Source organism: Oryctolagus cuniculus, chromosome 6, assembly GCF_051225735.1.
Source record: "Oryctolagus cuniculus isolate XC-2025 breed Fujian yellow rabbit chromosome 6, ASM5122573v1, whole genome shotgun sequence".
Lineage (NCBI taxonomy): Eukaryota > Metazoa > Chordata > Mammalia > Lagomorpha > Leporidae > Oryctolagus > Oryctolagus cuniculus.
Genome location: NC_142872.1, coordinates 62,250,765 through 62,322,032, shown reverse-complemented (window position 1 = coordinate 62,322,032; position 71,268 = coordinate 62,250,765). Strand labels below are relative to the sequence as shown.

General features: G+C 49.4%; 1 long non-coding RNA gene across 5 annotated transcripts; it reads right to left on the bottom strand.

The window, feature by feature from the left end:
• Positions 1-33,813: 33,813 nt before the first annotated feature.
• Positions 33,814-52,278, bottom strand: LOC103347971 (uncharacterized). Of its 5 annotated transcripts, XR_016235547.1 has the most exons (6): positions 51,971-52,278; positions 50,447-50,976; positions 49,790-49,876; positions 47,108-47,280; positions 43,374-43,436; positions 33,814-41,530 (listed from the first exon to the last, which is right to left on the bottom strand). It is a non-coding gene; the product is annotated as an uncharacterized LOC103347971 (long non-coding RNA). The 5 variants fall into 5 exon arrangements; XR_016235545.1 differs by lacking the exons at positions 33,814-41,530; positions 43,374-43,436; positions 47,108-47,280 and adding exons at positions 48,822-49,310; positions 51,353-51,429; XR_011389437.2 differs by lacking the exons at positions 33,814-41,530; positions 43,374-43,436; positions 47,108-47,280 and adding an exon at positions 48,822-49,310.
• Positions 52,279-71,268: the final 18,990 nt, after the last annotated feature.

The window sequence follows — 71,268 nt, the reverse complement described above, 5'->3', positions numbered from 1 at the left end:
GGTCCCTGTTTCTCCAGAGAGTTTTTTTTTTTTTTTCTTTTTTGGATGGCAGAGACAAGGCAGCTCCTCTGGCTTGTGCTCCCTGTGCCCCAGCAAGGCGTGGTGGGCTTCTCCCACCAGGAGAAGCCAACAGATTACCTTACTGCCACCCCAGAAAGGATGATCTCAGGCTTAAAATGAGTTTTCCATGCTGCTTTCTCTTGCATCCTTTGCGATTGTAAGAAAAAAGAAAAAGCGAGGCTGGCGCTGTGGCTCACTTGGTTAATCCTCCGCCTGCGGCACCGGCATCCCATATGGGCGTCAGTTCTAGTCCCGGCTGCTCCTCTTCCACTCCAGCTCTCTGCTGTGGCCCCGGGAAGTCAGTGGAGAATGGCCCAAGTCCTTGGGCCCTGCACCCACATGGGAGACCAGGAGGAAGCACCTGGCTCCTGGCTTCAGACCGGCGCAGCGTGCTGGCCATAGCGGCCATTTAGGGGGTGAACCAACGGAAGGAAGACCTTTCTCTCTGTCTCTCTCTCTCACTGTCTAACTTTATCTGTCAAATAAATAAAAAAAGAAAAAGAAAAGGAAAAGAAAGCAGAGACCTTTAAAGTGAAATAGAAATTGTCATTTATCACCCTGAGAGGCAGTCTGAGGGCAGAAGGCAGAGCAGTGATGTGTGTGGATGGGGAAGGAGAGGGATGAGCTATCAGCGACAGGAAGAAACTTTTTGGGAGTGTTGGAAGTGTCCACTATTTGGATGTTGATTGTTTCACAAGTACACACACGCATGTGTGTGTGTGTGTGTTTGTGTGAAAACTCATTAAACTGTACTCTTTAAATCTATGTAATTGATCAACTGTCAGTTACACCTTAGAAAAGCAGATTGCTTCACTTGTTTTAAAATTACACACACACACACACACACACACACGTACACATTTAAAAACTGATGATTAGTATGTTCCCGACTTGAAATGTAGGAATACGTGCCGGCGCTGTGGCTCAATAGGCTAATCCTCCACCTTGCGGCGCCGGCACACCGGGTTCTAGTCCCGGTCGGGGCGCCGGATTCTGTCCTGGTTGCCCCTCTTCCAGGCCAGCTCTCTGCTATGGCCAGGGAGTGCAGTGGAGGATGGCCCAGGTGCTTGGGCCCTGCACCCCATGGGAGACCAGGAAAAGCACCTGGATCCTGGCTCCTGCCATCGGATCAGCGCGGTGCGCCGGCTGCAGCGGCGGCCATTGAAGGGTGAACCAACGGCAAAAGGAAGACCTTTCTCTCTGTCTCTCTCTCACTGTCCACTCTGCCTGTCAAAAAAAAAAAAAAAAAAAAAAAAAGAAATGTAGGAATACGTGAAAGGTTTTCAGCCAAGAAGTAGAGAGACCTGAGACTACAGTTAACTCCATGGCCAGATGGCCAGGGCTCACTCTCTCTCTCTCTCTCTCTCTCTCTTAAATAAAGATTTAATTTATTTATTTGAAAGGCAGAGTTACACAGAGAGATAAGGAGAGACAGAAAGAGAGACATCTTCCATACACTGGTCCACTCCCCAGATGGCCTCAATGGCTGGGGCTGGGTCAGGACAACACTGGGAGTCAGGAGCTTCCTCTAGGTCTCCCATGTGGGTGCAGGGGCCCAAGTACTTGGACCATTTTCTACTGCCTTCCCAGCAGGGAGCTGGATCAGAAGTGGAGCAGCTGGGATTCGGAGAGCCCATGTAGGGAGTCAGCGTCGTAGCCCGCAGCTCCACCTGTTCTGCACCCTAAGGCCAGGGCTCCTGTGTGTCCCTGCAGCCCTCGATGCTGGGAGTATGGACAAAACCCTGGGGAGACGCTCTCCAGGCCTTATCAGAGACTTGGAGAGTGTTATCCTACAGGTCCAGCAAAGACTGCCAAGACATTCCAACGGCCCAGTCCCAAAAGCATAATAACTATTTGTTGAACTGAATAGAACATTAAAATCTTATTTCTTGTCCTTGCCTGAACTACTGATTTTCCAATTCAGCTTAAAGTTGAAGGGCAACATACGAATGTTCCCCCAGACCCTCTCAGCTCTCACTAGGTAGCTGGACAGAGGAACTGGAGTAGGCATTTAGTGTCTCAATGAACATAAATCCTGGGCCGAATCCAAAGAAAGCAGGAACCTCCTGACTTCTGGCTTCCCCCTGCTATCAGTGGCGTCACCATTCCCACACCCCCATGTTCCTCTTTCTAACCTACCTGTACAGCAATGAGGGATAATCATCTTGCCCTTATCCGTTCATCCACTTAGTGAACCAAGTGCTCTTTACTAGGTACCTAGCACGGTGCACATAAAGTGGTAGGGAACTGGGAGATCCAAATGGACAACAGCTCACACCCACATGGAGCTTGTGTTCTAGAGGAATCGGTCAAGGAATCCAGTACAGCCATCCCTCAGTGTCTGTGGGGGACAGACTGATTGTCTACAGGATTTACTTTGGATAACAGCAAAATTCACAAATGCTCAAGCCCCTTACACAAAATGACCTAGTATTTGCATGGAGCTTATGCAATCCTCCTGCACTGTTTAAATCATCCCCAGATTCTTTGTCATATGTAACGCAGTGTAAATGTTATGTAAATCATTTTAGACTGCATTGCTTAGGGTTGAGGGAGTATGTTTGTATAGGTCCAATGGGACATACTTGTTTCCCCTAAGTATTTTCAGTCTATAGTTTGATGAATCCATGGGTGCAGACCCCATGCACCTAGAAAGCCAACCAGAACCAGAACCTAAAGGCAAATCTACAACTAGGGTGTGTTACAAAGCAGAAACAAAAGAGAATGGCAGTCACACAGCTATGTGCTAATTGTCAACCCAGGGAAGAAAGAAGCGGGAAGTGAAGAAATAGGTAAGAGGAAGAGCCAGCCAGGTAAAGAGGGTTGGGAGGGGTATTTCAGGCTGGAGGAGGAATGTGTGCAAAGGCCCTGGGGTAGTGGTAGGGAAGCATGGACTGAGAAACCACTGGGGGCCTCTGTGGTTGGAAGGCAGACAGCAGAGAGGAGATGAGCCAGGGACACACACCACTTATCTTAGGCAGGGAAAGACCAACCAGCAGCACTGGCAATTTCCCCAGAAGACCACAAAAATTAAAAAAGAAAAAAACAAGCAAAACCAAACGGAGGGTGCATTTCTCAGGTAAATGTTACCAGGCCTACTGCAATGAAGGGAAAGACAACTTCGACAGTAGAGGGGTTTCAGGGGAGACTGTTTACCATTTTAAGGCCTGGGCCGATGCATCTAGCGCTGGCTTTCTCAGGTGGAGAGCCGGTTGAGACCAGGTAGTTTCCACTGCAGACACAGTGAAGAGAGCCGGCAAGGACGTCTTGTCATTCATCGTGTCACATAAGCTCTTTCTGTTTGTCCAGAGCCTTCTCTTGAAGGAGCCGGTCTTTCTCAGAAAGCGCGTGGATCGGTTGTCTTTTCCAACTCTCGGTACTGTTTGAAAATGGCCTGGCAAGTCAGCCCGGGCCTCGCGTTGTTGAACCCAGGGGCGGGAAATTGCCTTGCCTTCACTGCCGAGGTTAGCCGTTATCTGAAATGCGACAGGAAAGCCGTGAATGGGTTCTACGTTCCCACTGACTGCAGACCTTGCTGTGGGGTGGTGACAGGAGCACAGCGTGGGCTGCCCTGGCTGCGTCACTCTGTGTTCTCATCTGCCCACTGAGAACGCACGAAAAGATGACCCCGTAGTTCTCGTCCACTTAGAAGTGTTCCTCTTCTCGTGTTCCTCTGGGTTAGGAGTGACTGTGGGGAGACATTCTGGGGCAAAACAGACCTGCAGTCCTTGCTACGTCCTGACACCGGTTACCCTTGACCCTCAACTTGTCCTCTAGCTTCTGAAGTTTCCTCATCTCTACAGCAAGGATAGCAGTGGCATTGACTTGGTCAGGGTTAAGCTCTGCATGTTAAATCTTTGAATAACCCCACCCCTCCTTGGTATCTGCAGGAAATTGGTTCCAGGACCAAGCCCCTTACATAAAAATGGTGTGTTATGTGCATGGAACTCACACATGTTGTACACTTTAAATCATACCTAGATTAATTATAACACCTAATACAATGTAAATGCTATGTAGACAGTTGCTGGACTGTATTGTTTCGGGGAAAATGACGAGAAAGCAAGTCTGCTCAGGTTCAGTACAGAGGCGACTATTTTTTCTGAATATTTTCCATCTGCAGTTGGCTGACTGTATGCGTGCAGACGGAACCCACGGATACTGAGGGCTCACTATACGTTAGCATGGTCGAGGCCAGGGAGAGGAGGAGTAGGCAGGCCCTGAGGCTGCAGAGAAGAAAGAGATGACACGGGGCCTTCTGTGCTCTGGTCACGTCTCACACATGCTCCTTGACTTACCGTGGGGTTGCAGCCTGCTAAACCTATTGTACCTGGAAGACATCGTCAAGGTGAGAATGCATTTAACCCACCTAATTTAAGCCATCACAGCTTAGCCTGGCCTACCTTAGATGTCCTCTCCCCCTCTCCCTCTCCCTCTCCCTCTCCCTCTCCCTCTCCCTCTCCCTCTCCCTCTCCCTCTCCTTCTCCCTCTCCTCTCCGTCTCCTTATCCCTATCCCTATCCCTATCCCTATCCCTATCCCTATCCCTATCCCTATCCCTCTCCCTCTCCCTCTCCCTCTCCCTCTCCCTCTCCCTCTGCTGACACATGGCGTTTGGGCATCAGGTACTGCTGTTGCATTCACACTGAACCACCGAGACAAGAAGATCTCAGAAGCCCCGAGTCCATCCCATGATCCTCTGCAGGCAGCTGCCCATCTAATTGGTTGGGCAATCGCGTCATGCCATTACTGCTGTTGGGATCTCGGTCTTGTTTGATCAGAGGATCCTCTGATCCTCTCACCAAGGATCTTGCCCACCACTGTGTCCCTTCTTGTGACGTGTCCAATGATCCATGTGCACCAGCCTTTCCTCCGTGACACGGATGCTGGGGGACAGGCACTCTTGGTCAGTCTAATTAAGGTGGCCCGAGAACCCCACTCTGAGAAACATTGCACCATTTAAAGTTCTATTAATTGGATCTCAGCTAATTTTTAATATAAGTATCAAATGGAACTATTAAAATTTATTTATGTATTTATTTGAAAAGCAGAGCATCAGAGAGAGAGAGAGAAAGAGAGAGAGAGACAGAGGTAGAGAGATTTTGCATCCACTGGTTTATTCTCCAAATAGCCACAGTAGCTGGCACTGGACTAGGCCAAAGCCAAGAGCCAGGAAGTCCAGACTGGTCTCCCGTGTAGGTGGCAGGGGTCCAAGTTCCTGGGCCATTTTCTGCTGCCTTCTTGGGTGCATTAGCAACAAGTTGGTTTGGAAGCATAGTAGCTGGGACTCAAACCATGCTGTGATATGGAATGCCAAGCTGGCAAATGGCAGCTCACCCAACTGTGCCACGATGCCAGCCCCAAGTGGAACCGCTTTAGCAGCCCAAGAAGTGGGAAGCAGGAAGGAAGTGAGTTCACGGTTGGGATTAATTATGTCAAATTTTCAAATCAAACTGTCAGGTCATGGTTTAGACATGTGCGAGATTCAGCTCAGTATTTCCTGGAAGGTGTTTATTTGGTCTGGGAAAAGGGAACGAAACAGTGGGATGGTGCTGACCATTGAGGGTCCACAAGATTGGAGACCAGTAGGGCTTCGCTTCGCTTCACTTCACTTCACTTCACTTCACTTCACTTCACTTCACTTCACTTCACTTCACTTCACTTTTCTCTGCTCCAGCCTGTGCTGGACCCTGAAGACCCAGGATGAAACTGATGCAGCTTCCAGGAGTTCGTAGAGAAGCAAAGGAGAGGAAGGCAATGAACAGGTGGTTAGGAATGCAAGAGAGGGTAAGAGGAAGGAAAGAGGAGGAAGGTGGTAAGGGAGAAGAGCAGAGCAGAGGAGGGGGAGCAGTTTCTGAGTGCTTTCTCTCAGAAGTCCTACACAGACAGCCAGTGCCCCCACGATGCTGCCGCTAACGCAAAGCATGTTTTGGGCTGCTTCAAATTTCAAGGGAGACAGGGTGATGCCCGATTTCTCTAGCGCACCTTGCAAGCTGGTAGTTGGAGGTCGTCCCCAGTGTCAGCATGAGATCGGGCTATCTTCCTTCTGATGACGTCAAAGTTTGGTTCTCAGCCATTGCTGTAGTAAAACACAACTACAGCCTGGAAATCCACACGGGATAGGCGATGAGCATAGCGGTGTTTAGTCTGCTCTCTGGAGTTTCTGCGGCTGTGCAGTACCCAACGAATGCACGCGCACTCTTCAGCCTCGTGTCCCTGTGTGACCCGCAGCTTGGAATGCAGACGACCTCAGGTGGAAAGTGTCTGGGGAACCAGTTGTGTCTGACTGGACACGTGCAGACTTCTTGTTCTTGTCTTTATTCCTTAAACAATACACAGTGACAACTATTTACATAGTGTTAGGTGTCATGAGTCGTCTAGAGATGATTTGAAGGGTACAGGTGGACATGCGTAGGTTATGTGTGAATACTACACTATTTTATATAAGTCTTTGGGCATACTTGGATTTTGACTTTCATGGGGCCTATAGAACCCATCCCTGGCGCATGCCCACAGTTGATTGTTTGTTTGTTTCATTCTTAAATAACCATCATTACAAACAAACAAAAAAGGGCCGGCACCGCGGCTCACTAGGCTAATCCTCCGCCTTGTGGCACTGGCACACCGGGTTCTAGTCCTGGTCGGGGCGCCAGATTCTGTCCCGGTTGTCCCTCTTCCAGGCCAGCTCTCTGCTGTGGCCAGGGAGTGCAGTGGAGGATGGCCCAAGTGCTTGGGCCCTGCACCCCATGGGAGACCAGGAGAAGCACCTGGCTCCTGCCATCAGATCAGCGCGGTGCGCCGGCCGCGCCATTGGAGGGTGAACCAACGGCAAAGGAAGGCCTTTCTCTCTGTCTCTCTCTCTCACTGTCCACTCTGCCTGTCAAAAAAAATGAAACAAACATATTATTCTTTCTATTTATGTACTTTTTCCCCCAAATGGTTGCTAGGCTGTGATGACACAGGTACTTATTACATCCTTTGGAGCTAACTGCTTCATGCATGCAGCTGTTCCTCGTTCCTTTTTGCCCCGCAGGAAGCAGGAACAACGTTAATGAGACGTTGAGGGCGCTGTGAACAGAGAAAGTTCGGGAGCTGTTCTTGCAACATTTAACTCTTTATAATTTCATTCTTGCCCTGACACCATGGCTTAGGTCCTATTACTCACTCTGTTTTACTTCAGGAAAAACAGGAGCAGTGAAGACCAACAACCTAGAGCCATTCAGTGCAAGAGGAAGAACTTAATTTGCATGAGTCTGGCAGGATGTCCATGTTCTCAGCCACTGCACTTAGCTCGAAGGTATGCCGGATGTCCAATTAGCAAGTGCACCTTTAACATTAGGAAAGCTTAGTTTTATGGTATTACCAACAAGGCTGCATTATTCTTTCATCCTACTAAACTACACCAGTGTCTTATCCTCTAATTTGGAGTCCCTTGATGTCTGGGCAGTGTAGCTCTGTGAGTCAGGTGGCTGGTTCCACCACTGTCATCACCGACGGGAATGCAGCCCTGGGGACCAGGCAGCAGTGTGCCCTCCAACTATGGGCCTCACCAGGCCTCTTCCAGGCACCAGGAGGTGTCTGTGGCATGGGGAGAACCTGGACACAGTTCAGAAGGAAACAGCTACTGCCATGGAAAGAAAGAACATCGCAAAGATAGAAGTCAGTGCATCAGTAACCTCTGGTCCCCAAGGAAGTAACAGGCCAAGGCAGGTGAAGACGCCTGTCCAAGGCCACTGTGTGAATCCGCGACAGAGTCAAGATCTTGTTTGTCTACCTCTAGTCAACCTTCAAATGTTCCCCGCCTGATGCTCACATTCACTCTTCCTGATCTTGCTGAATCTTGCTTGTGACTAAAAGTGTTTCAGGCTTCAGAATTTGGAACAGGTGCAGCACGTAATAAGATGTTCTCAGAATGGAACCTAAGTTTATACTTAGATTTTATACTTAGTTTTATACATGAAACTCATTTGTATTTCATATACATCTTTTTTTTTTTTTTTTTTTTTTTTTTTTTTTGACAGGCAGAGTTAGACAGTGAGAGAGAGAGACAGAGAGAAAGGTCTTCTTTCCGTTGGTTCACCCCCCCCCCCAAATGGCTGCTACAGCCGGTGCGCTGCGCCGATCCGAAGCCAGGAGCCAGGTGCTTCCTCCTGGTCTGCCACGCGGGTGCAGGGCCCAAACACCTGGGCCATCCTCCACTGCCTTCCTGGGGCACAGCAGAGAACTGGACTGGAAGAGGAGCAACTGGGACAGAACTGGTGCCCCAACCGGGACTAGAACCCAGAGTACCAGTGCCGCAGGCGGAGGATTAGCCTAGTGAGCCGCAGCGCCGGTTTGTATACATCTTATACCCTAGTCTGCAGAGCTCCCCTTTCTCCACACCCTCATCAACTTGTTGTTCTCTGTCTTTTGGGTAACAGCCATCCTGACAGGGGAGAGGCGATATCTCATTGTGGCTTCTGTTTGCATTTCCTGGATGCCTGGTGATATTGAACATTTTCATATATTTCTTGGCCATTTGTATTTCTGCTTTTGAGAACTGTCTATTCAGACCCTTTGTCCACTTCTGACCCAGATGGGTTGTGGTTTTGTTGTTGTTGAATTTTGCTTTGTTTTGGAGTTGCTGGTATATTCTGGCTAGTAATCCCTTATCATGTAAGTAGCTTGCGAATATGTTTGCCCATTCTGTTGGATGTCTCTTCACTCTATTGATTGTTTCCTTTGCTGTGAGAAAGCTTCTGCATTTGGTATAATTCCATTTGTCTGGTGTTTCTTTTGTTGCCTATGCTTTGGTTATGTACTATTTTTAATGTGTTTGCGTTTTGATTGTGAATCAGCACGTGAAGTCTGGCATGGAGGTTTCCACTAGTGGCATCAGGTCAGCACTCAGAATGCTTCGTTTAGTTCCATGCCTGGCCAGCAGCCCCTTTCTGACTTAGCTTCAATATGTTTTGCCTGAAACTTGTCTCAGTCAGAGGCCTTTATATGTTGGCAGGGACCTAGTGGGGTGAATTCACAAGGAGGCCATCACAGAGCCCTCTGAGAGCCTCAGAAATCCTGGGCTAAGGAACCTGCCTGGTGCACTTAATTCTGCACAGTGTCCTTGGGGCCGTGTGCCCAGAGACCCTGAGCATACTTCAAAGTCCGACCAATGCATGCTTCCTTTGCAGTACCTGGAGAGATGGAAGCAGCTGGCTGGCAGACAGCATCAGTCTGAAAACCCCAAGCCCCAAGGAGGAGGTGACGATGTGCTAAAGGATTGGTTTTCGGGGCTGGTGCTGTGTCGTATCGGGTAAAGCCACCGCCAGCAGTGCCGGCATCCCATATGGGCACCTGTTCAAGTCCTGGCTGCTCCACTTCTGATCCAACTCTCTGCTATGGCCTGGGAAAGCAGCAGAAGATGACCCAAGTCTCCTTGGGAGCACCCACATGGGAGACCCAGATGAAGCTCCTGCTTCCTGGCTTTGGCCTGAGGCCTTTGAGGCCATTCAGAGAGTAAAACAACAGATGGAAAATGTCTCTCTCTGAAACTCTGCTTTTCAAATAAATAAATACATTTTTTTTTTTTTAGAAAAGCCATCTCACTGTGTATACCTATGGGCTGCCACGTAAAACAGTGGAAAGCCTCAGTCTTGGCTAAGTCACTGTATTTCTGGATCTGTTTGTTGTGGCTGCAAAACTTGAACCCAGCATTGATTGCATCATTTGTGAAGCTGAGCGCAAAATGGCAATGTAGTCTCTTGTTAAAAACTATTTTATAAAGATTTATTTATATGACAGGCAGAGTTACAGAGATAGAGGGACAAAGAAAGAGAGAGAAAAATAATAAAAAGACAAAAAAGGAGAGGTCTTCCATCTATTGGTTCCCTCCCCAAGTGCCCACAGCAGCCCAGGCTGAGTCAGGCTGAGGCCAGAAGCCAGAATCTCCATGCAGGTGTCCCACATGGGTATAAGGGACCCAAGGACTTGGGCCATCTTCTGATGCCTTCCCAGGTGCATTAGCAGAAAGCTAGATGGAAGTGGAGCAGCCAGGACTGGAACTGGCACTCTGATATGGGATATGAGCATCCCAGGCAGTGGCTTAACCTGCTGCGCCACAGACCAGTCCCTTGTTAATAAATGAGGAATTTTGAGAGAGTGGTAGCAGAGCAGTAAATCGGGTTTTTGTTTGTTTTTGCTTTTTTGAAGATGATTTAGTCCCATCTTGCAAGCCTGAAATGTAACCGCCTTCTAGTTAGTAGGTTAGGAGGGTAGGTTCTGGAGTGAGCACAGATCCAGCTTCCAGTTCCATTACTCACCAGCTTGTGAGCTCAAGCAAACCTCAGATTCCTGGTCTGGAAAGTAGGAGCAGGAGTGAAAGACTCTGATACCGAATGAGGTAACACGGGCAAAGGACCTGGGGCTTCATGGGCTTTTGTTTTTTGTTTTTAAGATTTATTTATTTATTTGAAAGGCAGAGTTACAGAGGGAGAGAGAGAGGTCTTCCATCTGCTGGTTCACGCCCCAGATGGTGGCAATGGCCCAAGCTGCACCGATCCAAAGCCAGGAGCCAGGAGCTTCTTCTGGGTCTCCCATGGGGTGCAGGGGCCCAAGGACTTGGGCCATTTTCTACAGCTTTCCCAGGCCATAGCAGTGAGCTGGATCTGAAGTGGAGTAGCGGAGACCCGAACCAGCGCCCATATGGGATGCCGGCACTGCAGGTGGTGGCTCTACCTGCTATGCCACAGCTCGGGCCCCCTCAGGGGCTCTTTCTCAATGTTCACTCTCCTGACTGAAACACAGTTAGGTTTTCCATTTCCAAATTCCCTTTAACCCTTCCCTGCTTCTGCCCTGCCCTCCACAGCCCCTCCTGTTTCTACCTTCACCTTCACCTTCTCTACTTCCACCACTTCTCTTCCCTTGCTGCAATGTTCAACCAGACAGGTATTTGTTTTTTGGTTTTTTTTGGTTTTTGTTTGTTTGTTTGTTTTGTTTTTAAATCAGGGCAAAATGGTTACATTTAGCTGAGTCTAATTTATTAAAATAATTGCCCTAATGAATACTAATTATTAAATGTTCACTGCATTACGTGCTTCCCTTTGCTTATGCCTGTATTTCATATTAGTCATTATGAAACAGGACACGCAGCAAACGGCGTAATTACAGACAAAGCGTTTAACACACAAACCAATAAAAATCAAAGGTAGGAGGAAAATGCTTTGAAGAGAGCCAGGGAGGAGCTGGGTCTTCCTGTGTCCTGCCAAGAACCTGCGGGAGGAGGGGGCAGGGGACAAGGTGTTGGGTGATGGCCCTGAGCTCTGTGTGCCAAGCCTATCTGTGTAAGACCGACGGCATGAGAAAGACCGGGGAGCCCCTCATGTCATGTTTGTGAACAGATTGTTAGGAGATGAACTCCGGGCCCACGGAGCCCTCCTCTCTCAGGTAGCACAGGTGTGTGTGCAGTAGCAGCAGCTGCATGGGATCTGGGGCTAGGGTAGCTTCTTGCCTCTCTAGCCTGGCACTTGGCTGACTGACTGGGAGGGCTGAATTGCCTCTCTCCCCAGCAAACTTCAGGGTGTTGTCTTCCCCTGCAGGACCAAGCAACACGACCTTATTTGGTGACGGGATTGTCCCAGAGGCCATTAACTCGAGTGGCCTCGAGTCCACTAGGACTGATGTCTTTGTAAAAGGTGCCACACACCGGGGCAGCCTAAACACAGCAGTTTGTGACCTTATAGTTCTGGAGGGCAGTAGTCCAAGAGGAAGTTGTCAACAGGAATGACTCTTTCCGATGGCTGCTGGGGGGCCGGGAGCTCCCTCCCCCAGCTTCTGCTGGTTTTCAGATGGTCTTTGGCATCGTCTTTGGCTGCACTCATGTTCCTACCTGGTGCAGATCTGTGCCTCCATCCCACTTTTCATAGTCGTATTGGATTGCAGCCTGTCCTAGCATCCTCATGTTAACTTCATTATCTTCATAAAGACCTTTTCTCCAAGGAAGGCCCCGTTCTGACACCCTGGAGGCTCAGAGAGCTATTTCTGGGCTTTTAGGGGGCCTGACTTAGTGTTAGAAATCTGGATCACCCACCTCTCTGCTGTGGCCTGGGAAAGCAGTAGAAGATGGCCCGAGTCCTTGGGCCCCTGTACCTGCATGGGAGACCAGGAAGAAGCTCCTGGCTCCTGGCTTCCGATCAGCTCAGCTCTGGTCACTGTGGTCATTTGGGGAGTGAACCAGTGGATGGAAGACCTCTCTCTCTCTAACTTTCTCTCTCTGGCTCTACCTTGCTCTGTAACTCTGTCATTCAAATAAATAAAAAAAAATTAAAAAAAAGAAATCTGGATCACTCTCAAAATTTTAATTCCTCTTGTACTATGTCCAACTGCGTTGCTGGTGCTAATGAGATAATGTTTATGTGGCAAGAAGGGGAAGAACCATTTGAATTCAAGTTATGAGCCAGTCACTCTGCTAAGTGCATATGTGCGTCCTCCATCAAGCCTCACAAAACACTGCTGGATAATGTCTCTATTTAACAGAGGCAGAGTGTCAAACTCATAAAAACCAATCTCCATGTATTTTTTTTTTTTTTTTTTGGACAGGCAGAGTGGACAGTGAGAGAGAGAGAGAGAGAGAGAAAGGTTTCCTTTGCCGTTGGTTCACCCTCCAATGGCCGCTACAGCCGGCGTGCTGATCCGATCGCAGGAGCCAGGTACTTCTGGTCTCCCATGGGGTGCAGGGCCCAAGGACTTGGGCCATCCTCCACTGCACTCCCTGGCCAGAGCAGAGAGCTGGCCTGGAAGAGGGGCAACCGGGACAGAATCCGGCGCCCCAACCGGGACTAGAACCCGGTGTGCCGGCGCCACAGGCGGAGGATTAGCCTAGTGAGCTGTGGCGCCGTCCCTCCGTGTATTCTTGTGTGTTGTACTTTCAGTCTGGTTTTTACCCCATGTGCTGCTTTCTGCACTTTCCTAGCTAGGCTTTGTATACTTTTTTTTTAAAAAAAATTTATTTATTTATTTATTTAACAGATAAAGTTACACAGTGAGAGAGAGACAGAGAGAAAGGTCTTACCTCCATTGGTTTACCCCCCACAAATGGCCGCTATGGCCATTGCTGCACCGATCCGAAGCCAGGAGCCAGGCGCCTCTTCCTGGTCTCCCATGCAGGTCCAGGGCCCCAAGCACTTGGGCCATCCCCCACTGCCTTCCCGGGCCACAGCAGAGAGCTGGACTGGAAGAGGAGCAACCGGGACTAGAACTCGGCGCCCATATGGGATGCTGACGCCGCAGGCGGAAGATTAACCAAGTGAGCCATGGCACTGGCCCCTAGGCTCTGTATACTTTGTCAATGTTGTTTAGGTAAAGGGCAGGGCCCAGGCCTCAGGAATGAATTTTGGGAGCAAGAGGAGAAGACACAATTCAACCCTTGACAGCGATCTTGAGCAAGTGGCCTCCCTTTTCTGATTTCAGTTTACCAGTCTGAGGAATGAGCTATTGTAATTAGATTAATTCCCAAGGGTCTTGCAGCCCCAAAGTCCTACGTAGACCCAACAAATCCTAGCTCCAAGCCGTGCAGGTACTAGAGAGGGGCTTAATGCAAAGGCTGCAGAAACAGACGTGAAGATACCAAATTACAGCAGGCAGGTGTGGCTGGCAACCGCCTGCCGTGCAGAAGGTGCGCTGCCCCACGCCGTCTTCATTCTTTGCTTGTGGAGAACTCCCCCACCCTAATCCCACCCCCAGCCTCTGTGTTGGAGGACTCTGTGCTTGTTAGAGAGGACCAGGATCCAGACCACATCTCTCTCACCAATCACCAGGGAGACCCCAGGCTGCACAAGAGCCTCTGGGAAGGAGAATTGAGTCACCCACCTCTCCACTTAGCTCAGTCGTCCAGAAGTCATGGGACAGGCAATAGCTTTACTTACCTGTGCTCAGGGTCCTAAGTGCAAGCCAGGGGCTGACATGGGGACAATCTGTGGGCTGCACCATGGTAATCACATGGAAACATCTGTGATTTTGTCTCAGGCCCTCTGAATCCCTGCCATTAGAATGCAAAAGAGCTCCAGGATTGCTGGCCAGGTGGCTTCGCTGACAGCTATTTTCATACCACCTTTGAGCCTGCACGGGAGAAATGAACCTGGCAGAGACACACGGTGCTCTTTTGTATAAAACAGAGTGGTAGGATGTGCAAGTCAACGGAGGGTGCATATTCAAGGCTGGGTTTCTGGACGTTTCTTTTAACAGATAGGTAGTGTGGAGTTAACTAGGGGAATAGAGGCTGAGACTGCATGAGCTGAGACCTGCATCAGCCAAATCAGGTCTCCAGTCAAGGTCGCTTCCCGAGTAATACCCTACTACAGAGTCAAGTCCAAAACCTCCAACCTGACTATCTCTGCCCAAATGTACCTGTGCTGCCTCTTCCCGTTGCATCGCTGCTATATACCAGCACCTGTCCTAGGGGGACCAACTCCCCAGGGTGCAGTGCTGAAAGCCCCACATGCCAGGAACCCCCAGAATCCCATGCAGAGTAGGAGGGTTGATCCCCTACCCATACCCATTCCAGTCAGCACCCCAAACACACCCTCTAAGAGTGCAAGGCCAGCACTTTCTCCAACAACCCAGCTCCTGCTCCTCTCTTAAGTCCTTTCAGACGCCTTGCTACTCCAGCACCCTTGCTCATCAACTGCTCCCTCGGCCAGGCTCCTGTCGTCGCTACTGTGGCTGTCCCACCCTTCAGGTTGGAAGCTCCTCCAGGGCAAGGGTCTGGGCGATACTAGACGCCAGGAACCACCCACAGACGGGGGAAACCCAGAGGGTTGGGCATTGAGGCTGGAGGCAGCTCTTCCCTATACCTGTCTGCCTGTGTGACCACGCCACAGCTGAGATGAGACAAGGCCAGCCCAGAGCTGTGCTCTTGTTCTCAAAGAAATGCGTAGCATGAAAACAAATTCAGGTAATTCGTGGGTCAAAATTCATTTCCCTTCCACTTCTTACTGCCGTGTCTTTTTACAACATACAGCCACCAGGAGCCAGGTTTTTTTTTTTTAGATTTGTTTGAAAGGGGGAGTAACATATAGGAAGAGAGAGAAACAGAGATTTTCTTGTTGCTGGTTCACTCTCTAACTTCCCACATTAGCCAGGGCTGGGCCAGGATGAAGCCAAGATCCGGGAGCTCCATCCTGGGTGTCCCATATGGGTGGCAGGGACTCAAGTACCTCAGCCATCATCTGCTGCCTCCCAGGATACATTAGCAAAAAAAAGGGGGGGTGTTAGAAGCAGAGTAACTGGGACTCAAACCATCACTCTGGTGTGGGATGCTGGCGTCCCAAACAGCAACTTAACCCACTCTACCACCGTGGCTGCCCCAGCTAATTTCCTGTGTACCCTTGTAGAGACAGCGTGTATGAAGGCAAACACATCTTTGAAACACACACACACCAGGAACCTGGCGTGCATCTTTATTCTGCACCTTGCGTTATTCCCCAGGCTTTATCTTGGCTGTTGTTAGGTGTTAGTGCACACAGATACACCTTTTCCCCTTTAATGGCTCTTGTTTCCCAAGAAGCATCTGCCTGGCAACTCCATCCCTAGGGACTCTCACTCTCAGATCCCTGCACCTCTCGTCCGGCGTGATTACAGTTCTGATTCATTAAATAACATGTTATCCCGGCTAACGAGGGGCCTGGTGCCTGAATCCCCACAGTGGTCCAGAGGAGTGTGTGTCAAGGTCATCCATGAGGCTTCTTGCAAAGCAGGTTGCTGGCGACTGTCCAAAGAGTTCCTGAGCCGGTTGGCCTGAGGGCAGCCTGAGAATCCGCATCTCTAACTTTGCTCAGGTAGTGACGCTGCGGTGCCAGGGGCTGCCCTCTGAGACCCGTTGCACCAGACTGTGAGCTCCCCCAGGGAGGCGAAGAGCGCCTGCTGCCTGGCACGTAGTAGCTGGGCAGTTAATAACTATTTGTTGGGAATGCTTCTTACCATGGCTGGGAGGGGTGGAAGGGATAATAGGAACTTGGCTGAAACAGAATGGGGGAAGCTGGGTGAGGATCATTCATGGTGACAAAGATACTAATATGAGATTGTTAATGGGGGAAATGAGATGAGGGGATATGGGAATTCTTTGTATTATCACCTCTCCATTTTTGGTTTGTAAATTTAAATCTATTCTGAAATAAAATGAAAAAAATAAATCTTTGTTGAATGAAAAATACATGAATGAACACCCAAGCCCTACTGTGCTCACCTCAGCCGCATGGGTCTGAGCTGCAGCCAAGGCTGTTTTGCTAAAGGGAATTTGAAAAAGCCGTGCGGTGAATCAGTGATGGGGCCCCTGGTTCTGCTGGTTGGACGGGTTCGGCTCAGCCCAGCCTCTCCCGACTCACTTTTGCTTCTGCCAACTCCCTTCCTCACGCCCTGATCCCTGAGCACTGTTCAGAGAGACAGAAGGACTTTAGGACATGTCCGCTTCTTGCTCCCACATTGTCCCAGTGAGCAAACTGGGGAGCCCAAGGGGTTAAGCGGTTTGCCCAGGGTTGCAGGCACCATGGGGGCAGAGCAGAGCTGGCCCATTCAGCTGGGGGAACTGGCAGTACCAGAGCAACCCATGCCACGGAGAAAAGCAGAATGGCATTTTTTCCTCTATTGAAACTTTTCAGTCTTGCATGAAATTTCACACAAATTCATTCATTCATTTCCTCATTCATTCAAGAAAAATGGACTGAACACTTACAGGTCAGGGTCTGTTTTGGGTGGCGAGGACACAGTGATGAACAAAGCAGAGTTCCTGCTCCTTGAATTTTCACTTGGGGGAGGGGAGGGTTGCAGACAACAAACAAAATATAAGTACAATCATGCATCCCTCCCCGACGGGGATGTGATCTGAGAGATGTGTTAGGAGGCAGCTTCACTCTGCGCAAACGTCATAGAGAGCACCTACATTAAGCCAATTGCAGACTCACCGGATGACGTAACCCTTACGGGGGTGACACCCTGACGGCTATGCACCATGTGAGCATCAATAACTTCAGACGATAGTGATCAAATGCAGAGAAGAAAGCGAGACAGTCTGAGGTCAGAGTGCTCACCCACTTACTCTCGCCAGCTCGCGGTGGGCAAGGCTGAGGCTCTTGGTCGTGGCAGGAGAGGTGCTTCCCTATGTAGAATCTGACTCACGAGACGGAAGACCATGAGAGGGGAGCCTCTGCCTCCCCAGATGCCGTGCCTTGGGTCTTGTCTAAAGAGCAAAGCCTTCAGAGCCAGTTGTCTGCGCTTTTAAATCCTGTCTCCGTCACTTTCCAACTGTGTGCTCGTAAGCCAGCTGTTTCAGCTCTTGGAGTCTCAGTTTTCCCAGAATAATTCCAACAACGACTTCACAGGGCAGTTATGAGAACGGAAGGAGGTAACTAACGCATGTGTAACTTGCACGTGAGAGAAGCGACTTGTCCATGACTTCACTTATCCAAGTCTCAAAAAATTCATTCACTCTTTTTTTTTTTTTTAGGTTTATGTATTTATTTGAGAGGCAGAGTTACAGAGAGAGGGAGAGACAGAGAGAGAGCGGTCTTCCATCTGCTGGTTCACTTCCTAATTGGCTTCCATGGCCAGAGCTGGGCTGATCCGAAGCCAGGAGCCAGGAGCTTCTTCCGGGTCTCCCCGGTGGGTGCAGGGGCCCGAGGACTTGGGCCATCTTCCACTGCTTTCCCATAGCAGAGAGCTGGATTGGAAGTGGAGCAGCCGGGTCTCAAACCGGCACCCATATGGGATGCCGGCACTACCCTTCCTGAAGGACTTTAAACCCCAAAGTCAAAGTGCTAAGAGGGTGGGAATTGAACCCAATTCTGCTGTGTAGGAGGTGGCCTAGTGGGAGGTCCATAGGTCCTAGGGGTATGCTCTCAGTCGTTCTCACTCACAGGTTGTTACTAAAGCCTGGACTTGGGCCTACTTTCTCTCCCTCCCTCCCTCCCTCTCTCTCTCTTTCTCTCTGCTTTCTGGCTCACCATGTGACCATTCTTCTACGTGCTTTCCTCCGTCCACCATGCGGCCTTCCGCCAAAGCCTGCGCTGCGCTGCAGGGATTTCCAACATCAAAGCTGCGAGCCAGACAAACCGCCCTGTCTTTCAGGCATTGTTCCCATGGTAGGGGAAAGCCAACCAACACACTCCCTAAACGTCAGAGCTTAGCTGAGCCTGCCTTCTGCGTGCTCAGAACATTTCTGTTAGCCAACTGGTAGGCAAAACCATCTATCTTAAAATAACATATTGAACGTATCCTATAATGTATTGACTTCGGTGCTAGAAGTGAAAAATGGAATGGTTAAATGGGTATGCTTTTGCACGGCTGGAAAGCAGAAAAATTGTTAAGCTGGACCTTGTAAACTGGGAACTTGAGTATTCCGAAACTCATTGATGTGACTGTTGGCAGGAGTCAGTTCCTTGATGGTTGTAGAACTAAGGCCACAGTGCCTTGCTGGCTGTTGGCTGTAGGTCACCCTCAGTCCCCAGCCATAGGGGACCCCCCCTAACATGGCTGTTGGCTTCTGCAGAATGCGAGTAACTTGGAAGTCACAGTCTTTCCGAGCCTGTAATAACTCAGGAATAACATCCCTTCTTGTTTTTGTGTTTATTTTGTTGTGGCTGTTTTCTAAGAGCCTCTTCTTATTCACTTGTATTTTCTTTACACCAAAAAAAAAAAGTTTAAAACTTTAATCACAGTAAAATACACATGACAAAAATTTCCCATGGTGACCATTTTTAGGAGTAGAGTTTAGTAGCGTTAAGAACATTCACACTGGGGCTGGTGCTGTGGCACAGCAGGTTAAAATCCCAGCCTGCAGCACCAGCATCTCATATGGATGCTAGTTTGAGTTCCAGCTGCTCCACTTCTGATCCAGCTCTCTGCTGTGGCCTGGGAAAGCAGTAGAAGATGACCCAAGTCCTTGGGCCCCTGCACCCATGTGGGAGGCCCAGAAGAAGCTCCTGGCTCCTGGCTCCTGGCTTTGAATTGGCGCAGCTCTGGCCGTTGCAGCCATATGGAGAGTGAACTACCGGATGGAAGATTTTTCTCTCTCTGTGCCTCCATCTCTCTCTGTAACTCTGTCTTCCAAATAAATAAAATAAATCTTAAAAAAAAATTCACATTATTTTAAAACTAATCTTCAGAACATTTTTTATCCTGAAAAAACTAAACCTCTACACCTTAAACAATTACTCCCCATTCCCAACTCACTCCAGGCCTGGAAGCCAGCAGTCTATTTTCTCTCTCCATAATTTCTCTACTGTAGGTGCCTAAACAAGTGGAATCAAACATTTGTCTTTTTGTGAACAGTTTGTTTCACTTAGCATGATGTCTTCAAGGTTCATCCACGTGGTAGCGCGTGTCAGAATTCCTTTTCCAATGTTGAACAATATGCTCTTTTTTTTTTTTATTTTTTGACAGGCAGAGTGGACAGTGAGAGAGAGAGAGACAGAGAGAAAGGTCTTCCTTTTGCCGTTGGTTCACCCTCCAATGGCTGCTGCAGCCAGCACGCTGCGGCCGGCGCACCGCGCTGATCCGAAGCAGGAGCCAGGTGCTTCTCCCAGTCTCCCATGCGGGTGCAGGGCCCAAGGACTTGGGCCATCCTCCACTGCACTCCCTGGCCACAGCAGAGGGCTGGCCTGGAAGAGGGGCAACCAGGACAGAATCCGGCGCCCCAACCGGGACTAGAACCCGGTGTGCCGGCGCCGCAAGGCGGAGGATTAGCCTAGTGAGCCGCGGCGCCGGCCGAACAATATGCTCTTATATGTAAATCCCACATTTTGTTTATCCAGTTGATAGACAACAACTTGGGTTGTTTCTACCATCAGTTATTGTAAATAATACCGTTGTGAACATGGTGTACTAATGTCTTTTTGAGACACTCCTTTCAGCTTTTTAAAATTTTCTTTATTTATTTTAAAAGGAGAGAGACACAGACACACACACACACACACACACACAGCCCTTCCATCTGCTGGCTCACTCTCCAAGTGCCTACAACAGACAGGGTTGGTCCAGGCCAAAGACAGAGGCAAGAAACTCCACTCAGATCTTCCACATGGGTGGCAGAACTCAAGTACTTGGGCCACGACCTGCTGCCTTCAGGAGGCACTGGCAGGATCAGAAGCAGAGGCGGCATTGATCTTAGGCCTTCTGAATCGGGATGCATCCATTCCAAGTGGCGGCTTAACCTTCTGCATCACAACACCTGTCTTTTTGTAGGTTTTTTTTTTTTTTTTTTTTGAGTATGTACCTTGTAGTAGGATTGTTGGTTCCTATAGCAGTTATATTTTTAATTTTTGAAGAACTGCTATATTGTTTTCCACAGTGATGGCAACATTTTACATTCCATCAACAGCATACAAGTGTCCCGATTCCTTCACATCTTCACCAAGACTTGCTTTTTTGTTTTTGAATGGTAGCCATCCTTATGGGGATGAGGAGTGGTTCTGATTTGTACTTCCTTAATGATTGATGTTGATCATTGCTTCCTGTGATTTTCTTCTCTAGAGAAATGTCTATTTAACCCCTTCAAATTTCATTTTAAAGCTTTTATTCATTTTCTTTTTATTTGAAAGATATAGAGATAGAAACAGACAGACAGACAGAGATCTTCCATCTGCTGGTTCACTTCCCAGATGCCTGCAACAGTCAGAGCTTGGCCAGGCTGAAGTCAGGAGGCCAGAACACAGTCTGGGTCTGCCATAGGAATGGCAGGGATACAAGTATTTGAGCTATTACTTGCTGTTTCCCAGGGTCTACATTAGGGAGAAGCCGATTAGAAGTGGTAGAGCTGGCACTTGAACTTGGCACTCCTGTATGGAATGTGGAAGTCCCAAGCAATGTCTTAACTGCTGAGCCAAACACCAGCCCTGTTTGCCTTTTGAATTTTGCTTAAATTTATAGATACTTTAAAAAGATATATTTATTTATTTATTTATTTGAAATGTAAAGTGATGGAAAGAGGGGGCAGGGGAGATTTTACATCCACTGATTCACTCCCCTAATGCCTACAACAGCCAGGCTGGGCCAGTGTGAAGTCAAGAGACTGGCATTCCATCTGGGTCTCCCATGCTAATGGCAGGAACCCAAGGACTTGAGCCACCGTGCGCAACCTCTCAGGTGTGTTAGTTGGAAGCTGAATCAGAAGTAGAGGCAGGGCTCATTCCCAGACATCCTGATACTGGGATGTGGGCAGTCCCTGCCATAGCTTAACCCACCATGCCGCAATGCCCCTCTGCCCATTTTTTAATTGGGTTGTTTGTTTTTGTTGTTGCTGACTTTAGGAGTTCTATGTGCATCTTGGGTAGTAATTCCTAATAAGACATATGTTTTACAAATATTCCATAGGTTGCATTTTCATTTTGTTGATTTTGACAAGTGGTTTTGTATTTTGATGCAGTTCAATTTGTCTTTTTTACTTTTGCTGCCTGCATGTTTGATTCCTACTCAAGTAAGCACTGACAAATAAAACGTCACAAAGTTTTTCTTTAATGTTTTCTCTTTTTTAAAATTTTTTACAGTTTATTTATTTATTAAAGGTTATTTATTTATTTGAACGTCAGAGTTACACAGAGAGAGGATAGGCAGAGACAGAGAGAGAGAGAGAGGTCTTCCATCCAATGGTTCACTCCCCAATTGGCTGCAACGGCTGGCCAGAGCTGTGCTGATCCAAAGCCAGGAGCCAGGAGCTTCTTCCGGGTCTCCCACGTGGGTGCAGGGGCCCCAAAACTTGGGCCATCTTCTGTTGCTTTCCCAGGCCATAGCAGAGAGCTGGATTGGAAGTGGAGCTGCTGGGTCTCGCTCGAACTGGCGCCCATATGGGATGCCAGCGCTTCAGGCCAGGGTGTTAACCCGCTGCGCCACAGCACTGGCCCCTAATGTTTTCTCTTAACAGTTCTGTAGCCTTAGGTCTTGCATTTGTCTTCAATCTGTTTTGAGTTAATTTTTCTATATGACTTAAAGGAAGGATCAAATTTTATTCTTTTGTGAGTGGGTGTACAGTGTCTCCAATACCATTTGTTGAAAACACTGGCCTTTCTCCATTGAATTGTCTTCACATCCCTGTTGAAAAAGTGACTCTATGTGCAAGATTTTTGTTGTTATTTTTTAAATGAGATCTTTATTCTACTCCATTTTTTAAAAAGATTTATTTATTTATTTGAAAGGCAGAGTTACAGAGGCAGAGGCAGAGAGCAACAGAGAAGTCTTCCATCCACTGGTTTACTCTTCAGATGGCCACAATGGCCAGAGCTGTGCTGATCTGAAGCCAGGAGCTAAGAGCTTCTTCCTGGTCTCCCACGTGGGTGCAGGGGCCCAAGGACTTAGACCATCTTCCACTGCCTTCCCAGGCCACAGCAGAGAGTGGGACTGGAAATGGAACAGCCGAGACTCTAACTGGGGCCCATATGGGATGCTGGCACTGCAGGCTGCGGCTTTACCTGCTACAGCACCGACCTCATACAACTCATTTTCGTGTGTGGATTTTATCTCCCACAACTTTGCTAAATTCACTGATAAGTTTCACCAGTGTTATAAGATTATGTCATCTGTGAACATACAATTTTCCTTACCAATTTGATTGCCTTTATTCCATTTTCTAGCTTGATTGCTCCAGCTAGGCCTTTCTGTACTGTGTTCAACAGAGGTGTCTTGTTTCTGATCTTCGAGGAAAAGCTTTCAGTATTTCACCATTAAATATCATTTTGTCTGTAAGGTTCTCCTGCATGGACTTCATTATGTGGAGGTAGCTTCCTTATATTAGTAACTTCTTTGAGTATTTTTTCTTGGAAACACATTGAGTTTGTCAAATGTCTTTATGCAAAGCTTGAGATAATCTTGTTTATTTTCTCCCAATCCTCCTGATATATTATATTGTTTGATGTTTGTATGTTGAACCACCATTCTAGCCTAGGAATAATTCTCGCTCAGTACTGGTTCCTGACCATTTTAACGTGTGGTTGAATTTCATTTGCTAGTATTTTTTGAGTATCTTTCATCTATACTTATCAAGGATATTGGTTTTCTTTCCTTGGATTACCTTTGTCTGGCTTGGATTCCAGGATGCTGGTCTCAGAACGAGTTTGAGAATGTTTTCTCCCCTTTGTTTTTTGGAGGAGTTTCAGGAGGACTGATGCCAATTTATGTTTGTATGTTGGGTGAAATTCACTAGTGAAGAGACCTAGTCCTGGCTTTCTTGGGCAGTTTTTGACTACTGGTTCACACACTGAAATCGCACTAGTTTTACTATAGCAGTTCACAGTGAAGAGGAAGGGTTAACCAAGAGGAGAGAATAATTAAGGTCATTTTAGATATCTGCTCACCACAGTCTTTCTCTACAGAAAGAAATATCCCCAATCAACGGATAAAACCAGGTGACATTCAGACCCCACACTGCCTGGTATCTCAGAGGTGCTTGGTGAATGGTGATTCTCCCTCCCAGTTGACAGTCTTCATGGCGTAATCTGGTAGTTATGCTATCAGATTCAATTCTGAGGGCCTGCAGTACTGATCAATGAGAACTTTCTGGCAGCTTCATATAATATCCACACTTTGACACAAGATCCCAGTTCCTGCAAATCAATGGAATCTCACAGGAAATTCAGCTGTACTCTGTGTGTCCTCAGTAGTAGGCAATGCACAGGGTGAACATGATGGTCTTGGTTTTGTGGTTGTAATTCTAATAATAGCAGTCATCTTGGACCCCTGAAAACCTGGGTGCAGCCCATCCTATGTGAGCCACAATATTTTGAGGGCTTCTCCTCCCATTACACTTGTCAAACAGTACTGCATTTGTCTGTTTCTGATATTTCTCTTTTGCTAGGTGGTGAACTGGACCAGACATGATGTCTTTTTCATTTTTTCTTTCATATTCCCTGCATTTCCTTCAATAGAGATTTAGGCACTCAAGAGGGATTTGGAGGCCCTCACTTAGAGACTGGTTACATAAAAAAAAAGGAATAAATGAGTGACCAAATATTGCCATTGCCAGCAAATGTACCTATCTCTCATGCTAGTGTTGAAGGCTCTGACTTACTGTATACATGCAGTGTCCAGCCTGGGGCATGACCAGGGAAGAAAAATCAATAAATATTATGGGCTGAAGAAGAGATCAGTAGGTTAGCATTTCTTCAAGTCAGGCCTGTCGGCTATTGCAACTGCGTTAAAAAAGGGAAAGGCCATTTAAAATCCACTCAAAGGTGTCCTATATATATATATATATATATCTCAAAGGTGTCATATATATGTATATATACGTCTTATATATGTATATATACATCATGTATATGTGTGTATATACATATTCCCAACTTAAAATTGTTCAACTTATGATTTCTCCACTTTATGATAGTCCGGAAGCAATCTTCATTCAGCATAAACTGGAGTTCAGATTTTTGTATTTGATCTTTTCCCAGGCTGGTCCTATGTGAGATGATATTTTCTCACGCTGCCCAACTTACAGACTAATGGCAAATGTTCTGAGAATGTTAAAGGCAGGTAGACCAAGCTACGATGTTCAGTAAGGTGGATGTTATAAACACATTGTCAACCTAGGATGGGCTTATCAGGATGTGGCCCTCCAGTGCCCTCAGCAGAAGAGCAAGAGTCACAAAACAAGAGACTCCTAGACATATCTTAGTATGAAAAAATCAAGCTGCCGGCTGGGGAGGTCCCCTGGAAGCTGATCCTGAGAGCAGGGTTTTGCACAAGTACCTTCTACCGAAGGGGATCCCAGGAAGAATGATGGGGTGGGTAGGGAAGGGAGCTGGGGAGAAGGGAAGAAGTCAGTGCAGTTTGCATTAATGAACAGGTGAGCAAAGTGCGTGCCTGAAACAGGCAATCATATGCAGTTGTGCCCCTTACGTAGCACGGAAACCATAAAATGGGTGAGTTCCCATCACCACTGTGTGAGAGTGCACGTTCTGGAACTCTGGCCTGCCCCGTAGCTGGAGAGGCCCCTTGGGAAGAGGGGTTCAGGGGCTCAAAGGAACAAGGTGCGAAATGAGGAGGGCGTTTGGGAGGGAAACTGACAAGAAATGAAACTTGATGTATGAACTTGGACCTGAGAGCTGGTTTTGTTCCAGACTTGCAAGGCAAGTCCCTCCCAGCTCCTTGGTCTTCAGTGTACCTATCTATGGAGTTCTTTTTTTTTTTTTTTCTCCCAAAGGGCCAGGGTTTCATTCCCCTAGAAAGAGAGACAACATAGGCTTGCCCACGTTTTTCCTCGTCAGAGCTCAGTTTCCAGCGTTCTGGGTGGGTGGACATCCTGCCATGCCCCTGTCCGTACTTCACCCTCGTGTTCCAGTGGAAGCCGTGCAGGATCAGGCTGCTCCGGACAGCTGATCCATGTATTTCTAACCGCAAGCATGAGTCACACATTGCTCTAATGTGGTGTTTATATCATTTGATACTTTGATGACTTTGTTCAAAGTGATATCATTTGTTTATGAGCATTTGTCAAATCCCCAACAATCCCTGCTCCCCTGTCCTCTTGGCTCCTTCCCTCATGGACAGAGTTAAGTCCCCTCTTGCCGGAATAACCCAAGGTGGCTAAGATGTCTCACCAATGAGTCACAGGCTTGTTGTGTTTCTTAATACAACTGGGGCAAAAGAAAGAAATGAAACAAAGGCCCAAATGTGTTGGCCCCGTTTTGTTCACGGTTGCTGATTTCACTATGGGGAGATTCTCCATGCAAACATGCATTGGCCAGTACATGCGGCTGTCTCTGGCTCTTCCCTCCACATCTTCTTCCCTGCTATTTGAAGTCCAGATAACCTGTCTCTAAATGTTCCCCGGACACAGATAGATGGAGTCACGTGCCACACGGTGACAGTCCCATTGATGACAGACCAGATATAGAATGGTCACGTCCTAAGATGTATTACCTGGTGATATCATGGCCATCTTGGTGTGTAATTCACTTCGTAAGGTTCACACCATGACGAAATTACCCAATGATACATTTCTTAGAATGGGTGCCTGCTGTATGTAACGTATTAGGGAGACAAAAATGTTTCTCCCCTGCTGGACCTCTCAGAGCCTTGACTATGTCCCTGTGCGCTGGGTCTCTTAGTGAGCACGAGAGTGAACAACATTTCCTAAATGGATGGGACCAGCGAACACTTCCTGGTGGCTGGAGAAATACGCCTGGGACACAGCTTATGACATGCTTTCCTGGAGCTGGCATTGGCCACAGGATCCAGAAAGCTTGATTCTTCGGAAGGTCACAGCCATCTGCAAGGCTCCCGTACACGCCCCTCGGTGCTGAGGTAGGAATCCCTGGCATCGCTCGCTGTGGATCACATGCTATGTGCTGGGGGCTTTATGACACGAAACAGCTCTCATCATGAAAGACAAAAGATAAGTCATCTCTGGGCTCCCTGGTAAGGCACTTGGTGAATCATGGGAGAGTGGGCAACCTCTCTCATGGGGGTGTCCTCCATGGGAGATAGACAGGACTCACACCCGGGGCCCTGCCTTCAGCGCCAGGACCGGCTGGATGATTTGCAAGATCCACTGCAACATGAAACGGTGGGGTTCCTTGTCTAAGTATTAGTAGGAGATTCAAGAAGATGACAGCAGAGCCTGAGGGCCTTCCAGTAGCACACAGGATGCACACCCATGAAACTGACTGTGTAGGAGGGTCTTCTAAAAGATCCTGGAACATGGCATTAAAAGATAACACACATTTTCATAAACTTTCTGAAGCCCCCTGGAAACAGTGCCTTTGCCGCAGCCCCGGTTCTCTAGAGGCTGTGCCCCTGTCATCTTCTCCTCCCTCTCCTGCTGTGTTCCTCCAAGACCGGCCTTCTCCCCCTGGGCCTCAGCAGGAAGCTGCTTCTGCCTGTGCTTAATGAGTCAGCAGCTGATTAAGCAATGTGCTGGGAGATTGCCCAGAGGCAGCGTGAAATTGTGGCAATGGGGGTTTAAATCCTTTCCATTGCGTTGGGCAACTCCCTTACCCCTTTCCCGGATTTAGAAGCCCCACTTTGGGAAAAGGAGTTGAAAGGGATGCCTGTGCTGGAGCCTGGACAGTGTCAGGAGCCAGCGAAGGTGACATGTCCAGTGTAAACCTTTATCAAATGGGCCAGTGCGTCACAGGGCGGGGTGCTTGCATCTCCTCCGTTAGAGGCTCTTGGCCCCTTCTCTCACGCACTTGCTTATCCATCCATTTAGGCAGTAATTGCAAGAAGAGTGAGACGGACCCAAAGAGGAAGGGGAAATGGCAGCACAAGACCCCTTGAGTAGGGGGAGTGTGTGGTACATGGGGTGGAAGAGCCAGATCAGATGCCAGACAGCTTCCCACCCACTGCACCTCACCACAGCCTCCTGGGCCTCCTAGGCCAGTAGCAGCCAGGTGCATGGACAGGACATGGACAGGCGCTAATGGAAAGCAAGGGCAGTTGGGTTGTCTGTGGATCTTAATCATCCTCACAGTAGCCCAAATAACCGACGCTTGGCCACCAACCAGCTTCAGGAGGCTCCAGCCTCATGGTGCCTTCAACCATCTCCAGCAATTAGGCTCAGCGGGACAGCTGTTTCTGCAGCGAGGAGCCGAATGAATGGGATTAATCTTCCTGATTTAAATCCATTAGTGCCTGTGATGTCCTGGTGCAGGCATTTAAGAGCCACTTCAGCTCACCCGGTCATGCCCAAAGGGTCACAGGCTGACTCATAGTTAATAGTGGGGAAGATTTTAATGGAGAGGCAGGCTTTGAAGAAGCGCAGGGTGTGTTCAGAAGCTCTAAGGTTTAATGCATTTTTAATTAAATGTGCTTTAATAGGATTCAGCGCCGACTATCATGTCACTGCAGATAGATTCATTATATTTGTTCAGTTAATTACGCGTGTGTTATTACCCAAGTGTAAACTTTGATGACCTGGAAAGAAGTTTGACTTCGAGGGACGCCCGGAGTTCTACTGGCACTTTCAGGGCCAAACTGAATCATTCCCCACCTCCAGCCCCCGTGCGTTCTCTTGGGCATGCGCCCCCACCCTCCCACTGCCACACATGTAGGCACAGGTATGTACACTACGAATACACCCAGGCAAACATGTCTCTGTCTCTCTTTCTCTCTCGTTCTCGCTCTCTTTCCCACTCTCTCTCTGTGTCTCGCTCCCATTTCAAAGAGAAAGTGGTGGTAGAAAGTATTCAAGTTTGGGGAAAATGTTCTCAGATTGGGCTCCATTCTGTTATCAGCTGAATGTCTTCAGACAAGGCACAGAACGTCTCTGAGCCTCAGTGATCCTTCTCTGTAAGCTGATTATAAACACTATTAATAACAATAATATCTCCAGGAGTGCTTTAGGCTCCTAGGAGATTATACCTTTGCATTACTTTGTGAAATGCCAAGAGCATTGGTCACAAGCAATCTACCTATCCCCATTCCATAACTCCAAGTCCTTAGAGCCACTCACAGACATCCATTCAATGCATTCAGGGAGTGAAGCCTGCTTTACACTGAGTATTGACATGCTCAGGTGTGATCTCATTTCCTCATTCGGCAGGCATGCATTGAATCACACTCAGCAATGACTGGCTGAGCACCTGCCCCTACCACATGCCCAGCTCAGAGCCCTGGCTTTCACGTGTTTCTCATACCTTGGTGCTTCTCAGCTCATAACCAGGTGAGCATCGACGTATTATAGATGGGAAACCAAGGCTCCGATAATACTCTCACTCAGTGCTGTGACTGGATCCTTATTGTGTGCCAGTAATAATATCATGAGTTGGGGATACAGAGAAAAATGGACCAGATATGGCTCTTCCTTGCCTTCAAAGACCTGATCTTGTCCTAGGCAACTGTCGAGAGAGCTCCCAAGAAAGTGCTTACATTCCTGGGTCATTGGTTCTCTCTTGGAGCAATCGCAACAGGTTGGACTGGGTATCTCACGGTTCGATGGAGTGAATGTTTTGCTCCTTCACCACAATATCAATTCCAGTCTGGGGAGGGAGGGCCTGGGAGGGAATCTGACACTTCTATACCCATAGATGGAGCAGCTGAGACATCCGGGATAAATCTCAGGGCTGGTGCCTCTGAGACTCCCACTCCCATGGCTTCTTGTTAGAGTAGGGTCTCACTCAGTGATGCTAGCTAGGGTTGGGCAGTGTGACGACTCATTCTGTGTGTCAACGTGGCTAAGCCATGGCACCCTGTTTGACCAAACACAAGCCTAGACATTGCTGTAAGGGTATTTTCTTTTTAGGTGAGATTAACATTTAACTAAGTAGGCTTGGAGTAAAGCTAATTATTACCTTCCACCCTGATGGTGGGCTTCATCCAATCAGTCAAAGACCTTAAGAGAAAAGGCTGAGCTCCTAGGAGGAAGGAGAAGAAATTCTGGGCTCAGACTTCCCTGGAGCTCAAGCTGCTGTGCTAACCCTTCCTGGAGCCTCCAGCCTGCCACTCTGCCCTGCGGATTTTGGAGTTGCCCACCCTCGCCGTTGCATGTGTCAATCATTTAAACAAAATCTAGCGATCATCACCTGTATCTTTATAGCTATATTGGCATCCTATTGATTCAGTTTCTCTGAAGGATGCTAATACGGGGAGGAGAGAGTCTGAATGTCCTGCAGACTCTCTGTGACGCTGGTTGTGTTGTCTGTGAACCAGACTGAAGAAAGTCATGGATAGAGATGATGTCTGCAACAGGGACTCTTGTGAAAAGCCAGGGCAGATCTTCAAGTTGCCCCAAAGACCTTTTTCTAAGATTTATTTATTTTATCTGAAAGGCAGAGTTACAGAGAGGCAGAGAGAGAAAGAGAGAGAGAGAGAGAGAAGAGAAAAGAGAGGTCCTGTATCTGCTGGTTCACTCTCCAGATGGCTGCAATGGCTGGAGCTGTGCTGATCCAAAGCCAGGAGCCAGGGGCTTCTTCTGGGTCTCCCATGCAGGTGCAGGGGCCCAAGCACTTGGGCCATCTTCTACTGCTTTCCCAGGCCACAGCAGAGAGCTGGATCGCAAGAGGAGTGGCCGGGTCTTGAACTGGCACCCATATGGGATGCCGGCACTGCAGGTGGCGGCTTTACTCCTTATGTATGCTACAGCACCAGCCCCCACCAAAGACCTTTAAACACAAGTTTTAGAGGGAGCCATTCTGCTCTGTTCTCTCCAGTGATTAATTTCCACCTGATCATCTGAATCCAATGGTTTGTCCAAGCTGCTGAGCGACGGGCGTCTCCAAGAGCATGCCCTTACTACTTTCAATTTCACGGTTTTCGGTTGCATAAACACAGCTTTTCTCACACACTCCCAAGACAGGCAGAGGCAGCAGCGCTCGATGCCAAACAGCTGGATGGAAGCTGAGAAGAGAAGAAATCGGCAGCCCAGATGTTGGGCGTCCCACAACCACAAGCAGGCCGCAGCAGTCCCCGCCTTTCCCAACACCTTGTGAAGGGCAGCATGAGCTGCGTGTCAGCGACAGCGCTGGACGAGAATCACGAGAGCCCAAGTCAAAGCTGTCACAAGTGTGGCAGAGGGAGGCGGGTGGTTCGCCATGTGCTGCTTGGCTCGCCACAGAAGGCAAGGCGCAAGCCCCAAAGACAAAGGAGGGAAAAGGGAGGGAAGGAGAAAGAATCTCGTCAACAAAGGATTTCCTGGTCTCTGCCGCTGTGAAGTTCCCTAGACCCACATGTACGAGGCTCTGGAGGAAGGGGAACCTGGGGGAGGAAGGGGAACCTGGGGGAGGAAGGGGAACCTGGGGGAGGAAGGGGAACCTGGGGGAGGAAGCTGTGATGACAAACGCCCGGGGACCAGTCTGGCCCTGTCCACAAGTATGATGCAAGCCATGTGTGTTGTGTTCAGTGTTCTAATCATCATACTGGAAAAAGTCCAAAGAAACAGGCAAATTCATTTAAAAGTTATTCATTGATCTTTGTTTATTTGAAAGCCAAGGACAGAGGGTGGGAGGGAGAACAGGGCAGGGCTTGGAGAGGGGGCACAGATAGCTAGCTTCCATCTACTGGTTTACTACCCAAATGCCCACAACAGCTTGGGCCAGGCCAGGCTGCAACCAGGAGCCTAGAATTCAATCCAGGTCTCCCACGTGGATGGCAGGGACCCAAGTGTTTGAGGCATCATTGGCTGTCCCCCAGGGTGCACATTAGTAGGAAACAAATGGGAAACTGACTAAAGACTTGAACCCAGGCACTCCCTTATGGGAAGCAGGCGTCCCAGCAGTGTCTCAACTGCTGTACCAAATGCTCACCTCAAATTTTAATAATGGGGGCTGGCACTGTGGCGTAGCGGGTAAAGACGCCACTTTCCATGCCAGCATCCCATATGGGTGCCTGTTCGAGCCCCAGCCACGGCCTGGGAAAGCAGTAGAAGATGGCCCATGTCCTTGGGTCCCTGCACCCATGTGGGAGAGCTGGAAGAAGCTCCTGGCTTCAGATGGCCCAGCTCTGGCCATTGTGGCTAACTGGAGAATGAACCAGCAGATGGAAGACTCTCTCTCTCTCTCCCTCTGTCTCTCCCTCTTTCTCTCTGCCTCTCCTTCTCTGTGTAACTCTGACTTCCAAGTAAATAAATAAATTTTAATAAAAAATTTAATGATGTATGTGATAGGAAAATACCCTAAATATTATTTCAACATGTCACAGTATAAACACGTAGCAATGAGTTATTTTGCATTGACAGTCATCTCCACTATTCACAGGGGCTTGGTTCCAGAACTCTCATGTATAAAAAAACCTATGGATGCTCAAGTCCCTTATATAAACTGGTGTGGTATTTGCCTAGAAACTATACACTTCCTCTCAAATACTTTATTTTTTAAAAAAAGATTTATTTATTTATTTGAAAGTCAGAGGGACATAGAGAGAGAAGGAGAGGCAGAGAGAAAGAGAGAGAGAGAGAGAGAAAGAGATCTTCCATTGACTGTTTCACTCCCCAAATGCCCACAACAGTGAGGGCTGGACTAGGCCAAGGCTGGGAGCCCAGAACTGCATCTGGGCCTCCCACACAGGTTAGGACCCAAGGCTCTGGGACCGTGAACTGCTGTCTATCAGGTACGTCACCAGGGAACCGGCTCAGAAACAGAGGTGACGATGGATGCCAGGTGTCCCACCCATGGCATCATGCCTGCTGCAGATGCAATTTCTTTGGGATATTTTTGACTCCCCAGATGTGGATCCTGTGGGTGTGGACGCCCACTGTCCCTTTCTAGTGCTAACTCTTGGACATCTGGGGCACTGACAGCGCACCTCAACTTCCAGCAGCACTTGGAGTGCTCTCCAGGTGGCGAGGGCTGCCCCATCAGGTAACGGTTCTGTGTGTTCAACGTGCAGCACAGAACAGGAGCAGGCCCTCAAGTGCGAACTTGCCACCCTGCCCCAGCCTCCCCCAAAAAGAGAAAAATGGAAAAAAATAATCTTTCCATATTTAAAGAATCCAGACAAGTCTCGTCAGATTAGCTAATGCTCTGAGTGGAGTAACAGCAGTGGTTCCGCTCAAGCGAGCATCAAATAAGCAAACATTCTTTAAATAAACAGAAATTGAGGATTTTTTTTTCAAGAATGTATTTACTCTGTGGGTCACAGGGGAGGTTAAACAAAAATTTGTTTTAAAATTGTCACCCAAGGGATACTCCTCCCTTGTGCTCCTCCTCTGTGCTGTACAGAGTGAGGGTGGCTCTTGGGGGTGAGAGCTGACAAATGGGTAGAGGGGGCCTCCAGACACTCCCTCTGCCACGGTCTTGCAGCCAAGTGCCAATTTCACGTGCAGGCAGTTGGCAGGGAGAGTGACGTCCCGAAGGACGCGTGCACGGGAGATGTGCAGTTGCTGGCGGAGGTCCTGACCCCAGGAGACTGAGCTGTTCACCCAGCCAGGGGGCTGCTCGCTCACTGCTTCGGCTCTCCCTTCACGCGCTGCCCCTGTTGGGCTTCCTGGCCAGCAGACGGGACGTTTATGAGGGACTATCTTGCAACTGACAGCAACGAGAGGGAGAGGAGGAGCGTGAGCTGGGGCTCAGGGAGACACGAATCGGGCATGCGGCCTCGAGGGGCGCCTCACCCCACACCAGTGGGGTCCGGCAGCTCGAAAGAGTCTGCAGCCTTCTCCTGAGCTGGACTTTTACTGCGTGTGCGCGCTGCGCAAACCTCGGATGTGGCTGCCCTGAGCAGGCGGCGCCGCATGGGCCGAGGTCGCTTCCTTCCTGGGAGAGCAGCGCTGTTGGGCCCTGGGGCGCCAGGTCCTGTGTTCCCGATGGGGCACACGGTGGATGCCACGATGGCGCATGCGGGCTTGTCTCTGAACTTCACTGCCTTCCCTGACTTGCCCATTCACTGGACTTGTACAGAAACTTCCAGTGGCTTCTCTTGGTGCTCGAAGCCCCTGGGGCCTGGGCTCTGGCCCCTGAGAGCCGCCCCCTTGGCACCTGTGCTACCCTGTGCTTCGGCTTCCTCGCTTTCTCCTTCATGGTTGCACGTGTTTGTGTCTCTAGCGGAAGTCCTGCCTCCTCCGGTCTTTGCATGTCTGCTTTGCTTTCATCTTCTGGGTCCCAGCTCAGACCGAGCCTACCCGAGGGGCCTTTGCACACACCTCCTAGCCTGCAGGAATTCCGCCTCGTCACCCCTTGCCCTCTCTAAGCCTCTCCACCGGTTATTCACACACTCAGTCCCTCTCTGAATAGTTCCGTTTGTTTTCTTACTGGTTCATCCTCTCTTCCCCTCCACTTGAAACTCAGCTCCCTGCGGAAAATGCTGATTCTCACTAGTTACTCAAATACTTGTAGAAGGAATTGTTGAATGACTGTTAATGAACCTGATTCATTTATTCATAGATCAGTTTTCTTATTCACGTATTTTTCTGCCCATTCATTTATCCATTGACTTAACATTTCATATATACACACCTCATTCCTGATGAACTTCAGAAAAGATATTCTTAGCGGCATGACTGGAAGCAGCAAAACCAAAATGATACAAGCAAACGAATTTGAATGACTTTGAGCTTGTCCAGCTTGGTGTGGCCAAGGACATTCCAGCAGAAAATGAAGATGCATTTAGCCAACGACACAGTGGCAGGGCTTCATGGCAGTGTAGCAACCCAGATCAAGGGCAGCAGGTCCATGTTTCAGTGTGGAAAGATATGTCTGGACTGTGTGGACCCCCAAGGCAGGACAAGATGTGCATTTCTGGGGCTGGCGCTGTAGCTTAGTGGTTAAACCTGCAGCCACCATATGGGCACTGGTTTGAGTCCCGGCTGCTCCACTTCTGATCCAGATCTCTGCTGTGGCCCGGGAAGGCAGTGGATGATGGCCCAAGTCCTTGGGCCCCTGCACCCACGTGGGAGACCCCGAGGAAGCTCTTGGCTTCAGATGGACCCAGTTCTGGCCGTTGTGGCCATTTGGGGAGTGAACTAGAGGAAGACCTCTCTCGACCTCTCTCTCTCTCTCCCTCTCTGTAACTCTTTCAAATAAATAAAATAAATCTAAAAAAATGTACATTTCTGAGACCAGATAACAAGTTCTACCATCCTCCCTCAGTATCCATGGGTTCCATGTCCATGATTTCAATCAAACACGGTTCGAAAATATTTGAAAACATATTGCCATTGCATTGAATATGTACAGACTTCTGTCCTTGTCATTACACCCTAAACAATGCAGGGTACCAGCAATTTGCACAGCATTTACATTGTATGAGACATCATGGGTAATCCAGACGTGACTTATACGGGGGATGTGGGTTATATGCAAATACTGTGCATTTATACAAGACGCTTGGGCATGCGTGGATTTTGGTATCCACAGGAGATCTGGGAGCCAACCCTTTATGGATGCTAAAGGACACCTGTACGTAGAAAGCTGCTGTGTGTCTGGTGATCAATACGCTTTTTTTTTCATTTACCACTCAAAATGAGCATATAGGACAGGTAATATCCTGTGTATGTCGGGGGGGCAGAATAACGGCCCCCAAATTGTGAATGTGTTACCTTACTTGGAAAAAGGGACTTCCCCAATGGGATTAACTTAAGGATCTTGAAACAGTTGATTTTCTTGGATCACCTGGGTGGGTTCAATCTGCAATCTATCTACAACGTATCCCCGGTAAGAGGGAGGCCAGAATGTCAGAGTCAACAATGAGACTGCGGAAGCAGGGGTGGGAGCAATGTGGGGCTCTGAGCCGAGGAACACAGGTGGCCCCCAGGCGCCTTGCCACTAGGCGCTGAGAGAGGCAAGAGAACGCACCCTGCCCTTCAGCCTTCAGAGGGAGGCCCGCCCATCTCAGAGTCCCGATCTGCAGACCAGCAAGTGGGTAAATGGGTGTTGTCTCAAGCCTCCTAAGTTTGTGGTGACTTTTTACTTGTCCAAGCACAGTGGGACAATTAGGGTTGATTCAGAGGTCACAAAACTTCAAGTCCTTCTTGTCACCTCCCCGTGGAATGCAGCTGCAGACGGAATTCTTTGTGACAAACTATCCACAGTGTTTTAGATACTCACAGGGACCTGGTCTTTAGTGGTTCAGGACTGGGCATGTCAGTTTCCCTCCCTCCCTCCTTTCTTTGTGCCCTCCTTCACTTCCTTCCTCGCCCCCTTTTAAATTTAGTGAGCAACTGCTCCGTGCCAGGCTCTGCTCCGGAGGCTGGGACTGCTCTAGATATGGGATGGATCGGGTAGGTGTCTATCCTAGGGGGAACTTCATGATAAGATTTTTGTGGATATTTTGGGCTAAACAAATCGGACTCCTGTTTTCCCGCCGTGTGGAGTTGGGGAAGCATTAAAGGGTTGAAATTAGGATCTCTCTCTTCACCCTGAGTCCTGCTCCTCCAAGAGGGATCATAGAGAACAATGAAACTATGCCTCAAGGCCAGGTCAGGGGGAAGATCTGGATTTTCTAGCCACTATTCTCTGGCCTTGACGGCCTCCCAGTCTCTCCAGGAGAGTGTGTTGGTCCCCGGGGTTTGGACAGGACCTGGCTCATGTGCTCACAAATGTCCAATGGGACCAAAACCAGGGTGGAGAAGAAGCAGGCCCTGTGTGTCATGAGGTGGAGAAAAATGCAGAGTGGCTCGGGATGATGGAGGCTGGATTGGGAGATGAGTTTGATTTTCACCTGTCATCTCGTGCGACCTGGGGCTGGTCCCGGCATCACGCTGCTCCTCAGTCTCCTCATCTGCCTCACGGGTGATGATTTTACGTAAGTTTCCTCTGTCCCAGGGCTGAGGGTACAAGTGAGGACGCCCTAGCAAAGGCGCCTGGTGCAGTGACAGGGCAGACCAGGGGAAGGGCAGTGGGCACTCATTCAGAAAGGATCAGATCACTGTCACGGAGGCTGGAAATACTGATGTGCAAAGCTCTGGTTCTCCATCACACTGTGCCACCTGTATATACACATGCACGTGTGCATGCTGCCCACCTGCATACACATACAGACACACACACACGGGTGCACTGTGTCTTCCTGTATACACCCAAAAACACACAGGTGGTACAGTGTAAAACAAATCCCACAGGACAAGGAAACTCGAGGCATGAGTCTGAATTCTCTCTGCCCTGTGCTCCTCTCAGGACAACAATCAGTGGTCATACACTGAGGCCTATGGGCCCCATCCAGCTACACAGGTGGTGTTTGGTCTTGAGTGTTGAACAAAAAGTTTTGTACACTTGTCTACATTAAATAGAGATGATTTTGACCATGCAATTCTAGGCTTCCGGGTTTTCTTAAGGCCCCCGGGGTCTGGCTACCTGGATGGCCTTCCTCAAGGTCACATCTGTCTGGCACTGGGACCTCCCTGTCATCCCTGGGACCCTGTGAGCTCCTGCCTATTAGCCACAGTCCCCGGCTGCCCCTACAGGCTGTGCAGCGTGCCGGCCTCACTGCTTCCCCAGGACTGTTCCCTGGCTCCTGCTGTGACTGTTCCTCCTCTCCGGGTTAGAAACGTGCCCTGACGAAGGGGCCCCGCTTCAGGCACAGCGCTGATGCCAAGGGGACGGAAAGTGGCAGCTGAACATTCTAGAAAATGTCTGCTCCCTTCAATGACTAGGAAAAGCACTCACAGAAGCTGCAACTCGGGCAAACCCGTTCTTTGTTTGGGCCTCAGTTTCCCCAGCTGTCAAATCAGGTGGCTGAAACCAGAGCTCTGCAAGTCATTGCTACTTCTTGGGTCCCTTGTTTCTTTCTCTCTCTCCCTCTTAGACCCACACAAGGGAGTGCTTACAATATCTTGCATTCTTATGTTCAGACTCATGTGTGTGACTTACAGAAAAGATTTGCCATCTACCCATTAAACACCCTGGCTGGGTCTTCAGTCCCCAGCACTTTGGACCCCACTCCCTCTGCGGGTGCCCTGTATGAGCGAATCTGGGCATTAAACTTCCAAAGAGCCACCTGCTGGCCTTGTGTGAGGGCTGCCGGCAGAATCCAGTGTCGGTTACCTAATCTCCTCTCCTATCAGTGTTCTCTGCTGGAACTGACAACAACCCAAGGTTGTTCCAGAGGTACCAGGAGCTGAGCAGAAGAGAGCTCAGATCCCACCCACGGAGAGCTGTAGGGAGGCCAAGCAAAGCTGTCTCCTCTCTGGCTGGGTTCCTGCACCTGTAAGAAAGAGATCTCAAGGATGTTTGGCACAGCTAGAGGGAGGCCAGCTTCTAACCCTGGGCCTGGGGATCCCTGGGATCTAGGACATCCTCCAGCCCCCACCCATCTGGGGCCTCTCGCTTCTCCTCTATGAAAAGTAGGCTCACCTGTGAACCTAAAACCCCAAGGATCCTTCCCAAGGAATGGCAAGTGGCAGCCCAAGTAGCTTCCTACCCTGCTTTGCTCTTTTCTTTGTGGGCCTCCCAGAAATTAAGTGGCTTCTATAATAGGGAACCTGGGTGTACTTAAAAATGAAGAAATACTGGTATGATTTGAATGTCTGCACTACGACTTCTGTTGAAATATAATCCTTTTGTGGGATATTAAGAGGTGGGACTAGGCAGGGCCTTAAACAGGTGATTAGGCCAGGAGGGCTTAGCGGATAGTGGATTAGTGGATGATGGGTTAATGGGTTATCTGGAGAGGATCTATTATAAAAGCCAGTTTGGCTCTGTCTCCTTGGGTGGACCCCTCTCACAGGAGGCACTGCTGTGCCTGCGGCTCTGCAGAGTTCACCTGCCACTGGACAATAACCCCTCAGCCTTGGACCTCTCAGCCTCCAGGGCCGGAAGAAGTCAAGTTTTTGTATATTACCCAGTCTCGGGTATTTTGTTGTAGCCTAGAAAACAGACCAGATGAATGTCAAATCAGAGTTACAAAGGCTGGGACATTAACTGACATTCAACAATTCATACTATTGGGTAAAAATGCTGCCTTTTCATGCAGCTGTGCTCTGTGTAAGATGAAGAGTGGATTTAGTTTGAGAATATTCGGTGTGATAGGAGATAGGAGATGTAGCTCAGGCCATGCTGGAACCTGCTCTTCTTATCGGCCATAGGCATTGTCGTGCTTGCTGCTCCTTCTGGGTTTGAGGCTCTCAGTGAATGAGCAGCCGGGGTCAGAGGTCAGCCAAGACAGCCAGGTCTGCCCTGCCCTGGACACAAATTACAGAAAACTTCCAGGGAGATGGCTTCCAGGTACTGATGGCCCTCACCATAAGGGTACTTCATTCAGAACAACTATTGCTGCAACTCGCTACAGTGTGGCTGCTTTCACTGGGATGCCCAGACCCCCGTGGCTTCTCCCACCTGTCTGTGGTATCACACACTTCCTTTTGAGCTTGCATTCGGTTTGTCTGCCCTGTTGCAATGTGGCTGTCAGTCGAGACAGGTGCTCCTTAAAACAGAAGCATAAGACATTGGACAGCAAGGCTTAATGTGATTGGGTGGGAAAAGCCATTGACGCAGGGCCCAGAGGTGTGGAATCTCTCTTCTGCTCTTCTGATTGGTAGACCTGAGCCCCTGGGCAAGCCACGTCATTTTCACACAAGCAAAAATGGGAATGAACGCGTCCCTCCAAGGTAGCAACACAAGGAGCACCACTGGGACTTTGGGTTCTGAAGAACGGGTTTCCGTTCTCACAGTAGGCCGGGGGAGTGGCCAGTCCAGAATTAAGTTATGTCCTCATGATGGTGTCTCTGGGGAAGATGACAAAATAGAGCAACAGGAGTGGAGAAGCAACTTAGGTCGACATGCCCCTTCAAAGAAAGGATATTTGAGTCAAAGGGGAGGAGGAAGGGACACACTACAGTGTATGTGGAAGAGTGTGGTAGGTAGAAGCTGTGAGCACAAAGGCTATGAGTGGACATGGGGTGTGTGTGTGAGAGAGAGACAGAAAGAGAGAGCAAGAGAGTGAGCGCTAGGCAGCCAGGGTGGTTGAGGCCACATAGGTGAGGGGGCTGATGGGATTGGCCAGGTGGATGGGGCTTGGATCCTACAGGGTCTTATGGCTCATGCTAAGGACTTGGCACTTTATTCCAAATGACTTGGGATACCATTGGAAGGTATTTAGTACATGTGAAAATTTTTTTTTAATATTTATTTATTCATTTGAGAGGCAGAGTTACAGAGAGAGGGGAGACAGAGAAAGAGAGGTCTTCCGTCTACTGGTTCACTCCCCAAATGGCCACAATGGCTGGAGCTGTGCTGATCTGAAGCCAGGAGCCAGAAGCTTCCTTTGGTTCTCTCACATGGGTGCAGAGGCTCAAGCAGTCCCACCATCCTCCACTGTTAACTCAGGCTATAAGCAGAGAGCTGGATTGGAAGAGGAGCAGCTGGGACATGAACCAGTGCCCATACAGGATGCTGGCACCGCAGGCAGAGGTTTAGCCTACTGTGCCACAGCACCAGCCTCAGTAGTATTTCTAATGCAGGCAAAAGCGTTGTGCAAACTTAAAAGCACAAAGGCCAGGTACCATTACTATCATATGTGCCTCCAATGACTTTCGGGTAGAGTTGAAGCTACAGCAGTCCCTCTCCCTTTACAGGGGACACGGTCCATGGTTCCCTGTGGCTGCTTGGACCTATGGATAGCACTAGCCCTACATACACTGTTTTTTTCCTCTACCTACACACCTATGATAAAGTGTCGTTAGTAAATTAGACATGAGAAAAGATGAACATCAGTAACTAATAAAATAGAACAAATATAGCAATATACCATAATGAAAATTATATGAAGGTAGCCTCTTTCCCTCTCTTTTAAAATGCCTTATTATACTGCATTTGAACATAAGCACTGGGACGTGGAGACACGGGGTCTGATAACGGAGTGGCTACCTAGTGATTACCGGGAGGGTAATGTATACAGCAGTGATACGCTGGACAAAGGGTGATTTGTGTCCCAGGCAGATCAGACAGGGTTAAGATTTCATCATGCTACTCAGAATAGCACACAATTTATGTTTTGTTTATTTCTGGGACTTTCCATTTCATATTTTGAGATCATGGTTAGCCACAGGCAACTGAAGCCATGGAATCAAAACAGGGGGATAAGGGAGGACCAGGCTATTAGCCGGGCGGCTTGATCCTCCGGCTTCCGTGGAGGAAACCTGTGGGAGCAGAGGTCTGTGCTGGTAGGTCTGGGAGGACCCAGGATCACACCTCAGCCTATGAACTGCTCACAGGGAGTGGAGCGTCTGGAGCTCACACGCCAAGCCTGGCCAAGAGCAGGAGCCCCTCCTGGACCCCTCTTTCCTCATCCTAGGCAGGTGACAGGGCCAGAGGCACGCAGTGACTGTCACACGCCCTGTGTTGATAGACAGCTGGCCATGTCTTTGAGCTCCTGAGCTGTCACACTGGTGTCGCCTCCCCCAGAAAGCCCACCATCCTTTAAGGGATTTGTGCTTAAAAATGATTTCCTTTCTGACTCTCCGAGACCATGCATTTCTCACAGTTTGCAGTTGTCCATTTATTTCTTTTAATGGTCTGATTAACCTTGGACTTCCCCATTGGGCTGGCAATTCCATAAGGCTCAGGACAACGCTCACCTTTGAAATCTAGCAAGAGAGACTCAACTAAGCTGTGAAAACAAGCAACCCACAGATTTCAGTGACTTAATGGGGCACAGGAATGAAATATGGGACGTCCCCAAAGGCAAACTGATAGACAGGTGTCGCCTGGTATGGGAGCAGAGGATTCAGAGTAAAGACGCCTGAGGCACAGGGTTAAGGGGAAGAAAATGTTCCCAAACCCATTCCTGGTGGTGCTGCTGCTGCAATACTTTGTAGATTTGCTGAGTCATCACTGAATTTTGTACTCAAAATCAGTGAGTTCTGTGCTGTGGAAAATGAGCCCCAATGCAGCTGTTTTAAAATAAACAAAATTAACGCACGTGTACTTGTCACTCTGCTACAGACACGATAACACAAAGGAATGAAGTTCCTTTGCTAAGAAGCTTTGAACACATCTGGGTACCTGTTTCTGCTTTGCCAAGAGCCTGCTGGCTCTGTCCTGGGACTGAAGAGGTGACAGAGCTTCCTGGAAGGTCTCTGGACAAGTGGGCCGGAAAGCACAACCATTGGTAGTTCGGATTTCGTCAGGGGCTTCTCCTCCTTTACATATACGCTGGAGAGGGGGAGCAGCAGGCAAAACAAACACACAAAGCAACCCCAAAAATCACTTGGAAAACCCTGGATTTGACGTGGCTAGTCGGTTTTTTGGCTCAAGTTCTCTTTCTTCCTTCCTTTCTTTTTTTTAATTTTAATTAAGTCTAACATGAACTTTTTTTTTTTTACCTTTTAAAAAGATTTATGTATTTATTTGAAAGGCAGAGTTTGAGAGAGACAGGGAGGGAGGTCTTCCATCTGCTGGTTCACTCCCCAAATGGCTGCAATGGCGGGGGCTGGACCAGGCTGAAGCCAGAGCCAAGAGCTTCATCTGGGTTCTCCTAAGTGGCAGACAGGAATCCAAGCACTTGGGCCATCTTGTGCTGCTTTCTTAGGCACATTAGCAAGGAGCTGGATTGGAAGTGGAGCAGTCAGGACTCGAACCGGCACTCATATAGGATGCCAGCATCACAGGCGGTGGCTTAACCCACTGCACCACAATGCAGGTCCCAGCCTCAGTTTTCCTTGCTGTGAAATGGGATATTGTCAGCCTCTTGCAGGGCACAGCATCTGGGCTGTGGTGGTTCATGGCAGAAGTTGCTACTCCCCGAGGCCCTCTGCAGAAAGGTGTTGTTTGTCAGGAATGGTGGCGTCAGCTCCTCACTACACACTCTGGGCTCACTACACACCCTGAGGGATGCAGCAGCTTTTCAGATGGGTGAGAGGCAAAATGTCACTTCGACTGCCAAGGTGCCGGGTGACGTCAATGCCGGGCCTTGCCTCAAAACCTTGGGTTGCCAGGAAGGGGAGCAATCCTCAGCCAGCAAGGACTGGACACTTCCTAGCCCCTCCCACTTCTCAGTGGCACCGGCCTGGTCTCCGGAATGGCTTGGGCAGCACGGACGCTGGCTTGGCCGGTCGGCCTACTGACTCAGCATCTCCGGGGCTGGGCTGTGGAAGCTGATTTCAAAGCTTCTGCAGGCCTAGGGGGTCACTGCTTCAGAGAACCCTGGCGAAGCCACGGAACCACTTTGGGTCTGTGGTCAGCAAGCCTCCAGTCCACTTCTCGGCCGCTGTGTGACCTTGTGGGGGGGGAGTGATCTCCATCTCTGGGCCTCAGTTTCCCGCTCTAGACAAAGGGGGGGGGCGGTAGGAGAAAGCTTTGCCTACCTCCTGTCCAGCATTCCTGCCCCGTGACTCCCTGAGCCCCGGCTTTCCTGGCCTGCTCCCCATTCCCAATTGGCCGTGGCATTTCTGTGACTCAGGGGGGCAGGGCCGGCAGCTGGGAGGCGGGGAGTGGAGGGCAGGGTGCCAGGTTTTCCGCCCCGCTGCCACTGGAGCCCAGCGCCCCGCTCGGGCTATTGTACTCATGGGAGGTCTTAGCTGGTGCGGCCGCCAGCCCGACTGCTCAGGCGCCAGGGCTGTTTCATTATTTCATCAAAGTTCATTATGCTGGGGAGGAGACCAGTAATAAAACATGATTACAAGTGTCTCCAATGAGCACTTAAAGACATAATTCGGGGTGTACTTTTCTGCCGCATCCCTGTTTGTGGCTGCATAACGCATGGAGATTTGCACCTCTGATATACGCCAGTCTTGGCGTTAATTGATGTGAAAAAAGCGCCAAAGAGCTTGATTCAATTTGTCTCGCGCTGGGTTTGGCCTTTTCTTTCGAGAATGATTTGCCATTTTTGAAAACACACAGTTAATTACGTGTGTAAAAGGCAGGTAGGGTGACAGAGGAGACACGGAGAGGCTGAATGGCAGCCAAACAAATCCGCTGTCAGTGGCAGGGCTCGGGGGAGAGGTGGCTTTTTTTGTTTTTCTTCGCCTTCCCCACCCCCTGCCCCTCCCAGCCTCACCTCTTGTCTTTGTGAAGCGGCAGCTGGTGAGAAAGGCGGGCAAGGCGATAGGCGATGCTGCACCTGCAAGAGTTAACAGAAAAGGCTTTCGGTCCTGTCCCTGGAGGAGAGGTCTTGATTGGCTGGGTTGCTGAGGATGGGGGTTGAAGACAGGGTAGGGGGTGCTTCTGTGCATAGGAACTGGGGAGAATCATGCTGGCTGTGGGGGGCCACATCTCTGGATCTTGGGCCCTGGGCAGCACGGGGCACGGCCCTGTGTGGGGATGGGTGGCATAGCTGTGTTGACTGGACATTCTGTCCAGGCTGGCTAGATCCTTGGCTGGCTCACTGGGTGGCATGCAGCAGGCTGCTCTCTGTGGGCCACGGCCTCTCGCCCTTGTAGAACAGGCAGGTCGGCCTGAGCAGTGCTGCCCATCTTAGTCGAGTCTTGGTGATGCCTGTCAACCAAGGAACTTGTCGAAAACAGATCTCCCCAGCCCTCCACCAAAGGGGCCGGGTCAGACTCTCCCTAAGAGAGGCCAGGGGTCAGTATTCAATAAATAAATCTCCTGGATTGATCCATGGCACTTTGCACTTACCCCTTGGCTATGTACGGTGTTCATATCATTGATATGGGATAGAAAACCAATGGGTAATAATAAGGACTCCCTCGGCCTCTCCAATCCTGCTCCCAATCACAAGTAGAGTGCTGGCTCTACTGTGTCCGTGTGTGTGCATTCTTCATGGCTCTGTGTATTGCAGGCTTTTCCAGAGAAATCTGTGCTATAAAGTGAGCACTCATATATCTTTATATTCTTTATCCTTTCCTTTAAAAAAAGGTAAAAGATGGCATACTATGAACAGAGATCCGTCTCTTGCTTTTCTTTCATTTAGTGTATCCTATAGATTTTTTGTATCAGTTAACAAGGGCAGTAAACTGCTAGAGACAGCAGAGACACTGGCCCTGGCTCAGCGACATGTCGGCAGCCTGAGATTAGCCGCTGTGCTGCAGTGGGCAAAGTCACTGCTTCTGACCCCGGTATTCTATATCAGAGTGGCCTTTCAAGTCCCGGCTGCTCTGCTTCCTATCCAGCTCCCTGCTAATGTGCCTGGGAAAGCAGTACAAGATGGCCCAAGGACATGAGCTCCTGCCACCGGTGTGGGGAGACCCAGGTGGCGTTCCTGGCTCCTGGCTCCAGCCTGGCCCAACCTTGGCCATTGCAGCCACTCAGGGAGTTAACCAGCAGGTAGAAGATGTCTCCCTCACTCCTCTTTCTTTCCATCCATCTCTCTCTGTCACTCTGCCTTTCAAATAAATGAAGTAACTTTTCAAATAAATGAAGTAACTTTTCAAATAAATGAAGTAACTTTTTTAAAGTTAGGGCTCCACCATTACCAGCACAGCACTGGAGAAAGTACATTATTTTATTTATTTATTTATTTTTGTTTAAAAGACATTTATTTATTTGAAAGGCAGAGTTAGAGAGAGGCAGAGGCATAGAGGCAGAGAAAGAGAGAGAAAAGTCTTTCATCCGATGGTTCATTCCCTAAGTGGCTGCAACGGCTGTAGCTGGGCCCATCCAAAGCCAGGAGCCAGGAGCTTCTTCTGGGTCTCCCACGCAGGTGCAGGGGCCCAAGCACTTGAGCCATATTCTACTGTTTTCCCAGGCCATAGCAGAGAGCTGGATCAGAAGAGGAGCAGCCGGAACTTGAACTGGCTCTTGTATGGGATGCCGGCGCTGCAGGTGGCAACTTTACCGGCTACGCCACAGCACCAGCCCTGAAAGTGCGCTATTTCAGTTCCTCAAAGTAACAATGCTGAATAAGGGACCTTCCCTCCTCACCTTTAAAGAAGTGGTGTCTCATAATCTGCTGTACAGGTGAACTCCAGTGTACTTCATCAATCCCCCGCTGATGGGTATTTAGGCTGTGTCTGATCTTCTGCCAATGCCCGCAACACTAAAATAAGCCATTTTGTACTCACATCATCTCACATGTGTACCTGATTAAGACACAGTCCTAGCAGTGGCCCGACTGGGTCAAAAGTCTGGGCCTTTGTTGTTTGGGTAGGCACAGCACTTTGCCTCGAGATGCTGTCCCAGGGAGCACTCCACCAGCAACCCACGAGGAATGGTGCTCCCGCAGCACCCTCCACACCAGCAGCTTCTAACTGACTCCATCCAGGTGGCTGTGTGTCTGAGTATCAATGAGCTTAGAAGGCTTCCTTAGCAGGCCACTTAGCGCTCCTTCTCTGAGAACCAGTGAGCCTTTTACTAGAATGTCTGGGAAGGCCAGCCCACTGCCTGCTGCTGCAGGCTGTTTTCTCCTCCTCCTCCTCTTCTTCTTCCTCCCCTCCTGCTCTTCTTCTCCTTCTTCTTCTCTTTGTTCTTCTTTACAAACGGGGACCCAAGGGCCTGAGAGGAGTGATGAGTTATCCAAACCCCACACTGAGCAACGGCAGAGAAGGGGTGACGATCAGGCATTGCAGCCCCTTCCGATCAGATGGGCACAAGCAATGAGCAAGTCAACAACCCCGCAGATGCCGTCACCAATTGTGTCAAGTGCTATAAAATAAATGTGTATGGGTGGCCTGCCGGCTAGGCACAGCCAGTGGACAGGGCTCATTTTGGCCAACATAGTACTTTCCTTTCTAAATTTTCATGTAAAATAGTTGCCAAATTTGAAAACAAGATTTGACCCAAAATTATTATTTCTGGTTTTGTTTGGGGGAAAATGCCAACCGGAAGCATTAGCCTCACTGCATGGAATGTTCTGGTGAGAACAGTCTTCCGGATCGGGGTGGCAGATGCTTGTCTTCGGAAGGGCACACAAGGGCCGGGGCCCCGCAGTCCTCCCCACCACTCCCTAGTGCTCGCCCCTGAGTGTGCTGCCTCTGCCTGTCACCTGTCACGTGTCCTCACGCTGGTGCCGTCCTTGCACAGCTGAGCAGCCCTAGTCTGAAAGCCTAGATTCTGAGACGCTCCAGAGTGAGAAAAATTTCTGAGCCCTGATGCGACCCCACAAATCCGGTGGCTTCCTGTACGCAGAATTCGCTTCTTGCACAAAGTGAGTTAAAATATCGTCTGAAATTACCTTTGGGCGAGGTGGACAAGATGTATATGAAGCATCTATGAATTTCATGTTTAACTTGGGTCCCTTCCCCAAGATCTGTGTGTGTGTGTGTGTGTGTGTGTGTGTGTTGAAAAATTCCCAAATCCCAAATTTGTGAAATCTGCAACAGTTCCGGTCCCAAGCATCTGTAATGAAGAGGGAAGTCTGATGCTTCTTGTATCTGTTTCTCTAATCAGCATTGGAAAGCTGGACCCGAGGGCTGCTTTTTCTTTTTCTTTTCTTTCTTTTAGACAGGCAGAGTGGACAGTGAGAGAGAGAGACAGAGAGAAAAGTCTTCCTTTTGCCATTGGTTCACCCTCCAATGGCAGCCGTGGCCAGCGCACCATGCTGATCCGATGGCAGGAACCAGGTGCTTCTCCTGGTCTCCCATGGGGTGCAGGGCCCAAGCACTTGGGCCATCCTCCACTGCACTCCCGGGCCACAGCAGAGAGCTGGACTGGAAGAGGGGCAACGGGGACTAGAACCCGGTGTGCCGGCGCCGCAAGGCGGAGGATTAGCCTAGTGAGCCGCGGCGCCGGCCCCGAGGGCTGCTTTTTAAAAGACATCTCAGGAGCATCTTTTGAGCAAAGACTATTTCTCATGCATTGAACATGCAGAAATGAAAGAATGAATGAAACAAGCACCCGTACAGACTCCGAGGTAAGAGGATGCGAGATAAACTCGGTGTGAACCCATCAGCTTTCCTCATTCATGTGGTCTTCCTGATGTTGGAAACACTTGTTTTGGGGGAGGGGTCTTCACAGCCTGGTTCTAAAAACCAGCAGCGGTCTCCCACAGGGCTGGCTCCAGAACTTCTCTGTAGGAAGAGTGTAGAGAGGAGCAGGTGAGCGGAAGGGGAGGAGGGCGGAGGAATTGTCTTGTGCTTTTTACGCCAGCAGGCTGATTTTACTGATTTTTTAAAAATCATAGATGGCTAAGGGGAGACATTACAGATGGGAAAGGGGTATCGCTTAAGCCCTCAAAGGCACCCCTCACTGTGGCACTTGGGTTCCCATCTCTACTCCCTGTGAACCTTGTCCTTGGCCCCATGGACTTGACCGTACAGGGCCTGCTGCCCTCCCTGTCAGGAAGAGTGTGGTGCAGACGTCCCCCTGGTCTCTCTGGTCTTTCTCTGAGCTCCTTGACAACACGTGGGACCTCAGCCGGTCTCATTTCCCCAGCTGGGATGAGCCATAACCCCCTGGGACTCTGCCAGATCTCCCAGGGCTGACAGTGGACTTGACTATGGATGCCAGCACCCGGACATTCCTACACAGAGAGAGTGGCTGAACGGGCCAGCAGATGATGTTGGCTTCGGGTAGGTTGGCTTAAGGCAGCTGCACCATGCAAACGAGTGGTACCCCCCCCCCATATGAAAATAAAGTTTGTGCAACTCAAGGAGAGCGAGGAAGACAGCCAAGATTAAAAATGTCTTTTCAGGGAAATTAAATGTCTGAAGAGAGGAGAACTCGCACAGGGGCCTCCCATGGCCCATCCATCACCAGGTGGTCTTCTAGCCACATGTCCAGTGAACATCTGGGTGGGAGCATGATGCAAGGCCCCCTTCCTGCCTTGTCCAGGGCTCCCTCCTTCTGCTGCACCCCTGCACCACACTCTGTGCCCACACACTCTGTCCAAGCAGCCCTGCAGCAGGGGGCCCTTGGAGATCTTTCTCAGCCCCCCAGTTTTGTCCATTTCCATACTGCCCTCTGTATTGCAGCCAAAGGCTGTGATCCTGTCACCTCCTGTTCACAAGCCTTCTTCAGGAGCCCCGGGGACTCCAGGGGAGGGTCTGACTCCATGCCATGTTGGGCAAGACTGCTGAGTCTGGGTGGGCCGCCCTGCCTGCTCCGCCTGTGCCGTCTCCCCTCTGCACATCAGCTTCCTGCTTGCCAGGGGCCTTTGTGCATATGTTTCTCTCTGCCTCGTGCCCTGTCCATCCCTTCCTGAGGACAAAGACCTTGTCTTGCGACTGCTGTGTCCCCCAGAGCCGAGCACTGGGCCCAGCGTGTAGTAGGTGCTCAATGAACACTCGTGCAGTGAGCGAATCTAATGCTTGGTGTGCATGATGGCTCAGGCAGAGTCCCGAGGACATCCATGTGTGTTACCTCGATGCACAAACATAGTTCCATGGCCGCAACCTTCGTCTTCATGCACAGCCTTATAACAAATAAATCCATAAAGAAACTATTACTTTCGGCCCTAGGAAATAAGACCTTTTGCATTTCATTTCATAGAATGTCTGCATGCCTATAATATTTCCCTTATAGCTGAATGGAAATTTCTATGATTTTTAAATGTTTTATTGCCCTTTTACAACCATAGACATAAACACAAAGGTTCCTCAACATAGGAAAATGAAATTCTACTTATGGAATTCTTTATTTAGTGGAGGATTAAGCCTGTGATTATAAAGTAAGTTGAAAGTATGTTATTAGAAATATTAAAAGAAAAAAAAGAAAGCAAGGAAAAGAAAGGAGGGAGGGGGGTTGGGATGTATGTGCTTAAGACTGTGTCTATTGGCCAGCACCATGGCTCAATAGGCTAATCCTCCGCCTGCGGCACCGGCACCCTGGGTTCTAGTCCCGGTCGGGGCACCAGATTCTGTCCTGGTTGCCCCTCTTCCAGGCCAGCTCTCTGCTATGGCCCGGGAGTGCAGTAGAGGATGGCCCAAGTGCTTGGGCCCTACACCCGCATGGGAGACCAGGAGAAGCACCTGGCTCCTGGCTTCGGATCAGCGTGATGCGCTGGCCACAGTGCGCTGGCCGTGGTGGCCATTGTGGGGGTGAACCAACAGCAAAGGAAGACTTTTCTCTCTGTCTCTCTCTCTCTCATTGTTCACTCTGCCTGTCAAAAAAAAAAAAAAAAAAAAAGACTGTGTCTATGAAACACATGAAATGTGTTCCCTTTATATAAATAAAAATATAAAAAAGAAATAATTAGTTATAATGGCCCATTAGAGAGTGGAAAAGCATAAATTCTTTCCAAAAGTTGGTGGAAAAATGGAATTAAAAGATAAGTTTATTTTGGTGCAAAAAAATGTGAAATCCATGCATATAACAGGTCTTCAAAAATTCATGGAAATGCATGTAAAGAAAAAACTATTCACCAAAATAAGCTTATCTTTTAATTCCATGTTCCCACAGACTGGGCCCTTGTACCCCTCCAAACTTTTATTTCTCTTTGGGTGAAGAGATGGGCTGTGCCTGAGATCTACTATGTCCTTGGCCATCCAGGTCGCGTCCTTCCCAGGGACTCCCACCAAACAGTGTTGTGTCCCTCCCATCCACCCAGGAGCCGTCAGAACTCGGGGTCAGGGGAGGGACCTCAGAATGCTGTCGGCTGACTCAGTGCAGGAGCGTCCCAATATCACCAATTCTTTCCAGCCAGGTGACAAATAAGACCATTGGTACCTGGAGGATGAAAATAAACCAACATGAGTTAAGTTTATCATAGGAACATGAATTAAGCTTATCATATTTTTAAGTTTATTTATTTTTATCTCTTTGAAAGCCAGAATGAAAGAGAAAGAGAGAGAGAGAGAGAGAGAGAGAGATCAACCTCCATCAACTGGTCTACTCCCCAAATGCCCAGTATAACCAAGCCTGGGCCAGGCCAAAGCCATGAGCCCAGAACTCCATCAGAGTCTCCCCGTGGGTGGCAGGGACCCAAGTACTTGAGCCGTCATTGACTCCCTCCCAGGATACAACAGCATGAAGATGAATCAGAAGTAGAGGAGCCAGGACTCATACCAGCACCCCGATGTGGGATATGAGTATTGTAAGCAGCAGCTTAACGTGCAGTGCCACAGTGCCCGTCCCTCATCTGAGTATTCTTATAGGTCAGTTAGCATAATTTTTAAGATTTCTCCTTCAACACAGGAGTTGATCATCCCACAGCAACACCCGCCCCCAACTCTGATACCAGCCCGCCTAAGACACTCTGCAGAAGAGATGGTTGGCGACTATAGGGCTGAGACCAACCTGGACTTGCACGTAGCTTCCAGCGTGCCCGTTTCCTGCAGGCGTGATCTTGAGCGAGACATTTTACTCTCCATGTCTTGCTATCCTCACACATAAAACAGGATAAACCTGGGAAAGCGCTGGGAAAGCTCCAAGGACCAAAGGCGCCAGGTATGTAGCATCATGGCATGGGCGGGTCCCAGGCCGCAGGTGCAGGGGTGGGAAAGGGCCTGGGTACTTCAGTGGCCCAAGAACCCACCGGAGTGGGGTCCTGTGTCAACCTGGTGGAGTTTTCTGAGACCCATTCGGGCTCATGAGGATGGAGGGCCGTGGTGTCCTGAGACAGGCGGGGAGGATGAGCAGCCCTTGCTAACAAGATGCCACCCCGGCTTTCCAAGACGTCCCCCTGCAGCGACGCCTCCAGAGAGAACGTGTCTCTTTCCTTAGCATTGCCGTCCGCGTCGGGCAGTGGGGGCGGCCTCTTGAGTCAAAAGCAAAGGAAGCGATGGGTGGGTCAGACACACCGAAGCCAAAGACCCGGCCGTTAGGACCTGTGTGGAGTGGACAGAGGCGGGCAGTGGGGTCGGTGGTGGAGGCGCGTGCGGGGCGGGGCGTAGCTGGCTACACAGAGGTCTCAGGGACGCTGGTGCACAGGTGGGTGTGGGAGGGCCCAGTGCTGGTGGGGCCCCCTGGAGGTGAGGATGAGAGGGGCACACTGAGGAGGAAGGTGAGGAAGTGGTGTCCGATGCCACCTCCACCATCGCTACTGTCTTGCTCATGTGGGTAGAACAGGGACTTTGGTGCTTTTTCTGCTGCTGTCTTTCCTGTGAGGTTGTAAACTACGAATCCAGAGAGACGAAATCAAAGGGCTTCTGCGCCATTTAGCGTTGGGGTGACAAACCGGGCACCCGTTGGCGGCAGACCTACCCGGAAGTTATGTAAGCTTCCACGTGGCAGCAGGAGTCCTTGTCCCAGCCAAGCTCAACGAACTCAGCCCTCGGCTTCTGAGGATAGTGCAGGGATGGGGGTGGGGTGGGGGGAATCCCCTCCCCTACCCCCGCCCTCTCTGGTCTTCATTACACAACCCTTCCCCCAGCTCTCCATACTCCGGAAACTAACATCCTAATTAATAGTAACCATAGGAGGAACCCAATCAGTATTCCAATGTGCCTTATCTCAGTAATTTCAGAAGAGAAGGGAAAAAAAAAAAAAAACCGTGGATTTGGAACAACCGTTTGTCTAATAAACAGCAAGCCACCCCACCCCGCCTCCCTGCGCCATTCATTTCCTGCAAAGAAAGCTCTAAGGAGGCTAATCCGCGTCGGCTCCACTCACAACACATTATCATTTTTATCGGCCTCATAAATCGCCTTTCCAGATTACACAAAAATATACATTGCCCCACTGTAATTACTCCAGCCTGCCCCCCACCCCGCCCCGCCACCCCTTCTCCATTTGCGTTTTGATCCCAGGTAAACCCAGTCATTACCCACATCAGTGTGGCTTCCCCAAATGTCAAGATGAAAACGGACCACGGAGACTTACGCAAGACTGAGTCAGCCGAGCAATTTGAACCAATAAATATCAAAGTCGTGTCTAAGCAGAGAACAATTCATTTGATACCACATCTGTCAACAGGCCTGTGGAAGATTTTCCTGCCTGGGGCTCCACCCTGGCGGTCCTGCGGGCTCTTCTTCCTGGTGTTAGGGGCAGCTGGATTTGTCCTCGCCGGAGGATGATGTCCCCAGGCCAGAGACAGGACCCAGGGCCCGGACCAGGGGGATTCATTCCGTGGCCCGGGACTGCCAGCCTCCCATCCGCTATCAAAACGACCTCTCAAATGCCTCGGCCCGGGCAAGCGCGCTCTGCAATTAGCAATTCTTTTTTATTGGTTGATGTGGGCTTCTGGCCAAGAGGAGTTGGGATTGAATCAATATTCCTTTTATTATGTCATCGCAGGCAAATGAATTATGAAAACAAAAACTCAATAAGAAGCTGCCAATGCTAATTACTGGGTAGGATGCAGAGGCACAATAAACAAAGGGTGCTCTGTCCTGGCCCAGCGGTCTCCTTCCTGGGGTTGGGGGCTGTAAGACCCAGCTCTGCCTTTGCCCTTCAAGCCCTGGGCTCCCATAGGGAAACTGGAAAGGATCTGGCCTGGTCTGCCCAGGCCCAGCAGTCTCAGGTGGCAGGGTTTAAACCAACATAATGCTCTTCAGTGTAAGAAGCACTTATTGAGCACCTACTGGGTACCAGGCATTGAGCTTTGCATACGCTGTCCCTGTCTTTACTTATTGCTGTCTCCAGAGTCTGGTGGTGGACAGGATGTGTTGTCAGAACCACACACTCTCAGCCTCAGGTCACGGATGCCGTGCTGTTCACTGGCAACCTGGACGCTCCGAGTCCCGGTTTTCTCATCTTTGAAAGGAGCATTGTCATTGCGCGTCACAGAGTCCCAGGAGGATTAACTGAGAAACCACTTGCTAAATGGTTGACAGGAAGTAAGAACTCAGCAAATGTCGCAAGGGGCTGACGTGGCGGCACTGCAGGTGGGACCCCACGTCCGCCCATCAGAGTGCCAGTTTGAGTCCCAGGTGCTCTGCTTCCAGTCTGGATCCCTTCTTAGGCACCCGGGAGGCGGCAGATGATGGCTTCAGTACTTGAGTTCCTGCCAGCCACGTGGGAGACCTGGATGGGAGTTTCAGCTCCTGGTTATGGCTTGGCTGTTAAGGCCATTTCGGGAGTGAACCAGTGGATGCAAGATCTCTCTCTCTCTCTCTCTCTCTCTCTCTATTTCTCTCTCTCTGTCACTCTGCCTTTCAAATAAATAAACCTTTAAACAAACAAAGCAATTGTCACAGATTCTTCTTTTTCCTATCCGTTCTTCTCGCCTGTTCTGGGAGGCTGATGGGTGTTCAGAGCCTGAGGGAGTGGGCAAGTGTGGTGGAGGACGTGTGGAGTGGCATGGGAATAACAATCCACAGCCTTCAGAGCCCACACTCAAACTCTGTCTACCCAGAGCCTCTAGGATCAACTCCAACAAGTGCCAGCCCAGTGTCTGCTCACTGAATGCCCCACGTGGAAGCCAGGAGCGGGAGCTTCTGATTGGTTTCCCTTTACAGGGCCACAGGCAGCTCATCCTATTTTCAAAGGTGGGCCTGAGGCTCTGTAAGGGGAAGTGAGGACCACGTTTAACACGGAAGATCGGGGCTTTGAATCTGGTCTAGAACCCTTCCCTCTAATCCATGCCTTCTGGAGTAAGGAAGGAAGCCAGCCCTCTACCTCCTGGCCATAGGACAACTGCAGACATCTGTGGGTACCCCAGTCCCCTGTGTGCTTAGGGAAGTGAGGGTTCCCCAGCTGATTTTTCAGGAACTCTAACTTCCACAGGCAGATTAATCAAGGTTTTCCTTGTTAGTTAATTGGAGGCAAATGGCTTTGACTTCTGTTCACATCCTGGCATGTGTGGCTCCCAGCCATCAGATTAGGTAAGTCCCTTGGAATCCCAGGTTGGAAGAACTCCCGTGATAAAGGGCTGCTGGCGGTGGTGGGATCAAGCAAGGGAAAATCAGGCTTCTGTGGAGTGTGGAAGGAGGAGACATGGGGAGAGCTCATGCCCTATTTTATATTAAAGAAATAGTCCCTTCCTTCATGGGTGTGTGATCAATAAAGCAGGTGCTCAGGGGGGTCCTGGGCTTGCAGCTCATGCTCCTTGGTCATCATCAAGCAATTCTGCATGATTTTGTCTTTGCCTTTGTGTTTTGAAAGTGAAAGCTGGTGGAACAACGGCACATGCGCTGGCGACATGGGGCCTCAGCCCCTGCCTGGGGCCACCCCTTTGCAGCCTCCCAACCCAGACGTGGCGGGGTCTCAGCCGTCTACATCTGTGCCTCCACCCGGTGACTACCACTGACGGCCCTCCATTCCAGGCAGGGGCCCCGGGCGCAGGAGCATGGAGAAGTGGCATCTGGGATGGGCTGAGCTCCTTTCCTGAGTGCCCTGAGTGTCCGTGCCCAGGGAACTCCGGCATGAAATAACAAAACACCATGAGAAAGCGAGACAGACAGATGACAGACAGACAGACGGGCTGTGGACGAAAGAAATGTTTTCCCCTTGGTTTTGAATGATAGTCCTGCATTTTCCTTTTGTATTGGCCCTGATGGGATGTTAGCAGGAGCCTGTGGTTGTCCTGAATCACCCCTGACAGCTGAGAGCTGTCCCCGCATTGGCTGCTGGAAGGGAGGTCTATCTAGCTCCAAGACAGAACAGCCTGGTGGTCACCAGGGTGCACTTCGGAATCAGCCTCTGCTGTGTGTCCTTGGGCAAGTGCCTGTGCTTTCCCGATCGCCTGTTTCCTTGTCTGTAAAATGAAGAGAATAGGATTGTCAGGAAGATTGAATGGGAACGGGTGCGTAAGAGCTCTTGGCAATGTGCAAGTGCTGGGTAGGTGTCAGCTGCTGTTGTTCAGCACTGTCACTGTCCTCAGCACCGTCGTCGTTGTCATCTGCATTCTGGTCCTGCTACCCTGGACACATCAGCACCACTTGAAAAGACCCGGCACAGTGCCTGTTTTGGGCTGGGGTCTCAAACCTCAATAATGCCCTCCCTTATGTGGTGTGGTCAGCGGATCTTGAACTGGGGTGTTGGGTTTACTATGTGGCAAGGGCAGCCTCGTCCACCAGGGTGTTGGGACGACTGGGATAGCCACGTGCAAAAGAGTGAGGTTGGGGTGGGCGTTTGGCTCAGGGGCTGTGATGTGGCTTGGGGTGCCCTCATCCCGTATCAGAGTGCCTGGGGCTGAATGCCAGACTTGCTCCTGATTCCACACTTCCTGCCAATGCAGACTTTCGAAGGCAGTGGTAATGGATATCTGCCACCCACATGGGAGGCTGGGATTGAGTTCCTGGCTGTTGGCTTTGGCCTGGTCAGCCCAGACTGTTACAGTCATTTAGAGAGTGAATCAGTAGACTAGGTATCTCTCTCTCTCTTTCTCTTTCTCTGCTTTTCAAATAAATAACAAAAATTAAAGTGAGATTATAAAATATATATAAAAATATATAAATATATATAAATATTATATATAATATATATTTATATATATAAATATATAAATATAAATATATATATAATATATTCAAAATGTATCAAAGACCTAAATTAAAAGAAGTAAAAACTTTTAGAAGAAAATACAGGAGAAAATCATAATATTGGATTTGGCAACGATTTCTTGGATATAATGCCAAAAGCACAAGCCACAAAGGAGAAAATAGGCAAATTGGATTTTGTCGGAGTTAAAACCTTTGTGCATCAGAACACACTAACAAGAGAGCAAAACAGTGACACACACAATGGGACACAATATTTGCAAAGCCCATCTGATAAAGGATTAATTTCCAGAACCTGTGAAGAATTCCTACAACTCTGCCACAAAAGACCCAACTCAAAATTGGGCAAAGAACTTTCACAGACATTGTCTACAGGAGACACAGCTGGTCAGTAAACCCCTGAGCAAACACCTAAATTCCCTAAGCTTTGGGAACTGCAAGTGAAAACACAGCGAGGGGGGGCGCTGTGGCGCAGTCGCTGAGACTGGCAGCTGGCATGCGGGAGGCCCACATCAGAGTGTTGGTTCCATTCCCAGCTACTCTGCTGCTGGGCTTGCGATCCAGCTTCTTGCTAATGCATCCTGCAAGACAGCAAGTGCTTGGGCCCCTGCCCCCCACGTGGAAAACCTAGGTGGAGTTCTGTGCTCCTGGCTTTGTCCTGGCCCAGCCCTGGTTGTTGCTGGCAGTTGGTACATGAACCAGCAGATGTCTACCTACCTCTCTCTCTCTGTCTCTCTCTCTCTGTTTCTCTGTCTCTCTCTCTCTCTGCCTTTCAAGTAGATTAAAATAAATAAACTTTCTTTTTTGTAAATGATAGGATGGCTGTAATAAAATGTTTTTTTTTTTTTAAATTCCAAAACCAAGAACAGATAGCGTTGGCAAGAATGTGAAAAAATGCAAGCCCATTGTGCATGGCTGGCAAGAGTGTCGAATGGTGCAGTCCCTATGGGAAACAGTTTGGCACCTTCTCAACACACTAAACATGTGACCCACTAATTTCACTCCTAGTGTATCCCCTTTCCCAAATTAAATGCAGGGCCTTGAATGAGTACTTGCCCACTGATGCAGACAGAAGTATCATTCGTAATAGCCAGAAGGTGGAAACACTCAAGTGTCCATTAGAGGATGAATGGACGAACCAGATGCAATCTGTGCAGACAATGCAATATTGCTCAGCCTTAGAGAAGAATGGAACTGGGCCCGGTGCTGTGGCATAGTAGGTTAAACATCCACCTGCAGTGCCGGCATCCCATATGGGCACCGGTTCAAGTCCCAGGTGCTCCACTTCCAATCCAGCTCCCTGCTATGGCCTGGGAAAGCAGTAGAAGATGGCCCAAGTTCTTGGGCCCCTTCACCTGCATGGGAGACTGGGAAGAAGCTCCAGCCTCCTGTGTTCAGATTGCCTAGCTCTGGCCATTGCGGCCATTTGGGGAGTGAACCAGCAGGTGGAAGATCTCTCTCTCTCTCCCTCTTTCTCTTTCTCTTTCTGTAACTCTGCCTCTGAAATAAATCTTAAAAAAAAAAAAAAAGAAATGGAACCCTGCTACAGGATGCACGTGGATGAACTTTCAGAACATTTTAAGAGAAGTATGCCATGGGCCGGCCCTGTGGCGCAGAGGGTTAATGCCTTGGCCTGAAGTGCTGGCATCCCATATGGGCACCGGTTCTAGTCCCGGCTGCTCTACTTCTGATCCAGCTCTTTATGGCCTGGGAAAGCAGTGGAAGATGGCCCAAGTCCTTGGGTCCCTACGCCTGCATGGGAGACCTGGCAGAAGCTCCTGGCTCCTGCCTTCGGATCAGTGCAGCTCCAGCCATTGCGGCCAATTGGGGAGTGCACCAGAGGATGGAAGACCTCTCTTTCTCTCTGCCTCTCCTCTCTCTGTGTAACTCTGACTTTCAAATAAATAAATAAATCTTTAAAAAAAATAAAGAGAGTATACCAGAGCTGAAAAGACAAATGCCTATACGAAGTGTCTAGAACAGTCACACTCACAGGGACAGAACAGAGACGAGGGGTTACTCGGGCTGGGAGAGGTGCGAATGATTCCAGCGTGTCTGTTTGGGATGGTGACAAAGTCCTGGAAATGATGGTGGGAAGGCTTCCCAATACCGCGACTGTTCTTATCGTCACTTATATACCTAAAAGTGGCTAAAACTGGGAATTTCATGTCTTAGCAAAATTAAAAAAAAAGATGATCTCTTAGTTCTCGGGAGCCTCAGTTTTCTCATGTGGGAAATGGCAGCAAGGCTGGATGTCTTGGGAGTTACAAGATTGAACGAGGGAATGCAGGAGGCAGAGCCCCAGGCATGTCCATGAGCAGGAACCAGTCAGGTGCTGGCGTCCTGCACCGGGTCCCAGCCATTCCAGCCAAACCTGGGCCCTCGGCTGTCCGAGCAAGAGCCGCCTGGTGACTAAGAGGCCTGGGAATGACAGCGATCTCGTTGACCCTGAACTTCCCACTCCCTGGAACAACATTTCTGAAATTGTTAACCTTTGTCCCAGTGAGTCCCTCCTCCGATGAAACGCAGCTGGGAAATCAGTGGGCATTGCAAGGCTCTGAGAAGTCCTGCGATTTCAAAAGCGCGTGGAAGGTAGCTAAGCCCGAGATTTGCAGAGCTTCTTTGGGCCTGGTTCTCTTTTTCCACGTAACTCCTACAGGCTACTTCTGGGCACATGCTCGTTGATGGGCACTTGAGGGTGACACACCAGGTAGGCCTGTTAACCAAAGACACAGGCCTAGCTGGGGAACGAGCACACCTACAATTCCATCATCTACTGGATTAATTACGTTCCCCGTCAGCAACTCGTTTACTGTCTGTATGAGTTAACTTGAGGGTTCAACCAAGCTTCCCCGTGCACCTGCTCTGGGTAGGTAAGCAGAGTAGCCAGTGGCTGGGGGTGAGGTATCAAGGGTCAGCCCCCATGGCACTCCCAGCCCAGGAGAAGGCACAGAGCAGAGCACGGATCGCATTGCCAGGTGCACAGGGCTCTTTGGGAACCAGCACACCTGGAATTGTGGGGAGATAGAGAAGGGGGCACAGGAAGTGCCTGCCAGAGAGACCCTTGACCCTGCCATGATCTGAGCGAGCAAAAGAGCCCACGGAGAGGCAGTGTCACATCCCTTCCCTGTCCAGGGCTCCAAGCAAATGGGGTGGAGCTTCAGGCTGGTGACCTCAGTGACCTCAGGTCAGCTTGTTTGACTTACACAGACTCTGAGAAGCGAGTAGCCCAGCAGCCGATAGGAGAATGGAAGGCTTCCCTTTGACCTTTGGATGTGCGTTTCATGCAGGGGACAGCCAGGACGAGCTGACATCTCTGGGCCTGGATTCCCAGGTTGACCTCCCCTCCCCCCTCTCCAGGGGCCTGCTTCAGTCCAACTTATTTTCTACACAAATCCCAAAGGCATTTGAGTTTACAATCTCTGGTGAAGATACCGCCCGCCCCAAAGTGCTCAATACTGTGTATAAGGCATACGTCCATGGCATTGGCATCTGTTGGGGGATTCCGGAAGGTACTACATGCTGATGATGGAAACGGAAGAGCTCTGAGGCTCATCGCCAGTGTGATCAGTTGCCCGTGCGCTCCTCCCTTTCAGGGGATTGGTTCCAGGGCCGTCTGCAGACACCACATGGATGTTCCAGTCCCTCGAATCAAATGGCTCTTGTTTGCACAGGACCCGTGCACATCTCCCATATACATTCAGCCACTTCTGCATTCCTCACTACCCATAATACAATGTACAGGCCATGTGGATAGCTGTTACAAGACAATAAAATGTCTGTACATGATCCACATTTTTTTAAAAAGATTTATTTATTTACTTGAGAGGCAGAGTTACAGACAGAGACATGAGGGAGAGAGAGAGAGAGAGAGAGGTCTTCCATTCACTGGTTAACTCCCCAGATTGCCGCAACGTCCAGGGCCAGGCTGATCCGAAGCCAGGAGCTTCTTCCTGGTCTCCCGTGCAGGTGCAGGGCCCAAGGACTTGGGCCATCTTCTACTGCTTTCCCAGGCCATAGCAGAGAGCTAGGTAGGAAGTGGAGGAGCTGGGATTCAAACCAGCGCCCATAAGGGATGCTAGCGCCACAGGTTGATGCTCAACTCACTACATCACAGTGCCGGCCCCCCACAACTTTAAAAAAAAAATCTGTTTTCCATCTGGAATTGGTCGAGTCCCAGATGTAGAGCCCCGGGCCATTGAGGCCTTAGCCTGTGTCTCTGCTGACTGCTTTTGCCCTCTGCCTGTGGTGTAGCTAGTTTGAAAGCAACCAGTGAGCATTACCAAATGTTCTTAGAAGACTGGCAGTAACATTTACTACAAGTTGTCCTGCTTTTTATAAACAATCAATTGTAACAGGGAAAGGATATTTTCTTTTTAAAGTTTTTTTTTTTGAAGATTTACTTAATTTTTCAGTGACTTGACAGGGGGAGAGAGAGAGGAACCCTCTGTCTGCCGGTTCATTCCCCAAAGGCCTGCAACAGCCAGGCTTGGGCCAGGCTGAAGTCGGGAGCCAGGAACCGCCACTGGATCTCCCACATGGATGGCAGGAACCCAACTGCTTGAGCCATTGCCACTGCCTCCTGGGGTGCAATTACCAGGAAGCTAGCTGGGAAGTGGAGTACCTGGACTTGGACTGGCACTTCAACACTGCATGTCGGTGTACCAAGTAGTGACTTGACCCACGGAGCCACAGCGCCTGTCCTCTGGGATAATTTCCAAAATCACTGGTTGTCTCCTTGGGTTTTCCCTTTCCCTTTCCCTTAATGGTGCTTGTAGCTCTTCCAGAACCAGACAGTTCGGTTGGAGCTGTTTCTTCCAAGACGGGCCAGTTTAGAAGGGGAAGACAGGGAAGGAGAGGAAGGGGAGGAAGGACCAGCTTGTCGGTCACCTCCCCCCGCCAGGCTGGTGTCTGTGTGCCCTTGCCCTGGCCAAGCCCCGATCTCCCCAGCTCACCTTTGAGACTGAATGGATTACATCACAGCTTATTGATCTCAGAGAGCATCTGAGAGGCACTGTGAATTTGGGAGAACCAAGGCTCAGGGAGGTCATGGGGTTTCCCCAAGGTCACACAGCAGTGGAACAGGACCCGAGACTGTCAGCACTCCTTATCCTCCCACTGGTGTTTTCCAGACATCAATTATTCAGGCACTGCTATCAGGATTTCTACTGCGGTATTCTATCATGAATGTGGGGCCAGTGTCGTGGTACAGTGAGTTAAGCTGCCCCTTGTGACATCAGCATCCCATCTGGGCAGCAGGTTGTGTTCCGGCTGCTCCTCTTCCAATCCAGCCTCCTGCTGATGCCCAGGAAAGCAGCCGAAGATGGTCCTCATGCTTGGGCCCCTGTACCCACATGCGAGACCTGGAAGAAGCTCCTGGCTCCTGGCTTTGGCCTATCCCAGCCCTGGCCATTGCAGCCATCAGGGAGTGAGCCAGGAGAATGGAGGACCTCTCTGTCTCTCTCCCTTTCTCTCTCTGGTACTCTTTCAAATAAATAAATAAATGAATAAATCTTAATAAAATTATATACATGGGAATTTTCCAAAATCAATTTACTCTTCTCAGATAAAACTTAATGTCATTCCCAGAGGTGCTCATGTTACATGAACAGAGGGAATTTTACAAAGAAGAAGGTTGAAAATAAATGCAAATTGGTGTTTGTTTCAAGCCGGAGGCTGCTTTGGGCCTGACTTCAGGCACTGAAGAGGTTGTAAAGAGAAGCCAGCCCCTGGCTGAACCTGTTCCCTGGACCTAAGCAGAAGAGCGGTGAGAAAACGGAGAGAGAACTGTTTTCTATTGGGTGACTTGATGTTGTCTAGCGTCACATGTGTCCACCATGCACCTCTGAAACTAAGCTGTCTGCATCGGTGAGCGGCCGCAGCCGCCAGCTGTCGCCAGGGCCGGCAGGGCGGGTGGCAGGTGCATCACATCCTCTAACATGAGACAGCGTGGCGAGCTAGTTGTTCCTGTTAGCACTGCCGTTCCACAAAGCCGCTGGTGCCAGCGCCGCTCTCAGCTCTGAGGGGCCTCAGGTACCCTGTGCGTCGCATCCACTCACTGGTCCAGCAGCGTCGAGGCTCAGCCCAGAAAAACAAATGACAAGCCTATCCCTGGGCAGCCACGACCCAAACCAGCCCTGTTCATCCGATGTTGGAACAGCGACTTCCTTGAGATGTGCAGGTGGAGTGGGGCAAGCCGGCACCTTGCGTAGAGACACCTGTGGGCCAGACTCCTGCGCTGGATCTGGGCTCATTCTTTCTTCCTTCCTTGTGAACTTTCTGTCCTACCCCGTAATTAGTCCTGGCAGCCTCCTATGGGCTCTTTTGTTTTCATAATTCATTTACTTTTGATGATATCATAAAGAGAGTGTATAAATTTCACCCCCTCCCCTTACCGTCCTGGCCCCACGCCCACATCCACTAATACAAAGACACTAATTGCTCCTTGCTCTTATGCCAGGCGCTTTGAAAACATCTTTGGCTAATGGATGGAATTAACCTTGTTTAACGTACAAATCAACAGCCTAATTTGCCATGAATCCCGACTCTGCGGCTCCACGACTATGGCTGGGAGGAAATGACTTCCCACTCGCCCTGGGCACCACTGGGGAAGGCACCTATGGGTGCCCGCCCTAGACAAGTCTTCCCTGGGCACCCCTTTGCCGAGATAAGATCGTCTGTGTGTAACTGATAGGTCTGTTCTCACTGCCTCCCAGGAATGTGACACCGTCCTGGTGCACAGGAGGGGCTGGGCCATCCTGGATGAAGTCACCTGTGCCCCCATCTCCACACAGAGCATCCACCGCATGCCAGGCTGAGTTCTAGCCTCTGGCCCAAGCAGTAAGAAGGTGTGGTTCTTGCTTGCGTGGAAGTTACTTCCCTGGGGATCAGGCAGCATACATACCAGCACACACTCACGCATCAGTAGCATCCTTTGTCCCTGGGGCCACACTTCAAGGCCAACCGGGGATGTCTGAGACCATGGATCGCACGGAACTCTGAACGACACACGCACACACCTGTGACAAAGCATAAGAGATGAACACACACAATACTATGTTAGGACACCCATAACAACATACTGGAATGAGTTATGTAAAAGTGGTCTCTCACTCTCTGTCAACCTCAGTCTGTCTCAAAATAGCGTAAGGTAGAGAGTCTGCCCTTATCCATCCAAGAGACTCAATCCATGCCTGAAACTGCATGAAGTCTGGAACCCAAACAGGTAACACTGGTTCCAATATACACACTGCTGTTCCCTGTATGGTAGGCATAACCTCTGGGATCGGAGGTGCAACCGCCAAACTAGGGCAAATTTCCATCTTCTTACTTGCATTTCCACAGAGGGGATTCGTTCCTAGCCTAGGTCTTAGCGACCTTAGCATCACTTTTTTTTTTCTCTCCTTATGAATTCAAGAACTCCACCGTTTCTGTTCAAGGTAGCACTCCCACTTCCTCGATGGCCAGCATCCCTCCTCTTGTGCTCTGAGGCCATTATGAAGTCAATAAGAGCCATTATGAAGTCACTGCCCTGTGACAGTCAGTCTGACACCTGGTAGGGCTGCTAGGTGACTGATGGGCCGGCAGTGGCACCAGCACGGGTGACTCATGCCAGAGCAGGACAAAGCAAAGCAGCCATGAGACTTCAGCCCGCTGCTCAGAATGGCGCACGGTTCAAGACTAACAAGTGCTTTATTTCTGGAATCTTCAGTACTTTAGGATTGTGGCTGACCACAAAACGAAATCAACACCATGGAGAAGGGAGGGTGACTGCTGTACTCTCTGGTCAATCCACCCAGACCTGATAAGCCCATGGACACACCTGCGTGTCTGTAGCTTGCTGGCCTCAGGCTTCCTTGATTGCCTGGTGGCTTCAGCAAGATCCAGATAGGCTCACAGTGCACAGGAAATACTGAATAAATGAATGGATGCTCTCAAAGAGCTTATAAATAAGTGAGTCCAGCTTAAGGGAGGCAGATAAGTGCAGGTTGCTACCGTTGGTCACGTGCTTTGTATAAACCATCTGTATCTAAAATCATAGCATGCCCCTGTCTCAGTCCATTCTGTGCTGCTATAACTGAACACCTGATACGCGGTCATTTACAGAGAACAGAGACTTATTTCTTACAGCCTTGGAGACTGGGGGCCCAAAGTCAAGGGCCCATACATCTGGCAAGGGTCTTACTGTGTCATCGCTTGGTGGAAGGCAGAAGGGTAAGAGAGCATGGCAGAACGAGATGGCAGAACTCCTTTTGTAACGCACAGGTTCTTGTGATCGCAACATAGATCCACTGATCCAGAGTCCCTGTGACCTTATGGTGCCCCCCAACATTGTGGCACTGCTGATTGAACTTCAGGGAACACAAATTTCATCCCGGAAATTGAGGCGACACCTGTGCACGTCCTCCTGAGGAGCAGAGAGCACCCCTCCCTGCCACACCTGCCAGCTGGGAGCACCTTTGCCCTGGCTCAAGTCTCTCCTCCGCCCTTCTTCTACCCACCTCCTCCTCCCACCACTACGGATTGGATGTTGGCCAAGGCCAGCCAGGAGGCACAAGAGGCTCCGGGGTTTCTTTGCAGTGTACTGAGCTCTTTGGGGGCAAAAGTAGCTGGAAAGTGGTGGCCTAGCCCGCTAAGAGGCAAGACGCGGGCATGCTGGGAAAGGAAGGAAGCCGTTGCAAATCCTGAGGTCTGCAGTTGTGTGAACGGGATTTGCTGCGTGGCCTGAGGTTGGGACTAAAGAAGATGTGTGTGCGCACATGTGTGTGCATGTATGTACATGTGTGTATGTGTGAGCATATGCATGTGTGTGCATGTGCATGTGTCCTGCCTATACAAACATGGCAGTCAGCCCGAGGCAGGCAGTGGAGGAAAGAACATGGATAGAGCACTCTCATGGCCAGGTTCACGCCCCTGCTCTGCCCCTCCCTGCTGCGTGGCCTTGGTCAAGTACTGTCTCTCTCACACCTCAGTCTTCCCATCCTCAGACTGAGAGTTTAATGTCTGTGTTGAGATACTGGCAGGAACATACCCAGTTTCGACACCACCTCCCAGTCTTTCTTTGTGAGTCCGAAGTTGTGACTGTCTTTATTAACTTTAAGCACTTTTCATAACAAAGGCAAAAAAAGAACTAGAGCAGATTTTGGTTTGCAGAGATATTGCACGGGCAGTGCACAGCATCCTTATCTACTTGGGACCCACTCTTTCCTGTGCTTAGCATATCACATTGGTAGGGTGCCATCGTCACAGCTGATGCACATGAGTTGATACATTGCTATGAACTAAATAAAGCTCATATTTTACTGCTATTACTTCCTTTTTTTATCTAATGTCCCTTTTCTGTTCTGGAATCACACCCCGGATACTGCAGCCCAGACACTCCTGGAGCTCCTGTTGGCTGTGAGTTTCTCAGTTTTGTTTTGTTTATCATCAGTTTACTTCAGAGACAGAGAAGCCTTCCGTGTGGGTGGCTGGAACCCACGTACTTAGGATATCACCTGTTGCCTTCCAGGGTGTGCGCTAGCAGGAAGCTAGAGTTGGGAGTGCAGCCAGGCCTCCAACACAGGCACCCTGATTTGACACGCGAGTTCCCCCAAAGAAGTTTAAATTGCAAGGCCAACCCCCCGCCCCTCCCTGACAGTTTTGAGCAGGACTGCTCTGGTATTTTTACAGAATGTCCATTGGTTGGGATCTGTCTGATGCTGCCCTTATTAGTACAAATGAATTATGGGTTTTGGAGAAAGCCCTGGGAGAAAAGTGCCTTTCTCACGTCCACGGTGCCTCCTGTCCACCTGACTCGTCACTGTTGATACCTGGCTCAGGTAGCGTTTGTCAGCTTTCTCTGCTGTGGGGTCACGTCCCTGCCTCCTCCTCTTTGTGCTGTGCTCCGTGGAAGGACGTCGCCACGTGCAGCTCACGCTGAGCAGTGCAGAGTTAGACCCAGCTCCTCAAGAACGGACGAGAGACATAATTATCTGGGGTTTCTCTGCTGGGGAGTTTTGTCTCTTCTCCCCTACTTATTTATTTATGAGTATTGTTTATTCATAATTTATTTATACCAGTATTGGTCCATGGATATGTCCCTTATGCTTGGGATTATAATTCAGTACCTGCTTTATTTTATTGTTGCCATGGTTTCAGTTTTGGTCCTTGGGAGCTCTTTCAGTTGGCTCCTTTGAAATGTCCCATCTGGGCCGGTGCTGCGGTACAGCAGGTTAAGCCGCTGGCTGGCATTTCTGCATCCCCACCAGAGTGGCAGCGATGAGCCCTGGTTCGCCTGCCTCTAATCCACTTCCTACTAAATGCTTGGGTCCTCACTGCCCACGTGGGCGACCCCGACTGAGTTTAGGGTTCTTGTCTTTGGCTTGGCTCAGTTTTAGTTGTTGGAGGCATTTGGGGGAGTGAATCAGTAGATGGAAGATCTCTCTCTCTCTCGGTCACTCTGCCTTTCAAGTAGTTGAAAATAAATAAATAAACATTTTAGAAAATGTTTTAAAAAAGCAATTGCTTACTGTATGGCACTAAATTAGATTATTTTATACATGATGACTTTAAAAAGTTTGTGGAAAAGTGAGATTAAAATATAAGTTTATGAGAAGGTATTGGGTACAGCAGTTAGGATGCTGTGTGGGACACCCACATCTCGTATCAGAGATCTTTGGTTCAAGTACCGTCTCTACTTCCAATCCATCTTCCTGCTGAAGCACACCTTGGAATGTGATAGCTCAGCTTCCTGGGCCCCTGTCACCCACATGGGAGACCAGATTGAGTTCTGGGCGGGCTCTTGGCTTCAGCCTGGTGCATCCTTGGTTGTTGCAGGCATTTGGGCAATGAGCCGATAGACAGATGGAATCTCCTCTCTCCTCTCTCTCTCTCTCTCTCCCTCCTTCTCTCCCTCCCTCCCTCTGCCTTTCAGATAAAACAAACATAACAAGATAAAAATTCAAAGAGAAAAGTAAATTGACTTTGGTGGAGAAAGTTTTGAAATGTGTGCATAGTTTCTTCCTAATAAACATTTTCCATAACCTTTGGGAATACTCCTTGTATGTTTCTTGGCTCAGTCCTAAATCAGCCGTTTCTTCAAAGACTCCTCATGCCAGTTTTTTTTTTATTATTTTTTATTTTTGACAGGCAGAGTGGACAGTAAGAGATAGAGACAGAGAGAAAGGTCTTCCTTTTGCCGTTGGTTCACCCTCCAATGGCTGCTGCGGCCGGCGCACTGCGCTGATCCAAAGCCAGGAGCCAGGTGCTTCTCCTGGTCTCCCATGCTGGTGCGGGGCCCAAGCACTTGGGCCATCCTCCACTGCACTCCCTGGCCACAGCAGAGAGAGAGCTGGCCTGGAAGAGGGGCAACCGGGACAGAATCCAGTGCCCGGACCGGGACTAGAACCCGGTGTGCCGGCGCCGCAAGGCGGAGGATTAGCCTAGTGAGCCGCGGCGCTGGCCCTCATGCCTGTTGTTCAAACCAGCCTCTGGGTATGGCTGTGCCTGTTGTGACTGCGGCGTCATTTCTCCTGGGCCCCCTTGGGTGACAGAGACAGGACGTGTATGCCTGTATTCCACCCCAGGAGTGATGGTAAATGTTAGGTATCCATTGCGCTGGCTGCGGGGATGTCCAGATGACCGGTCATGCATTATTTCTGGGAGAGTGTTTCTAGAAGAGGTTGGCATTTGAATCAATTGATTGAGGAAGGAAGGCCCGCCCTGACCACCATCCAATTGACACAGAGCCTGGATGGAACCAGACGGCAGAAGGAATGCCCCGCACCCCCTCTTTCCTGGGGCTGAGCCTCCCATCTTCTGCCCTAGCGCATCAGAACTCCAGGGTCTCTGACCTTCAGACCCCAGGACCTCACCAGCAGCTCTCGCTTCCTGGGTCTTTGGTCTCGGACTAAGGTTAGACCACAGGCTCCCCCGTTCCCAGGGCTCAGGTGTGACTGAGCCGTGCTACCGGCTTCACTGATTCTCTCGCTGTCAGATAGCACAACAGGGAACTTCTCAGCCCCCATACCACAGGGGCCAATTCCCCTAAAACAAATCCCCTCTTACCTGTCCACCTATCTGTATCCATGCTTTAGTGTCTGTTTCTCTGGAGAGCCCTGACTAATCCTACACACACACACACACACACACAAGACATTTCCAAAAATTTATAGAAAATGGAATGAAAAGGTAAATTTATTAGGCCCCAAAAATTGAAATCCATGTCTAGTTTTTCAAAATGTGCATTTTCCATGAACTTTTAAGATTCCTTGTATGAATTTCACATTTCTTTTGCACCAAAATAAGCTTGTCTTTCATTCCATGAAGCATCCTGTGTATCTCCATCTCTATCTGTGTTAAGCTGAGATGGGTTCACAGTGATGTCTCTGGCTCTACTCCATTATTCCACAGCTCATTCTAGAACTTCCCCCTGGCTTTTCTATACCTTTCAACTCCATCTATGAGAAACCTGGCTACCCCTGTCCCCCACCAGGTATTTACCTAATTGTCCAATTTCAGTATCCGTGTGATATCAGAATAGTTATCCTGTACCCCAACAGCAGACATTTAAAAAAAAAAGATTTGTTTACTTACTTGATAGGCACAGTTATGGACAGTGAGAGGTAGAGACAGAGAGAGAGATCCTCCATCTGCTGGTTCGCTCCCCAAATGGCCGCAATGGCCGAAGCTGTACCGATCTGAAGCCAGGAGTCAGAAGCCTCCCCCAGGTCTTGTGCAGGGGCCCAGGCACTTGGGCCATATTCCACTGCTCTCCCAGGCACATCAGCAGGGAGCTGGATTGGAAGTGGAGCAGCTGGGGCTCGAGCTGGTGCCCATATGGGATGCGCCAGCCCCAGAAGACAACTCTATCACCCAGAGAACAGCACTATGTGTGCTTCCTCTTGCCTTTAGTCTTACAGATCCCATTCATTTCCGACATCATTTGGGCCAGCACCTCTCTCCACTCCCGTGAAGCTGCCCCATAGATTTATAGCATAGCTGGATTTTTCCATTCTTTAGTTTATCCAACAGCTCACACACACTAGGGGTCATTCTTTTCACTACAAAGCCCTGCAGGTTTTGAGGAACGTCCAGTATGATGTGTCCACAGTCATGCCACGCTAGAACCTCCCCCTGTGTTTCATCTGCTCAGGCTCCCCCAAGCCCCATAACACTCAGGTCTGATCTGTTCGCTGCCTCACCAGCTCATTCGTTCTCCATGTTGTACTTGCATACACGGGATCGTACTGCAGATGACTTCTTAGGCTTCTTTCTAGCGCGTATTTAAGCTTCCTCAACATCTTCACATGATGTCATAGCTCGGTCCTATTTATTGCTGAATCGTATTCCGCTTTCCTGGAGGTACCCATTTTGTCCAGCCAGCTATTTATTTAAGGACATCTTGGTTACTTTTAGCTTTTGGAAATTGTGTCCAGAGTGGCCATACATAGATGTGTTCAGGTTTTGGTTATGTTTGCAAATAAATTCGGTAAATACTTGGAAGTGCTATTCCTGCTTTTATATATTGTGTGATTATTTTTAACCTCTTTTCTCTGACAAAACTTTTAAGTGAATAAAACATTTTCTTCTCTCATTTCCCGTTTAATTTCATGTGCACAGGCTGCGAGATGAATCCAGCAGGCTTCTTGGGTCAGGAACAGGAAACTGACAATGAGGAATTCAAACAGGTAGGGTAATGGAGTACTTCGGGGAGCTCACAGCATCAATGGTAACCCTGGACAACCTGGCATGGAAATTAGGTGACCATGGACTTCTAGTGGTGGTAAGACTGCATGATTTTAATGGAAACAGTCTTGTTAAGAGAGCACTGCTTTTGGCCACTGGATGGCGCTGATGAAACTGCCAGAATTGGTCTTAAAGGAGCCAGCGTCTTTGGAGCTCTCTTAAAATTCGAAATTTTGGGTGCAGACGTCAGGCTGAGCAAGCCTGACTTTTACGAACTGACTTCTAGGGTCTTAAAATTAAGTGCAGGGAGAACAAATACACATTGTACATGCCACTGCTCATCTTCCTTGGAGGTGGTAGAGCCACAGAGGAAAAGTTGAGAACCTGAAAGACCACATAGGGAAGAGTTACTTGCTCTGCCCACCAGCGCATTCGGAAGTGACGGAGCAGGGAAACTTGGCGGTGATGAGCCAGTGTTTGCCGGGGCCCATTTGTTCCAGCAGCTCCATCTATCTTCACTCCCCAGGGAGCCAGACCACGGGGACTGTGCAACCAGGACTCGGAACCTGCACTTCAAAGGATCCAAATACCTGGGCAGGTGTGGATCTTCAGGGCAAAGACCAAAGCCTAGGTATTAAGTCTGGAGACTAACATCTGAATACAAGCAGAAGTTAGGTCTACACATTTCTGAGAATTTCTCAAAATTAACCTTTCTAGGGTGAGGCAAGAGTTTTCAGTGGCTATTAAGTTGCTCACTTTAAAAGCTTGGTGACAATAGTGACATCCAAAGTACCCCTTCTCCCTACCCCAAAATATCAGGTCCTAATCCTTAGATCTTATACATGTGATCTTGTAAGAAAGAAAGAGAATCTTTGTAGATATGATTCAGTCAAGGTTTTAAAGATAGGTTATGTTGCACCAACTGAGTAGTCTCTAAATGCAATTGTAGTGTCTTTCCAAGAAACAGAAAGAGGAGACACGTGCAGAGGCTGTGTGAAGAAGGAGGCAGAGCAGGGAAGGCTGTAGCCATAAGCCTAGGAATGCCAGCAGCCACCCAGAGCTACAGGAGCCACGGCTGGGTGCGTCCTTCAATTTTGGCCCAGGACACTTGTCTTGGACTTCTGGCCTTCATATCTGTGAGAGAATAAATTCTGTTTTTATTAAAAAGATTTATTTTATTTATTTAGTAGGCAGAGTTGAGAGAGAGAGAGAGAGAGAGATCTTCCATCATCTGGTTCATTCCCCAAATAGCCACTACAGCCAGGCAGGGCTAGGCCAGACTTAAGCCAGGAGCCAGGAGCTTCTTCTGGGTCTCCCATGAGAGTGCAGGGGCCTGAATGCTTCGGCCATCTGCTGCTGCTTTCCCTGGAGTATTAGCAGGGTGCTGGTTGGGAAGTACAGCGCCCAGAACTTGAACCAGAGCCCATGTGGGATGCCAGCACTGCAGGTGGCAGCTTAACTTCTTATTGCTACAACACCAGCCCCTATTCTGATGTTTTAAGTTACCTAGTTTATAATAGTATGTTACAGAAACCATGGGATGAACAAGCCATGATAAAGAATATACCATAGAAAAAGTGGGTGCTTTGATAAAGGAGGGACTAGAATCAAATCCCATCTGGTAAAACTTGAACAGTAATATTAACATAGGCATGGGAAACACTCTATTCATGCAGCCACTCTCATTCCATGCCAAGGCAGACATGACTAATCAATACTAGCATTCTTTCCTAGGTATGACTTAAATAATCTTTTTTAAAGATTCTTAATTTTTTATTGTTTTGAGAGGCAGAGTTACAGACAGAGGCAGAGACAGAGAGAAAGGTCTTCCATCTGCTGGTTCACTCCCCAGATGGCCTCAATGTCTGGAGCTGAGCCAATCCAAAGCCAGGAGCCTCTTCTGGGTCTGCCACACAGGTGAAAGGGCCTATGCTTTCCCAGGCCATCAGCAGAGAGCTGGATTGGAAGTGGAGCATCCAGCGCCTATACAGGATGCTGGCACCACAGGCAGAGGCTTGGCTTACTACACCACAGTGCCGGCCCCTGGAATACATTTCAACACAGGTCTCT